Source organism: Galendromus occidentalis, unplaced genomic scaffold (assembly GCF_000255335.2).
Source record: "Galendromus occidentalis unplaced genomic scaffold, Mocc_1.1 scf7180000076381, whole genome shotgun sequence".
In the NCBI taxonomy this organism is placed as follows: Eukaryota; Metazoa; Arthropoda; class Arachnida; order Mesostigmata; family Phytoseiidae; genus Galendromus; species Galendromus occidentalis.
The window spans coordinates 1,098,302-1,167,217 of record NW_003804370.1 but is presented as its reverse complement, the minus strand read 5'-3'; the positions used below and the strand labels follow the sequence as shown (position 1 = coordinate 1,167,217).

Genomic DNA, 68,916 nt, shown 5'->3' with positions numbered 1-68,916 from the left:
TGTTGAGGTCGCCGTGTTACGAGGACGAGAATCAGTCATCTCTACGCTAGCGAGTCAACTCGCTACGTCACCTGCACGAGGTGGGGGCGCCCGTAAAATTAAGTGCGCTACGATGAGTCGCCAAATCCTCGATGAATCAATGTCTTCTACATCGCGGATTCGCCGTATATTTCTCACACATTCAACAATTCACACATCTCGCTGCGGAGTTGCAGCACGCCGAGAGTGAGAGATGGACTTCGCTAAAGAAACGACCGCCCAAGCTTCGAGCAGAGAAGCAGAATCAGGCTCTACACTGCCGGTGAGAATACACGTCGGCGGCCTCCGGAAGTCTTGCTCCAGTCAGGATTTTGGGGCCAAGAAAAGAAAGGTCTCAGACACTTTGGGGATAGAGCCGCTCAAGCGCCGATTATCTGAACCAAGTGAACCCAACAACCAGAAAAACCAAGGTTCGAGAGCGCAGCCAGATGGCCGTAGTACACAATAAGCTGTCGGGGGCGGACAACCCCGTGAGCTCAGTCAGTCTGCTAGCAAGCCTGGCCGAAACTCTATTCTGGATTCAGTCCGATTGTGTTGGCTCTCCCCGACTGGTTTCGAAATCAATTCCTGTCGTATACATATTTATGTATGTCAGAGCCCTTGTCTCAGTCGGTTCATACAGAAGGCAGGCTCTGGGGTGTTGGAAACTCGGATTTTCCGACTTTTTCGTTCGATTGAAAAGGGTAGAAATGAGAGAAATAGTCAAATAGAATTCGGTCAACTTTACCATGCAATCGCTTCTCGGTGTCCCAGTACTTCTGAAGCTCGGTGAAATATTTCTCCAAAATGAAGACTTTGGTCGCCATGGCTGTCACGGGCTTGGTATCCTTCGAACTATCGAATCATCCTGATCTAACTCATGGCGACGCCGGTGAGCTACCGGTCGGACGGTGCTGGGACGGAGTCCATGACGGAACCACAACAGCCACAGAACACAAGGAACGGTGAACGTCAGCTATTTCTTGTTTGAGCTGCGTTTTATGTGCTTCAACTCTCCGGCCAGGAAGCGAAACATTCATCGGGCGCCGCGTTTCACTTATTCGGAGAGCGATCCCACCTGGGACGGGAGACCCGTATTCGATCGGTGTGGCAAGCCTACGGTTCTTCCAGATTGCAGAAGATTCCGGGGAACCTTCGTATCTAGTCCACCGAGAGGTACTCCGGAGGTAAACCGTAGAGCGAACGCTATACCGGAAAACTCCAAGGCACGAATAGTCCTGCACCGTTCGAGGTTCTGGCTGTCAGATGACTGAACGTCAAGCTGCTTGGAACTTCGAGTCACTGAACTGCACACTTCGTAATTTCAACTAAACGATCGACGGACAAGCTCACGGAGATCCTTGACGTCGCGGCGAACCAAAACTGAGCAAAAGTTCTCTGAAATCACGTGAAACCGTGTTTTTCAGACGATTTCTTCGATAGAGACTCTTAATCGGCTGCTCGCCGGGAGCATTCGAAGCTGGCGATCCGAAGCAGCGCCGCGCGAGACGAGAGGTCCTCCGTTCGTTCCCTTGCCCTTCGCCAGGCAGTCGCGAGAAACCAGCCAGCGAACGAAAGAGCGAACCAGACAACCCGGCAGGCAGGCAAGCAAGCGACCGACCGACGGATGGACCAACCAAACAACCAACCGAGCAGCCGAACCAGAAGCCGGGCGGGCGGGCGAACAAGCGGCTGGCCGGTCGGTCGGCCGAAAATTCAGACGGCCAAGGAGCAATAGATGCCGACCCGGGTGCATCCATGACTCTTTTCTTTCTGTGCGTCGGTCTGTGCGCCGTTCGCCGTCGTCGTCTTCTCCTCCCAACCGCGCTCGGCGGCACCAGAATCGCCACCGAGCGGCTACGGCAGAAGCTGTATCGGCTCTTGTAGCAAAAACGAGCATAACGGCGCACGCTAACGGTGGATGATCGCCGGCGCCTTGGGGCTCGACGGCGCGGCACATACAGTAAACGAATTTCAGGCATGCCTTTTTCGCTTCTGCTGCGCACAAAATTCGCTGTCGTACCTGAGATCAAGAGCTTCGGAACCGGTTCGATTAAGCATTTACAGAATTCGTCGCTGTCCTGACAGGAATCCGCGATGAGAGTCACCATCGCTCTTAAATGAGCGGGTCCGTGTCCGATCTGTGTCACATGAAGGTCCAGATTCGGCCCAGTTCAGCGGAATTGAGTAATGAGCTCGTCTGCGGTGAACGCTCTGTCGTTCGGTAATTCGGTGGTGATGAAGTAACGTGAGGGAAAGATGGAAATCGTGGGGAGAGCTGCGCGCGAGCTAGTCTGAAAACTACCCAGGAGCAGCAGCTCTCAATAGGTAGTTGCAGCAGCCGATGAACCAGACGAAATGATACCTCCATCCAATTCATGCCGTCTTCGTTTTCAGTCACCGTATTTTTCCCTGAACGTTGTCGATGGAAACGTATCAGTCACCGGACCGATATCGTCAGAGTTACGCCTCCTCGTTCACTGAAGAGTTGCGGCGTTCTCCGATCGACTTACAACGCAATCACCTTTTCTATGAAAATCACGCAAGAGACGTCTCTATCACGAAGGTTCCGTTAATGTGCAATCAGAGATAATCGATTAGAGAAGTCAGGGCGAGGTTCTAATCACAGTCGCTTGGCTCAGAGATCCGTCGTCGGAATAGGCTATCCGGATTATCCTCAACGGATTCTTTGCAGAAACATTCCAGAATCCGCGAATCAGCACCTCGACCCAGCAATGATCCCCGAACGACTTTAACATCTATTTTTCAAAATCGTCTTACATCAGTGATCAGAGGTGAGAAGATCAGTTGAGGCCTCCGCCCACGAACCGAGAAGAGGCCTTTCGGTCGACGGTAAGGGCGAAGGTTCTGTACCATTTGTCGGTGAGGTTTGTTGCTTACCACACACCACAAGGACGCTCCTCTGAACTCATGACCAGGTGTGATTGCAGCAGATCGATCGCTTTTCTCGAGCAGATTCTGGTTGTTCGTTCCTCGAACTGTATCACCGCATGATCCAAAATGACGGAAGAGGTTGATGGTGCACACTGGCTGAATCCCCTCGGAGAACAGCTGATCAGTTCCGACGGGCTCCAGCACATTGCAAAAACTCTAATCGGGAACAAACCTTTGAAGTTCAGGAACTGCAAATTGCTGTAGATAGGATCGCCTATCTTCGTGTCGAAGTGCAACGCTAAGAGAATCATGTCCCTTCACACGCGATTTGAAAAATATCGTCCTCGAGCTCATGTCGGACTCTTCGACAGATCGAGAATCTTCCTCACTGAGCGAACGTGAGGGAGGAGGATGAGAGAAAGTTCGGATCGGGAATGCAGGTGTTCAGCAGGTGGGTTTGTGTTTGGTCTCACTGAACAACCTTCTGCGCGCGGCGGCGTGTGTATTCAGCGATCAATGTCCATTGAGGACAATGAAATGTTTGCTCGATGGCTTCACAGTGAGATCCCTGACGGAATTTTACGAGACCGTCGAGCCAAAAAGCCAGTCCCTCCTGCACCTCCGAGATTGAATGATTCTCGGTGCGAGAGCTCCGGAGTTCCAGTTCATCAGATCGGGAATTCTAGCGTAATTCTCATTATTGAACTTGTGTCCCGGAAGATCTCTGACGCATGGGCCATTCCGTACCATAGGAACCCAGCTCTGCGGAGCGGGTCGCGCCTTCTGGGTTATGTACGCAGAAAATTAACGATTAGTCTGACTTACCTGGTCGGTTCCTGCGCTTGCGTCCCGCGTAGGATCTCTCCGGCAAACCAGGCTTCGGACTCGGCGGTAGATGATCACATTGCGGTGGAGGAGCAATCGGTCTCCCGAAATGAGCCAAAGTTTTGATCTCAACTCCGTCCATGGAAGAGGCTAATTTTAGTGGGGAGAACTTCAAGCGACTCAGATCCACCGTCTGTGAAAAAGAGAGGATATATCATTCGTTCAAATCCTGAGCCGAATGGAATTCCTCGAAAAATATGTCGCTGCGAGCAGCGGATGGTGGAACTCCTTAAAGACTGCTCGTCGTTTTTAGCATTTAGTCGTCCGCGCCGTGTTAGCTGTCTCGCCTCTCCTCCGGTTCTTCTGGCGACAAAAAGCTACTCATCGCGAACGCTAATTTGCTCGTAGGACTCGGGCGTCCGAGTTTTTTTCTCCAAATTCAGCGCGTCCCAGTCAGTCGTCAACATGCTGTATCGCATAAAACACAAGCGAGCGAGCGGGATGGTATCTCAGGACTCATTTTCTCCAGCAGACAGGGCTCGCGGGGATTAGTGTGAGCTCTGTAGTCGAGACTGTTCACGAACAAGCTGAGCTTTGAATCCCTGCCGCTGGTGATGTGTCAAGGATTGAATGGGGACCCCGTCTTCGTACAATGCCGTCGATTATTTCCCGACTAGAAGTAATGGGGTTCTGTTCAGAGACCCATAGCAGCAGGTGGAATCTCCGAATTCGCAACCTTGAAGGGGTCTCGCCCTCGCCGTCGGGAGAGATTGCCGGCCCATCAGATAGCTCCGTCAAAGCCCGAAATTCCGTCCAATGTCGGTCAGAGTGGGAATTCATCAGTGCTTAAGCTCACCTTCGGTTTATCTTCATGCTTAGTGGTCAGTGTCACGACCGATTGGGTGTGTCGGAGTCGGGGAGGTTTCGCTGGAGGTCGGCTGGGTATTGGTTCTGGAAGGGGATACAAAATATTCGGTGAGACACATCGAAGCTTCAGTCACTGGCAGAAACGATTGAATCCTATGCGGAACACGAGTAAAGCAAGTTTGTTTAGCGAGATGACAGATGCCGGCGCCCACGGTTTCACGTCATGAGAAGCCTGCTCGTATTGGTTTACACCGGTAGCAGCGTCCTTAAACAGTCGATGATGGTTCATAAACCCACGCACGATCGTTGGATGTGGACGAATCACAAGTCCGAATCGGGAGGAAAACAGAACTACCGAACTCACTGATGTCGGAGCTCCCTGCAGCGAGCTCCTCAGGTGTCCACTCTGTGCGATGTTTCCGAAACACTGTACAGAAGCTGATGAGGACCGAAAACCGTTAGGTTTCCGATAGACGAGGACGGGCAACATTGCTCATTGGAGCGAGGAGCCTTGGCCGTTACGCGAACTTTCGAAGCTATAGAATTTCCTTGTTCGGCAACAAAGAGAGGATCCGTGCGGACACAAGAGCCAGTGGAGACAAGCCCCGAGGCCAGCCAACCGTCCACTGCTCGATTTTCGGCCGTCGTTGCTTCTCCGGTCGCCGGCTCAATATAAAACCAGATCCGGATTTGGACTGATTTTTAAGATAAATGAAAATCGGAGTGTCGACGGACAGAGTCGCGAGCAATCCGCCGGAAACGATGATGAGGCACAGCGGGGAAACGGCTACCACAGTACGCAACGGCTAATGAATTCCAACCCTCGACCAAGGAAACTTGAGCATATTCCTCCGTTTTGGGATTTCAATGACTGAAGGATCTCTCGGAAGTCATAAGGAATTCGAGATGCGAATTTTCAACAGGTGGGCGACTTCTCTAGGAGTGAGCATCACGCTATTCGGCCGGGGCAATTCTCCGCGATGAGATTTTCATATTTTCATAATTTCCGTATCATTCGAGAGCTTACCTATCAATCAAGAGCTCAGAGAGAGACGTGTTTCGCATGTTGGAACTCACGTTGAAGGGGCTCACTGTTGCTCTGTCCGCTCTCCGATTCTCGAACGGAGATTTATCCAGATCTAACCACTTAGCACCTCCGAATCACAACTCCCTCAGCTCGGCGATCCGTCCGTGCAGAACTTTCCGACATATGAAGGCAATCCTTCCCTTATCCCGGGCGACATTTCTTATCTTCTCGATCGCAGCGCCCGCTGTGACCATGACAGGAAATTCGCGCGGTACTTCGGGCTCCGAAGTCCAGCGACGCGTCGACAGGTGGAGCCACTGTTGCCAAGTCCGATTCCGTCTGAACCTTCAACAGTGTGTAGCTCTCTCTCTTCTTCCCTACTCGTGTCTATTCAGCTCGGAGAATGACAGATTCGATAGGCAACAGTTGCGGGAACGGTAAACAAAAGACGTGTACATTCTACGTTCACACGCAGGTGGCTTGTGAGCTGTTTCTTTTCAATTCTGTTTATATACTTCTTGAAGCGGAGTCTCACGCCATCGATCGAAAGCAATGAATTCAACTTTCGGAGGAGAAGCTCTTGTAGATCTCGACCAAGGCAGTTCCTACGTCCAGGTTACGGGCGGGTACTTCGAAGATTTCTGCGCGTTCGGATGGCCGTTTCAATCTTCGTGCGGAAGTTTCGGGCAGATCTTGTTCTCCGTCACCGCATCAAGATTCCTGAGCCTACTCGTTGCCAATCCTAATTCCTCGCATGTTCTTCCCCAGCTTCCTGACAACCATACGATGTTCACAATCACTCGGGAGGAATCACAGATTCATCGATCAGAAGAAGGGAAAATATCATACATATGTATATTCCCGACGAGGATTTTCGACATTGAACCGATTTTGGTGGCGAAATCCGTACAGAGGACTTGCTCGGCTTGGTCTGGGTCTGGATCCATTAGCATGTTTTTCAGCTAAAACGAATTGGAGACGACAGAAGACTCCGATCGGCTTTGTTCGCCGGGCCATTTGTTGCCTGGTGCCCTCTTGTGATCCCTTTTTGGCATCATGGCTGTAAGACCGACCGAACTCGCTCAGGGATGCAACACAAGAGACTCTCTTTTTCTCTTCGTTGCAAGAAGATTCACCCTTGTTCATTTTCTCATTTCTCGCTGAAGTCAAGAGCATTACCATCACGATTGACGAGACAGTCACGACGCCGACGTGTTCTCAGAAAGCTCCGGTGCCCGCTTGACTCCTCGGATGCATCACTTCGCTCATAGACCGCGATTGATTCCGAAGCGGGGCCGATACGAAGTAGTACACCCGATCTTCGAATAGCGCTAGCCTCATCGCGGAAGCTTCAATCCATTTGCGTTTCACGAAATCTCCGCCGGACTGAGATATGCTTCTTCGGAAGATTCACATCGGATATTCTCCGCTGTGGGATTCAGCTTTGTGTTTTTGTCGGAACTATTCGGTGACAAATGCTAATAATGATGGGTTGCGCACATTCACAAGTTCTTATGTGTCGACTCCAACCAAGGCTCCCAGTTCGTGCGCACGGCATTAGCCCGGAAGAGCCGGTGGTCGCAATCGGATTCAATCACGCGGAATGGCGGTCGAAGCGACATTAATCCCCAGATCAATAGCTAACGGCATAGCACTATAAATAAAAAAATTCGTTTTTTACCCACAGAGATAACCTCTGTCATCTGACGGTGACCGTTGGCATCGCCTCATCCCGTGGAACAAATCAAGCGAATTCAAATAATGTACTATGGCCCTAAGAGCTCCGCGGGAGTTCGCGATCCGAAGCTCGGAAACTCTTAGCTATTGAACAAAGTCTGAGAACTCATCCCAGGGGAGTATATTTATCAAAGAATTTAAGGCTCGGAGAACATTTCTCCCTTTTACCGACGGAGGACTCGACTTGAGGCGCTCGCTGACTCCCATTGTACCTGCCCGAGATTTTCCGCCACCCTTCACGCACGATGGAACCCCAGAATTCGATTGCGTATGGCGACTCGCGGGGTGTTCCCCGACTCGTTACCCAACTAGAGAACCTCAGCTTCTCACGGAGAGGAGCCCAAGTTTCTGACACAATGATGCCAGCGGAGCCCGCAGTCAGCTTCCGAAGCTTCCATCTTATTCAAGGATCAGGATCACGAAACTATCAAGTGTTCTCTATTCAGTACCCTTCCACTGCCCATGGACCCAGAAAACCTAGCATTTAAAATATCGTGATGTCACCCCACGAATGTATCAACCTAACGAGGTTGAGGACATTCTAGAGTGAAATGGTCGTAATGCCTCCGTGGTGGGAGAGCCGGCAGAGTCTCAGCAGCTGACTTCGTTCGCTTTGATTCATGTCGTGATTCGACCGTAAGAGTCGAGCCGTCAAAACAATCGAACATTAAGAGAATGTTCATTATAGCGACAGGGGCAATTATGATTCGGTACGAAATGGTCGAAATGGCTGCGTATGTTTTGTCGACAAGCCGACCAAGAGGCAGCAATATTATTAAACCGACAACTCCTTTCGAATTGAAATTCCCGAAGAGCTCCTGGCCTGAGCCAGAAATCGGCTTTTCTCGCTCACTCCTGATCACCGCCAAGCACTCTTAGACTTTTGGAATCCCGCCATTTGATCAGATATCCCGATCCTGATGGGATTGAGGAGTTCGCCTCCCACCGGAGACTTCCCCTATCAGGCATGGTCTGCGATTTCCTGCGGATCTGACGAGTAAGGCATTCGACTATGCGAAGATTTTCTATTCCTCAAATCGTGCGATGAGTGCCGAGCGGGCCAGCGATTTGTCGAGGGATAGCAGACGAGGTGTGGAACAAGCCTGACAGCACGAAACAAATTTTCTCGCAAGTCGACGGCTAGCAACAGCGCGAATTTTTCATCGAACCCCGAGCCCTCTGACCTTGTTGGTGGCCCACCCTTCAGACGGCAAACCCGTCCGTGGTAGAACGTGATGATATCTCTCCATTAGGACCAGCTAACGGCCTAAGCGTAAAACGTACACGTCCGAGCTGTCACGTTCGAAACCGATTCATTGAAACAAACACACCTCCCTGTGTACACGGCAAGCGAGAGTTGGGCGCCTGAGCTGAAGATTGACTTGGGATTTTCGGTCGTTCGGTATCCCTTTCCCCGTATCAGTTGTCATTAGTCGCTCCGGAAGCGTGCTGATTGCTGGCGATGGGCAATGATTGGGGGAATCAGGACTCGGTTGAGGCGTTCTCTTCGAATTTTGTTTGGGCTCTCTTTCGATGTAATCCACTTATGGACATATCGACTGTCTTAGATATTATTCGTTTAAGAAAATCATCTGGGCCAGCTCCGGATTTACGCACACACATATGTATCATGCGCCTGCCGCGACCGGCGGGCCTGTCACTACGTTCAGTGCGCCCTGAACCCTGCGGTGGCCATTCACCATGTTCGTACACGAGTTCATGTGAAGCCGCAGAGGAACACGATGACGGCGACGGATAAAGTACCTGATGCCTAGCTGACTGGTATTTCGCTTCTCGGCTCGATACTCGGCGGCTATAATTGCGCTGCCTGCTCCATTGAGATGCTTGAACGCTCGGATCGGACAAACGGCTAGACGAGCAAACGAACGGAGTCGATGCGAATGCTTGCCGGGCGCTCGGCTGGCTGGCGTGACCTCCGACCTCAGTGCGGTGGTTCTTCATAGCGGAGAGGATGATTTCTGGTCGTGACCCGGAGAAATTGCCTCAACAGGATGAGCAGCGCTCACTCACTCCGATGCCCCAGTGCATAGCTGGCACAATGAGGGAGGTTCCGCATCGAAGCATGTCCGTAGTAATCCTATATCGATTATTATGTTCGTTTTGACGTGGTCCAAAGCAGACTTGAACACGCGACGCGAAAACGTACGCTTTTTCGCGTACGTTGCGCGTCATTCGAGCGCGTCGGGTCGCTCGTTCGGCTGTGGAACCGTCTCGCGTGGTGTAGCGTCCATTCAGTGTAGCGGGAACGTCACCGAGGATTCACCTAGAGGAGTGAAGGATCCAGGGGATCGAAGGCGAGGCCCCTCGAAGAAATCGAGCTCCCTTCCCGAATAACGCTCGCCGAGCGTACAGATCTGATGCTTCTAATTTCTCCACTGCCGAAAAGGAGGACAGGATTCATATCTCGGAATTCTTTCGGAGTCATTCGAGGCGTTCCAACGAATGCTGATTCCCAAAAAACGCAGTCCCTCAGAAGCGCGGGGAGATTTGTAGTTACAAATCGCTGCAGTCCATTGGATTAGGTTGACGACGTGGGAAATTTCAACCAGAATCACAGCCAAGGCGGCAACTCGGAATTACATTCAATTTTTTTCGGTGAGACGTCGGTAGCTAGAATTACCCTCGTCGTGCTCATTCCCGTCGATGCATCCGCTCTGTGGTGTTCCACTTTCCCAAGACCATCTCGGTGATCACTCCACATTTCAGAGCAATTCCACAATGGAAGCAAATCGTTGTGTAAGTGCGAAAATCCCAGAAAGAACAATTTGGGTCCAATTCGAGGAATCGGTTGACTCGCTCGCAAATATCGCCTGGATATGCATATCTCGTGAAAATGCGGCTGCTGTTGCCTAAATTGGGCAGTGGACAGTGTTGCTCCGAGACGCCTCCATGAAGCTTTCAGGTTTTTTGCTTCTCCGGTTGCGTAGTACTGTCAGAACGCTGCTAGTATCGATCTTAGATGCTTTCGGCGTAGTGGGCGTCACATTAGATTTTCCCGTGGTCGAAGCAACTTGCGTCGAACAAGTCGTGAATCAGCATTCGTTTTCACGCGATAGCAAAGATTGGTAATACAAGAGCATACGTGAGAACATCGAAACGATACGGCTGATTATTTCTTTCAGCGATTAGCGTCGGGAACAAGTTTCCGAACGCCCACATCTCGCTTCTCCGTAAAGGAAGACTGAGGTCTCATGTTTTGACGCCTGTCGATATCTATAAGTCAAGTCCTTCGCCTCTCACGGAGCGGGTGTCCCCTGCGATCGCGACTCTCCGACGTTGCTGGGCTCTGGGGATTCCACCCTGATCTGATGCACGCTTCCGTGAATAGGTCGGTCTTTGAGGAAAAGCTGAATCAAAAGACTTACCCAAGTCGATTTCGGTCGCAGCTCGGGCAAGACGTCGGGGTTCGGGGTTGATGAGGGGTCCCCCGCCGCCACCGCAGAAGATGATTTGGTTGTTCTGGAGAATTTCTGCCCATTTGGAAACCGAACCGATAGAGCTCGGCGCACGAAGATCACTGGATGATTTACTGCTCTTCAGAACTTTTCCCACGGGGGCTTTCTTCTTCTTGCGCCCGGCGAATCCCGGTCCAAGAATGAATCCGAAGTTTTTCAGTTCGGTCTCTTCGCCGTCGCTGAGACAGTTGTGCCGGGGCGGACTACCGCTTTCTCTACCCGAGTCGGCGAAGTATTCCAAAGCGCATTTTTGCGCGTCCCGGCTCAAGACCAAGGCCGTCTCATTCAGGTTGTTGCTATTCTGAGCGCCTATGAACTTGTCCAAGACCACGTTTTTCTCTTTGGGGTCTCTGAGTTTATTGAGATTGTTGAAGTGACCTCCGGCGTCGAGCACCGATTGGACTTCGGATAAGCGAACGACTCGCTTCTTGTTCTTCTTCCGAAAAGCGGTCTGCTGAGTCTCGAAGTCGCTAGATGCGCGGAGCGATCGGTTCTTCTTCTTCGGCTGCAGAGGAACATCGGTCTTGTAACCGTCGGGAACATCGTCAACGTAAAGCTGATCCGGAAGGAGTCGGGTCATCCTGAAACCACATAGAACGATATGTCACTGAAACGTCCTAACGAAGCGACCGTCGTTCCGCCGTGTTTGCTTTTTCCCGATAAGACGGCGCGCTGTGCCGTTTCGATCCGTGCATCTATCTAGTTATCAACGATATTTTGTCGAACAAGTTTCAAAAAGAAAGCCGATCGCGACTTCCACTCGGATCGCTTGCCTTCTCTGAGCTCAATTAGCCGACGAACATGCTACGGATCAAAATACTGCCGGAGTTTGCTCAAGTCGGATCTCAGAAGATCGATGGAGTCGGAGTCGTAATCCGTTTGACAGATGTGTTTACAATTCGTCGGGTAGATAATCGAACCGCGACATTAATTGCTCCGAATCCGATCTATATACCGATGGCGTGCCGATTCACGCTCGCTCCAGATCCGACGCAATCGGAGTCAGCATTATTAAAACTCCGCTGCGATCCTGCGTGGGCTCGAGTCCTTCGGGACAAAGTATCAGCTCCTCTCGTCCGAAGAGCCGGAGCTCGGGGTAGAGCCCCGAAACCTTCTGGCGACTAGACACGACAGCTCGTTCGTTCGTTGAAGCGAGTCTTCTGAGTCAACAGAAGGAATATTCAATTCTGTAAATCAGTCAGGCGAACAACAAGTCAGAGTTCCCTCGCTGCTTATACCCATTACTCGTGAGCATTCCTTTCCAAAGTCACTCGAGCGCTTTTCCGCCGAATGCGGCGATCGCAAGTATGTAGTTCCTCTCGGCGCCGTCTGTCCGTTCGCAGTTCGTCACATTCTGGTCTTGTTGGCTTCTATCAAAACGCACGTCATCCCCCGCCACGAGACTTGGAGTAATCCACATCAGAAAAAAAGGAACCGTCTTTTTCGAGCCCGTTCGAGCTTGCCGAGCGTTCGCTGCGGCTCCTTGTTCTTGACTTGAGCATTTTGTCAAGCAAAGCCAATCTGGACGAGTGAACCATGAGCTCATCATCGATGCGCGACAACGTTCGCTACAACCAGACAGGTATCTGTCCGTCGAACAATTCGGCGAGTCAGTCACTCTCTTAGGCAGGTAGTCGGTGAGTCGAAACAGCGAGCAATGACACCGATGTTTCTTTTTCTTGTCTTTTCTGACAGCCGGGTGACAGTCGCGACGGACAAACATCGGATAAGACCACGGTTTGATATGTACACCGATTTCGGCCAGCGACATCGGGGGATTCCGACGTCGAGGGCTCGGATTCGCTGAAAGTCGACGCTGAAAAAAAAGGGAAAATGTCCCCAACATGGCAGCATAATCGTCATCAGCTGATGCCGGAGGAATTCTCATTCCACGAAGGACCCGATGATATACTTTCTCAGCGGCTGGCATTTCATCTAAATCTGCTACGTTCACTTCGCTCCACTCCCGCGGTAGTGCAGCCTTCAGCTAAGCGAGGTTTGTTCTAGGTTGCGTCGAGCAATGTTGTAAGAAGGGTGCGAATGAAAGTTACCACTTACAGTCGTCTGGAGCAATCAGGAATCCGCCTCATCAGAACTGACCCAATTACTTGGGTTCACGCGACAAGGAAGCCCAATACTGCACATCGAGGATCATCTTGGAGAAACTGGACGCATATATCGTATGTATGTATGTAGATAGATAGCGGATTCTCCCGGTGGAGTGCCCTGAACCCCCTATTCTGAGAGGTGACAGAGGTTCGAAACGAAAGAAGAAAAGGAAAGACCCCCCGAAGCGCCGCCAGAATTCGTAAATTCGTCAAAGATGAAGTCGGCGATTTTGAAGTCCCCTGTTGGGGCGCTATGAAGGCCATGACTTCAAACTGGGCCTTTCACAGAAGTCACTGGCAGGGTAGGCAAAGAACAGTCCTGTGCGGAAGGAGAGGAAATCGAGAATATCTCCGAGCTGACTGCGGAGGAGAAATTTGAATAATTCCGATTGTCACAATACGTCGCGTTCGCCAGACTGAAGGCAACAACGCAGGAGTCTAATTGCCGAGGGAAGTCATGCAAATTTCGACCGCTCTGAGCCCCGCTAGTCCGCGGCTCGGAAAATAAGAATACCCGTGAGGGCGAATTTTTTCACCCTTCGATTCTCCGGGAAATCGTCTTCCCGTTGGCTCGTAGAGCATGAGACTTCCGGCGCGGATACTGCCTTTCGTAGCATGTTCGAGGACGGGTTGGAAAACAGGTTCGGGACTCAAGAAATCGAAGAATCGCGGAGCTCTCCCAAAGTTTCGAGTCTGCAGAACGCTGCGCAGCATTGCGATCTTTTCGACGGAGGGACCGGTGATCATTCGAATGAAGAGCCAGTTGATGAAGACTCTTCCTCACTGTCCGCGAACGAGGCGCTCGGCTGTCGGCTCAATAGCGTTGTGGCGTCGATTCGGACCCGATACATGCATTAGATCGTGCCTCGCTCCTATGCGTTGAATCTCCAACCACACAAATGCACGGAGCATAGCTCAGGTTATCGAGACTGGGACGCGCGTGTTGGAATCGGAATCAAGAAGAAAAGCTTAGCTTCGCACTTTCGGACCACTTGTAGCGCGGATCAGCGCTTCTTCGCGCAGGATTGTTTACAGAACGTGATCATGGAGCCAAAGATGTCGGTTGCCGCAGCCACTTCCGACATCTGATTAATCTGGGGATCGATACACCATGGGGTGAAAACTCAGCGTTTGGCTCAGATACTGATTCTGAGCCGAGGAGATATCGGCTATATCGGGATTCCCACTGCCTCATTCGCCTTTCTTCGAATGGCCATTTATTGGAGTTCCTGAACGGAAACCTCGCATCTCCGACGTTCGAGCTTGGGGCTCCCCTCCGATAAACGGTCCTGAGCCGGAGTGCCGGAGAATTCCCTCAATGGGTGCTCCCGAGATTCTGCCATCGTCTTCCCACCTTTGAGAGGGTCAGGCTGGCCGACAGAGCCGTAGTTAGGTAGTGGGAGTCGGTTGCCCGGGATATCTATTCCGCCTCGTGCCCATGTGGAATGGCGAGGACGAGGTCCCCGAAACAAATACCGTCTGATGTCCTCTGATCTGATGTCGCCGTGCTCGTACTAAAGAGTCTTCGCTCCCGGCAGCTCGAATCGGGGCCACACGAAGTTGCGCAGACTGCATGTACCGCAAGACCAGGCTTTGCTCCTCCCGAGGCAGTGGGTCTAGTATGGGGGCTGGCCGATCCTCACATGAAGCGCGGGTCTCGAAGGTGAAACCTACAGGGCTCCATCCGCAACGATCCTCAACTCAGCTCGGAATAGGGTAATTCGGAGTTTGGGAGCCAGCTGCAGATTTCGAAAATCGGAGAATGCTCCGACGTGGTTGAGGTGAAGGACTGTTGCTTGAATCGGGGCGTCGTAGGCATCCTAATAAGGGAACGAATGTCGACAATCTCGATAGGATGACCGGGGGAATCTCGTGCACGCTGTGGTCAATGAGTATGCCCCGAAACGGAGCAAATCGGTGCAATTAAGTCAAGCCCTGGAATGGTTCGGAGAATTCCAGAGGAATGGAATCGCGAAGACGATGAAGCATCTAGGCTCTGGACTCCACCGGATTCGATTTTTCCTCGCTCGATTCTCCTCGATATATTCCCTTCTTGCTCCCATCGTAACAGTTCGGTCGAGGCGTGTGCTCCTTGTAAGCTGTCAAGAAGCAACCGACCATCCACGCCTTCAGTATCTAATCTTTTGTCATTCGCGGATTATAATTCATTGAATCGAAGCTGATAATTCAGCGACGGAAGACTCGAGGAAGACGAACACGGAAGATTAAAGTGTGTCACCTTGCCATTAGCTTTCCGTTATCGACCATATCGAGAGCCCTGCCCGATACCCGGATCGTTCCCTCCCTTGAACATTAGGATATCCATACGAGCGAGCTAGTTCGACTGATCAGGCGGGATCGGAAACTTTAGGGTCGAAGTGGAATTTTTCACCAGAAGTCCAGAAGCTCGCAGACATGTGAGCAAACATCGAACCAAGAACCCTCGATTCCAACCTTCTCTCAAACTTTTTCGACTTTACTGCCTCCATTCACTGGAAAGGCTCCCCTTGCGATCAGCGACACATTTTTATAGTTGTATCTACGCCGATGTACGACGAATTTCACGAGAATGGCAGAGTATGTCCGTGGAATAAGGCGGTGTGTCAGGTCATATCTGCAGTTCTTGGATTACTTAGAGACTTTGAGGGCTGAACGCGTGGACTAGATGTATAAAGGGTCATTTCATATCGTATCCCCGTATCCCCCCACTTGTCACTGTTCCATGTTCCGTCTGAGGCATCTGATCATCCAAAGTGATAGATCAGGGCAGAGCTCGTCGGTTGCTCCGACAAAAGTTTCATGATTGCGCGTTTCCAATGCACGATTTCGCCCACAAACCTTTTGTCAAATATCGGACCACGATCATTTTCTGAAAAACTTCATCCACATCGGTGGTAGAGATGTGCCATCACTACACAGTAATCCACTGGTACCGACGAAATTCCTCTCGGCTCGAAAATCACAAAACTCCTCCACAAGCAAAGCTTCGATGAAGTTCTTGGCCGTATAGCGCACCGCACGTGAGTGGAAAGAGAAAACAGTGGCAAGTGAAGCGATAGAAGAGAAAGAGACGACGTTGGGAACGTAGAGGAGGAACCTGACGCAGAGTCAATCTTCGAAGCGTACGCCAGACTTTTGGGCTGCGGGGGAGTATTCGTGAGGCTCTCTGCGCAACTTATTGAGCATGAGCAGATTAAATTATTCTCATTAAGTCCCTCGGATCGACGTACCCGCTGAGAGTCGGGTTTCCCAATCAACTGGCTCCCTGCAGGACCGGCTCCAAGTTCCGGAGAGATTGACGTGGATTTTTCGGGTCAAATGAACTGGACTGGCGTCGCGTCGAGCGAGAAAGCGGAGTGGAATTGAAGAAGTTCTGTCGAAAATTTTCCCAGGCTTGGAACTGTTGGGTGGACGCACATCCCTTTTCTCCACCACGATGCTGGAGAAAATGAGAAGCGGCACCAGCCGCATGAGTGACGCGAGGGCTCGAAGTGCTCCTGGAGAAATACCACACCACCGACGCACTGTGGGAACTTACCCACGGGACTTGACAATGATGGAAAGCCATTTGAAAGCAAACGACCGCTGGCCGATAGAGCGACCACATAATAAATAGCTCCGAAGAGTGTCGCTGGATCGCTCGGCGAGTGAATCAGAGCATAAGATGGATTAATCTCCACGAGCAATCTCGCCGCTCCAAACATGTCTATTAGGAGCCTTGGAGCAGGAGTAGCTGTACGGGCTCCTGAGCGTCTCTATCCCTCGTAGATTCCTAGGACCACATCTCCTCCGTCATGATCGTTCTCTCATTCAACTGTTTCAATTCCATACGGTCCCTCAATAATTCCGCTCTCTATCCACTCATTGCGGGGCGAAGAAAACTTCAAAGAGACCTTCAGCTGGGCCTCTGATGAGATCTGATTTTCATTCCATGTCCGCATACGGCCTGGGTCCATTGATCACCAGGCCGCCACGCAAGCAGAGACTCGCCCGGGTTCAATGTACAACTTCAGACTAGTTAACGGTACCGTCTCACAGGCCAGAATCGCAGGAGCCAGAATCGCAGGAGCCAGAAATGCAAAAGCCAGAATCGCAAAAGCCAGAATCGCAAAAGCCAGAATCGCAGAAGCCAGATTTCTCAGAAGCCAGAAACCTAGTTATCGGAAGTGAATCTACTCATCGGACCGCAAGAAGTCAGATACTCGATCTCAGGGATTTCTCCCTCGGAACTCAGAGGAGCAACGCTAAGAGGGCTTTTATCTATATGCTCCGACCGAACAGATCGGTCTGACATTCGAAGAGCATCCAAAGCTTCAGTGAAAGAAATGTTTGCGTGCACTCACTCATTCAGAGCACCGCAGTAGAGGAAACCAACGCATCCGCAGATGACGTTCACATGATTTCCACTGATGCGCGCGCGATTGAAGCGGGCATTTGTCATCCATTCCTCTCAGGGCAGACGGACGGCCGGAGTGAATCAAGATGACCATCGGGGGGGGATCGCCTCGAAACCGGTACTCAGTTTGTCGAGCTCGCTGGCGCGAGCGGAGTCCTTTGTCTTCCCGTCATTTTCTCAAGTTCGGGACAACTGACCTTGATTCCGAAACCGGCCCGCGACCCTCTCGACAGGAAACATGATTCTCAGCTTAATAGTTGCCTCTATATCAGCAGATGGAGCGAAACGGAATGACTGGCCTACTCTCTGGATTATCCTATGGACTCGAACTGCATCTCTCCGGGCCGCGAGGCCGTTCAGGACTTAATCGTTCTGCCAATCGACTCCAAAAATCTCCGCATGGATTCGCGTATAATGACAGGTCTAAGTGCAGTGAGACGTCGTTCAAAAGCTCGTCACTTCGAGGGGTTATCTCCCCGGTATCTGGCCGTTCCGCCCGGGCGGCCGAACCTTATCGAACCGAGCTCACTTCAGGTGGTCCGCGAAAGCATTTTCGACGCGCCTCTTCGAAATGTCGTAATTGTTCAGCGCTAGATTTATTTATTGTACCAACGCTCGATGGCCCAGGCAGTCAGAGTTCTGCCGTTCGGAAAAACATTCTGGATTGTGGGCAACAAAATTTGTTCCTGCCGAACATATAAGATATCTTCGGCACGCTTTCCTTCGGGAGGAGATCATCGGAAGCCAACCATTCGAATACTGGAGCCGTATCGCCAGGTTATCTCGCTGAAAAAGCAGACGAGATGGAATTACATTAATCTAATTTCAGAACACTTTTCGCTCATCGGGAAGGAATGAGGCGGATTAGTCAGACGCGGAGGGCGGCTCAGTTGAAGCAGGGATTTAACATGAGGTCGACCGCCTCCTACAAGTATGATGGCTCGGCATGTTAGAAGCTCATATGGAAGTACAGCCATCCAGTGATGATCTTTGGGAGGCAGGAAATCTAACTTAGCAAATCCACTTTTCCCCTAGCCGATTCCGCGCTCCGGGAGATCATTCGGAGGACGATGAGAGTTCCTTTGAAGCCACTGAATCCTATGAACTCGATCCATGAGTTGTTGTGGTCGGGCTTGAGGTCGCATTGTTTCGGAAGAGTGAAAGATGCGCCCGCCCAATCTAGAATCGCTCACCGACCACTTCTTCGGCTGTCTGGCCTGATGAGGGAAATTGATTTCGTCTTGAATATTCATGTCATTAGGAGAAGCACACTCGATCCGAGCCGAGGATCTGTGTGCAATCCGACAGAGAGTGGCTAGGCGCTCCTTCTTGATGATCACTAGCGGGGATATCGAAGAAAATCGAGGAGGAAAAACGACCTCTGAGTCCGATGCAATTCCCAAGTCCTTCTCCCACGTTACCCAAACCCCCCCCCCTCCCGCCCTGCGTGTGATAAGACGCCGCTGGCTGGTACTCGTGGATTATCGTCGAGACTCCACTTCTTCTCCGGTGGTCCTAGGGTGCGTTCGTAGCATAAAATGCGCCGCAGACCTTCAGCAAATGAGATAACAGAAATGTAATTGTCGCGACAACTCCAATGCATCCCACGGGAGGTGGATGCTCACCTGCGAGCTCACCGAAGGCAGGCCTTGTTTATCCGATTACGTGATGCGACGTCAAAATCGGTCAATGCAGATGCCGGGTATGTTGATATCTGAACTCCCAAGCATATCCGATGAGCGCCGTGTTTTGAGACTCCTCTCGCGGTGGCAGGTCGACAGAAATGTTCTACTGGAGAAAAGGCTTGAAACCATGAATTTTACCACAATATTTTGACATGAGCAATAATAATCGGCATCGTTGCTCCTCGGATGTTTTCAGACGGAGACCTGGGACTTTACTTTTTCGGACCATCCCTGAATTACAGGAAATCGAGATTTCCGGTCAGGAGTCGCTGAAGCCTCGTGAGTCATCGTCTATTTTGACCCGATGGAGCAGCGATGTTCTCTGCAGGAACCCACGGGATCGTACTCCCATCTAGGGAATCGGAGGAAGATCGGAGTATCCAAATCCAGTGATATTCTCTGGTCAAAATCTCCGGGACGCATATTGAAGCCAATCTCACGAACGATCCCCTGACGTATCCCAAGACTTTTCGATGCAGGCACTCTATAGTAGACGCATCCTCACTGATTCTGAGTGGTGAGAGCTTTCTGATGAGGGGGGAAAACAGATCTGCAAAGACATTTCAGGCCCGATCATCTCAGATGAGAATTTGAAGGGAGGAAGGGAAGCAGGTAAATTATCGTAATGATCGATTCCCAAGTCTTCCGAGATTTTCCATTTCGGGAAGGTACGGTTCCTTCCCGCTGGAGGATGAGCCGCCCAGTCTCAGTCATCTTCCCTACGGTGGCTCCGAATGTCATAAATACCTGGACATGTGCTCGCTGCACAGCGTTGTTTTTTTCACTTGTTGAGATCCTCTTGCGCATCCCGAAACTCCCAGATATCCGCCTTCTTATATCCCCTCACGGGGATCTTCGAAAAACGGACGTAAGTAGCATGCTGAGTAGGCTCAGAGGCAGACAGTCTATGAAATCATTTATGTATTCGATAGTATACATGTATGTATGGAGACGGACCGGGGCCTGGAAATCAGCCCATTGAATGCGGGAGGCCGTCATTGGATCCGCTATGGCCGGGTCACTCGAGATTGGAGATTGGAGGCTCGTCCGCGACCGAGCAGTCGGGCCTTTGTAACCGAGGCATCGTCCGAAAGTTATATCGAGCAGAAGTCATCGATTTCCCTCGGGGAATAAGGCAAAATACAGGCTCGCGCTCATGATACTCGACAACTTCGCATCCTAGCACAGATATCTTGATGGCAAGGTATGTAGGCAACAAAATCGTGGCTCGATTCGGTAGACCAGATACAGGAAAAAGAGGGTGCATGAGAAAAAAATACTCGTCTCCTGGCCAAACGATCCGCGAGAGTACTACAATTTTCCGTCTGCCGTAGTGGATCCATTTCTCATCGCTGAAGATAATTCGGTACGATCAAAAACTTCCTTTAGAACTCCCCAGCAAAATTAGAGCGATGCTTAATCGGTCCTTTTCTCCTTCCTAGTGGGGAACCCACCGTCCGAGCCTCGAGCCACGTTTCCCCATTTTCCAGAGGCGTTGCGATATCGTTTTCCGTGTTACTCCCATCCTTTTAGCGACTTCTCCTTGCGTTTCCTTCGTCTGACACAGTGTTCCTCAAGCTGGGTCGTGGGACAAACTTCCCCATAGAAGCCAATGGAAGGTGGGGCACGGTGGGCGCGAGTCAACCCTGAGGTGGGACCTGTCGGAAAATCCTTGAGAAACACTGGTCTAGCAAGTCTGGACGGTCTTTTTTGTCGCGGGTCAAGGCTCAAACTCTTCGACGGGTCTCCCCCGCGGTTCAAGGCTCATGTCGAAATTCCCCGATTTGAGCCTTGCGTACCACGCGTGACACCAAGCTTTGCTCAACATATAACCGCCATATGCCTCGATGAGGAACGAATCTACCTCACTTGCACTTTTTTTTTCGAATCAGGAGGAGGAGATCAGGAAGTTCCGTACGACACCCTCGTCGGGCACGAGTTTCGACATTTTCGGAGGAAACTCGGAAAGCCTTCTGCCCTTGGATCCGATTGCCCGGGACAGTTATGTGTAGCTATGAATTTAATGTTAATAATAATAATACAATGTCGCGGAATACCGAATCTCAAGGGAGTTAGCGCCCTCTCGCAGATCTTGTCGTTTCATCGGTATACCTCCCATAGATATTGATCTGGAAAATTATGTTCGCCCCCTGCGGTCATGCGCATGTCCTCCATCAGCTTCCCTTGCGCATCACCCTCTCCTCCCTGCAGCCCGAGCCGAGCTTCTCTTGACATAATCTGTCCTCTAACAAGAGACTCTTGGTGAGATTGTCGGAAATCATTTGAGTTGTCGGTTGCGTAATTAGAGCCTCTGCTCCCCTGTCTCGTGGTGTCTCCGAGAGATCAATGCCACCTTATAGTCGGGTCAACTCGTCAAGTTGGCGGCTCCGCGCTGCTGAACTGAGTTGACGCCTTCAATTCGGTCACGAATAAATTAATTTAAAAGCTGAAATCTGCTGGCCTGGCCTATGATTCATAACTTAGTAGGCCTACTGGATGAATCCGCTACTGTCCGTGGTCCTTAGCCAAGACCTCCCGACTGGAAGAGAGCATGGCCAAGGAACGCCTCGAATTTGGGCCGGCAGCGTGAAATGGGCGATCAAGCGAAATCGAGCTTTCCCAATCGATATCGGTAAATCCTTGGTGCCCAGATAGCTGAGAGGACCGCTGATATCATCTTCGCGCCTCTTCCTGATTGGTCCTCTAGTTTCAGCTTCCGCAAGAAAACGCAATTACGGTGATTGCGAATAATTTTATTCCTCACAATCTTACAGAGCACCTATGACAGTTGGAATAGCTCGGGAAAGAAGGAATGGAGGGCTTTGAAGCGGACACTAGGGAACTCATGGTGACGGTGAATGTTCATGCAACATTCAAACTCCCCGTTCGCTGTGAATGTGGAAATTGGGCTTCACGATTCACGACGCTAATGTTGACGATTGATATAGGGTACAAAAGGAGACTCTATCAGCTCCGTCTTCCGGTTTAGGAAGAGTTGAGCGGAAGCCGGGAAATATCGGGTCGGGAACCATCAGGAGGGAAGCTGTGCCTTCATCCAGTGAACTTGTCTCCGATTGAATCTGTACATACGCTCAGGGACGAGACGATTCCCAGAACCACGCCCCGAGCCGAGCTGAGCGCCTCGAACACAGGACCTCCACACAAAGGGCTATGAAACTTACAGAGCAGAGGACTACGCTTATTGTGACGGGGAGAGCGTGACCTGGAACGAAGATGGCCCGATGGCTCTCCTGCTCCGGTCGGAGATCTTCCTCAGTGAAACATCTCCAAAAAGAGATGCTTTTCGGATCAAAAACCTTGCAGACTCTCTCGTGGTACGAGGGCGACAGTTCGAGATCCAGCACTCGGTTTCGGAAGAACTCGAAAGCTCGACGCCTGCTCCGCCAACGCTCTTCAACATAAACACGCTTCAATAAGCCGTGAGCGAGAGCCAGATGTGCTAGGCGAAAACAACATGAATGCCCCGACAGTCGCCCTATTGGGAAAAGAGAGAGTCGATCCGGCGGGTTACGATCCGCTAGTCCGTGACTGACGGTCACCTCGAGCTCGTCGATGATCAAATAGATAAAAGTCTCTGGCCTAGCCTCCAATTTATACATCGGGAAATCCTTCAGCAAAGTTTCTTGCTGAGGACCGAATCCTTCAGTGCTCTTACACACGGCATATCCCCGGAGAATGATCGCAAGCTCGGCATAGAAGAAAAACTCTGGATCGTTTCCGATTACGTACCCGATCGTTTCGTCAGGGACCGAATCTAAGACTATCGGCGCACAGCCGCGAATGGATTTCAGGCGTTCATCCGGAAGCCGCTGCATGGCGGCTACGAAGTCTCCCTGGAAGCCACACCTGATTACCACTAAGAGGAGGATCCACGTTCCGACGATGAGCAAATACTGTTTCGGTTTAGCATGGAACTTGAATGGCATCGGGAGATAAATGTAGAGGAACAGACGGAAGAACGTCGCCACGAACGCTTCGTCTATGCAACGAAGGACCATGGTCGCTAGCAAAGAGACAGAGGCCAGAGAGAGCAGGATGTCTACTCGGAGGAGCGATCTGATCATCTGCGGAATCCTGCTCGCGCTCGGCACCCTGGCGACTGCGATTAGTGATTGGTGCGATGTGACTCGAGACATGTCCAGCACACTCGAGGACAAATCCGGGAACCAGTTCCTTAAACTGACAGTGACAGAGAGGTTCGACACATCAGTCGCCTCGCGAAGCTCGATAGAAAATCCCGGGACTCGAGTCCACCGTTTCCATCTCCGAAGCTCTATGCGATTAACTTCCAGATTCCGAACCGACCTCTGGCCAAACCTCATTTGACTCAGATCGAGGTCTTCTTCGTGGTCACCGATATACAATGAGAGAAAATTGCTGAACCACAGGTCTGTTGCGCCGTACCCTCTATAGACCGTTAGTTCTCTAGATCTGTTGTTCCAGAGGGCGTGTAGAACGGTGAAGTCGCGCGCGAGGCGATAGCGCTGCTCAGCCAAAAGAGATTCATCAGTGATTACCCACAGTAGAGCGGAACTCGGAGGTGGGAGTTGCAAATCAGTAGATAAAGTCGAGATCCGGAACATATGATGAGTCCAATGACTTGATTTGAACGAATGACAGTACAGAATCAAGTTGAAGCGATCATTTGCGATTTTTGTACGGAGTATCTTGACGTGGGCCAACATTTTATCAACGGACACTTCCATTGTCGGCTCCTGCGGGACTACCAGCTTCAGGTGCGAGGCCACGACCCGCTGCAAGAAGTTTGACTCCAGAGAGCAGTCGATGTTGATGAGCACTGGCGCAAGTGGATATTCGAAATATGAAAACATTTCTTGGATTTTCATCTGGAGGCTGGACTCGAATGCTCCGCCGTTAGTGGTGATTGGAGGCAGGATCAAGATGAAGACGATTTGCTTGAGCGATAGCATCACGTATCCAGCGGCACCGACAACGAGATTTGAAGCGGAAGAGCGCGCGATCGGAAGATTCCTTATCAGAGTCAGGAAATCGGGATCGTCTCGGTGCCTGCATGAGACATCACATGTTCCATGGAACAGCCGAACGGGGAGCTCCTTAGCGTGAACGATCGAGTCCGCCGAGATCTCCCCCAGAAGAGCCGGAGGCCGAAAAATTTTGCCCCGAAGTGCTTGCAACTCTTGTAGAGAGATCCGGCCATACCCTACGAGGATCACTCCACATCTTTCTGCTCCTCGGGACACTCGAGCCCTCATTGTTTATCATGGACGTGTTCCCGGCAGGGCGGGGACGTGGTCGATTCCGAGATGGCTGTCACTGTTCAGACGAGACTATTATTTCATTATCGTAAGCATGTCATCGTTTGAATGACTAGCATTGATATTGAATGGATTTCGCGCATCTTGTAGGCGACACAATGCTCTTTGTCTCACTGTGACATTACGATCCCGCAGCCTCCAGCCTAGAGGCTCCGTTCCTGGGCAAGATAATTCCTGAATACGCATAGGAATCTGATCTCGGAAACTCGAACGACTCCAATGCTGACGTTCGTGACGCATCAATGATCAGCATTGGAAATTGGGATCAAACGCTTTTCTGAAAATGGATCAATATCAGCATTGACAGGTGTTGATCGAATGGAGTCTCAAAACATTCCGGAAACTCTCCACGCTCTCCGAATTAGAGGGCCATTCTTCGCTCCAAGGTTCGGGACCCTGGAATTCAGATATACCGCGAGACGCTCTCACGTAGATTCCGAATCTACGTCGCGACAAAGAGTGGAGAGCGGAGGCCCAAATCATGAAGACTAAATTTCAGTCGAGAGCCAAGTATGAGCAATGCTTCATGATCGAGTTTTTGGGGGACGATCGATCTTGGAAGTCGCTGAGCTGGCCGACGATCCCCTCGCTACGCGTCACGATCGTCTTTTGTATCAGCCGATTCTGTAGATGAGTTTATCGATCAAATGCATTCTCCCGGCAAGAAGCCTGTGATATCAATGGGAAGCCACATGTGGAATGATTGAACTATTAGCTGAGCTTCTCTTCTCGTTCATTGTCAGATGGAGGTCATGCATCATCTAAGGTAAGGCGCGGTATGGCATGATTTCATAGCGAGATCGATATCTCACCTTCGTCGCCAGCTCTCGATCGATCGCGTACATCGAATTGTTGGTCCAGTTCGGAGGCATGCTGGAACTATTTTCAGCGCTGCCGTATCTCTCGTCGGGTACCCTCTGGAATGATTGAGCACCGGAATTCTCATAGTTCGGGCATTGAAGATGACATTTTATTGTTCGGTCGAGCTTTCCAGATGCGTGCACGTTTCAGTTCACACAGCACCCTGGCAAGAATCCTCCGAAATTGTAACACGAGGCTCAGGATCCTCTCTCGATTCCGGGAACAACGATTTCGAATGTGGAATCTCGACAGGGAGCTCGTGAAATCTCATGACGTTTTCAGGCTGCGGGATCGCATCAGAAGAGCATTCCTTGGGCCCCATTGCATGCAAAGCGGCATCGGGAGCGGAAGTTTCCCTCGTTAGGAGGTTTTGGAATGCACCAATCACCTTTTCGATACAGACAAAGCGGCGAGTAGCTTAGGCTCCGCGGAATGAAGAGGCGGGCTCATCAGGAATAGGATGGGGGAATAAATAGAGCGATGGGGTAAAGAAGAGGGTCATATGCCTTATATGTAGCTTATAACTCATAATTGTTTCGTATCATACATACATAGAAACATTTATACATAGAAACCTTGCATATGAAGATCACTAAACACTATAACCGCGACTGGAGCGGAGTCTCTTCCTCTATGGTCGTTGAAGTAAGAATATTGAAATCAGTACGGCATGGAGGAAAGCTTCCCGGAATGGCGCGTTTGGTTTAGAAGCCGGAGAACAAGTTAGTCCGAGTGTCGATTTTTCCTGTCTCCACCTAATTCATTGTACTTTTCTAGAGGGGACCTCGATAACTTCCGACCGTAGATTGGGAACCTAGAAAAAACCGCCTCCAAGTACAGAATCGAGTGGCCCAAAAGGCTGCGAACGCTCGCATGAAAAGGGGGACTGAGGGTATAGCGTTCGGAGACCATCCTGGTCCGGTCGGAGGTCATTTGGGTGAAGCACCTGAACAATTCGTGAGTCTTGGGATTCCATATATCGCAATTTCGATTCTCGTAAGACAAAGATAATCTCAGATTCAGAACCCTGTTAAGGTTGAGCTCGAACGCTCCTCGATCTGTGCTAAACCGACCAATCGTGTGCGCTCGTTCTAGCAGGTTATGACTCAGTGTCAGATGAGCGAGCCAAAAGCAGCACAATTCTCCGCTCAGATCTACTCTTCTCGATATGGGTGCCGCAATGGGTGCAATCTTATCGATGATCGAAAACAAGAGGAACTCCTGCCTCGCTTCCAGTTCGTACTTCGGCACATTCTTCAAGAGTGTTTCCTACACAGGACAGAATCCATCAGTGCTCCTACGAATTACCTTCCCGAGGAGTTTTGTGGCGAGCTCGGAGTAGAGGGGAGTTTCCGAGTCGTTGCCGAGAAAGTGATTGAACCACATATCGCGAGTGCCGTAGCCCGCGTAATTTGGATTCGCGGGTTCCGTGATCCCGAACAGAATGAATCAAAGTGAGGCCTCTAGCGATCATGAAGTTCCCAACATCCGTGACCGAGGGCTCCTCAATGACGCAGAGGAGTGCGAAGCTCTTGGCGGGAAATCTCACATTGACAAACAGTCCTTAGATCTGGTGTGGGTCCCTTGTCCACTTGTTGGGTGCCGGAAGCTGTCAGTGAAGTCCTAGATAGAAGCGATTATCCGCGTACCTCGACCGGAATATCTTGATGTAGCTCGCCATTACAGAGACCGACAGCCGTCTCGGTAGCGTCGAAATCTCCAATTCCATATGTGCTGCGAGAAGTTCTCTCAAGAAATTCGAGTCTAATTTACAGTTCAGATTGATAAGTACGGGCGCAAGCGGGAGGTCGATCGATGGAAATAATTCGTGAACCATCATCTCAAGGCCTCGCACATAGGCTTCGTTTCGAGAGCTGGCTCGATGCCGACCTAAGAGGAAGACACTCAAACGGAGCAATAGCATGATTCATTCTGCGATGACGGCGACGTCGGAGGACGATTGCCTCGACCACACGTGCCGGCTCTGATCTGATCGCTCTAGATCGCTCGACATTGTGAGCGGAGCGTTGTGGATATTCAATGGTTTTCGAGAGCTGTGTGTAATCTGGTATGATACCACCGAGCTCGTTGCGAAAGAAACGCACGATTCCTCTGTCAGTGACCGCGTCCATACCACCTTAGGTCGATGCTCTTATCGACCATATCTATCGCCCCGCGCAATCGAAGGACTCCGAAAGCTGCGCAATCGAAGGACTCCGAAAGCTGCGCAAATCGATTGAAGCATCCATACCTCCGATGTGCCTTTTCGATACAATCTCACTAGCGTCCTCGACCGCGCCCCGCAGTGGCTCTCTACGTATGTAGTTTTTAAGGATGCGGAGATATCGTGAGTTCGGCCATACAGAACTTTTATTCTTCTGAAAAGTTTTTATCTCGCAGCCGACAATTCCTCGTGCCCTGCCGAGAACTCGGACTTGAGGAAATTTCGCGAGTTTGGCTGGATCACCTCACAGTGACTGAGAAACGAAGAGCTCATGCCATGCTCTGATGAGAGGGGAATGATTACTAATGATTGTAATGATCATTAATGATCTGTGATTTTTCGGTCAATCATCGATTCCGGAGCTCGTGCATCATATACTCTGGTCCTCGTTTCCCCGTTCGGTGTTGAAATTAATGAATAAATCTGTTTTCCGGCTCGATAGCAAGCAATGTGAAGCTGTCAATGTGGAAAGCATGGAGTCGTACATAAGCCATAGACTCGGGATATTTGCCCTTGCGCCTCATCGATAGTCACCGCAAAAGCCAGCCGAAATCGTTTGAATTCAAATACTGTATTAAAGCAGATCATAACTACTCGCAGCAAGAGGAGATGATGAGGTTTGTATACGGCCTTCACAAACATTGCTCGCAAATGAGATCGCTCGTTGATTGAACAAAGCTTCGCCCATGAAATCTTATCTTCACACTCGGAAAGCTGGTTCGCAGAAAAAATATGCGAGATTGTGCTGTCCTGTCGACAACGATGTGTAAACCGTTGATCTGCACCGTCGGTGACGTCTCGCTCGCTCTCATGTTTCGAAAAGGTTGCGGTACACCGATCTGGCCTTACTTCCCTGTGCTGACATATTGGCCAATAATCAGGATAAGCTCCTTGATATGTCCGTAACCTTGCCTTTTACAAGAGAATGCTGTTTTTCAAATTTCATCTTACTCAGAGGAGAGATTCGTCAGATGAGCTATGAAACGATGAGTAGAGATAGACATATCGTATCTATTACAACCGCGATATCCGAATCTCGCGGTGACAAAACATACATACTTAAAACTTGACATATAGTGGGTCGCGGCTCGAGTCCATCTCCCGTCTTCGGAACTTCTGCGCAGAACTTTCTTGTAAGCTATCGGCGACAGGCACCATCCAGCGGAGGGGAACCCTAAACTTAACTCCCCCGACACCACGGACCACGAACATCCATTGTCCATCGCATTCGGGATGGTGCGCGCCCAATCGCAGAATCTTGCGAATGAAACCTCCACCCTTTCCGCTCGTTACATTCACAAGAAGCGGCGTTCATCTCAAACGGCATCGAGCCCCCCACCGCCCATCCGCCTCTTGTTCCTGATTCTCCTTAATCTCCGATCCCTCCGACTCGCAACTCCTGTCTCTCTCCGAACGCTCCTGATCTCCTATAGCTTTGGCTTTCGCTCCAGACCTACCCTTTCATTCGGACCATGGCGTCACCCACTTTTCTTTTCGTTCTTCCGCTCCTCGCGCCCTTTGCGTCATTGCATTCCTCTAGGAAAAACTTCGTTCTTATTAAATTGAAGGGGTTGTTCGAAGCGGTCCGACCAGTTCGTCCATCGACGGCGGCTGTAAGTGTGGGCCTACTCTCGGCAATGCATCAACATGGTTGGTCGCGTTGAGCTTATACCCCCTCCAATTCCACAGCAAGATCATCGTCATCATTGATAATAAGTTGATGACATGGGTCGCTCGAGAACCCGTTCGAGTTTATCGCACAGGTTCTCGAGGTTGCTTCTGCGCAGAGGAAGGCAGGATGAACTTTGATGAGCCAATTCCACGACCGAAATACCACCGGACGGTCATTTCCAGTAGAAGAATCAAGAAATTTACCAAAACGAATAGAGAGCCAAATCGCACAACATGAGTTAGAGGCGGTAGATCGCCGCCCACATGGCTACCGAATCTTGGCAGGAGGTCGTCAAGAGTGAAGAATCTCGAGTGAGATCTGTCACCAATCGCACTTGGCAAACTAAGTCTGACACGGTGAGACGCCGACAGCTTTGTCCTGACAGCTTCTTCGAACCGTCTGAAAAAATGGCGATTAGAGAAACTTTCTTCTACACTTGCCCGACTCAGAAGACCGTGGCTCAGAAGCAGGCGAGCGATCCGAAAGCAGCACAAGTCGACCCGCATCGAGACCACTGGCGAGGAGCGCTCACGAGATTTCGCGCCTGCGGGGCCGCTTCCGTTATCCAGTCTCACGCTAAAACTTTCGATGTGGAAGTCCTGGAAAATCTCCTGTCTTGCCCTCAATTTGTACATGGAGATATTCCGTAGGAGTTTTTCTCTCAAGTAGCCAAATCCTTCGACTCGTCTGCAAACCACATACCCTTCGAGGATCGCTGCGAGCTCTCTTCCGAAGAAGTCCCTCAAATCGACCCCCATCATATAACCCACGGTCTTGTCCATTGCCACCGTGGGGTTCAGGGCTTCGCATCTGGTGATCGACTTCACGCGCTCATCCGGCAGTCGATGCGTCGCAGCCACGAAGTCTCCCTGGAGACCGGTCTTGACGACTTGTAATAGCAAGATCCATGTCCCGACGATGAGTAGAATTTTTTTAGATCGTCCGCGAAATCTAATGCGCACCGGACAGATGACGCACAGCGATAGACGGAAGAACGTCGTTCCGAAATCTTCTCCCGAATGGCGCAAAACAATCGTTACTGATAGCGAAGCGAAAAACAGGAGGAGCAGGATTTCCCCTCGAAGGAGCGACTTGATCATCTGCGGGATTCGGCTTCTTGAGGGCACTCTGGCTACCGCAATCAGCGGATGGTAGGACGGAATCCGGGTGTGGTCCACGGCACTCCGAAATTTCATTTCGGGGAAAATTCTATGGGACACGATGAAGGAGAGGTTTGACTTCACCGATTCACGGAGCTCCACATGGAGATGTCTGAGGTAGCGGAAGCTTGAGCCGAAAACACGCAGAGAAGTCATGAAAAACCGTCGGACGAAGAGATTCCGCATTGATCTTCTGCCATACCTGGAATCGCTCAGATGGAGATTTCCATCGTGATCGGCGAAGTTCAGAGCCAGGAAATCATTGTACCATTTGTTAACCGCCCCATGCGTGCTATGGATTCTGAGTTCTCCAGTTTTATTGTTCCAGATGGCATTGATCCGGGTAGTGTCGGACACCATGAGATGCTCCTGACTCCCGATTTGTTCTCCATCGCGAAAAATCCACAGTATAGCGAAGCTGTGTTTGGGTACCCTGAGGTTTTTGAAAAGGTCCCTGACTCGCGCATCGTAGCCCTTTCCGAATGCATAAATTATCGGGAAACAGCTGAGGCCGAGGTGGAAGCGATCTTCTCCGTTTGTCGTCGCGAATATCCTCGCAGAACGAGCCATCGTATCAAATGAAATACTCTTCTGTCCTTTCTCCGGGACAAGAACTTTGAGGTGCGACGCGACTAGACGCTGCACGAAGCTCGAATCCAATTCGCAGTCGATGTTGATCAGTACAGGTGCGTTCGGGAATTTGTACAAAGAGAAAATCCGTTCTATTTCTGCTTGGACGCTGTCCCCGAGGGTCTTGACGTGGCTTGCAGCTCGCTCGGGGATCCATAAGATGATAAACACTCGCAGCAAAGGCTTCATCCTTCCGAGATCATCTGCGAGACTCGCTCTACCCGCATATCTTTGACAATTCACAGCTATGATAGGAGAGTCTCGATTCTTTCAGGGGCTCCCGAGTTTGTGGACGGCAGAATGTATGTTGACGTGCATTTCTTCCGTCATCACCAGCGATGCTGTGCAGAGCTCTCGAAGCACACGTGGTGGAACCTCGACGTGTTCTGAGGGCTCTGAGAAAGTGGTTGGATCGAGCCGCCTTAACAATAGATGCTCTCAATCAGATCGAAACATGCGCTCGCTTGTGTGTGAACTTCCTATTCATTGCGTTAGGAGAGCGATCTGAGCCCGACTTCCGCAGACTGCCCATGGAAAATCTCCCGTTGTAGACCTCTGCCGGACTCACTAAAACCAAACCCCATTCACGCCTCTAGATTTCGATATGTTCAGATGAATGATCAAAATTATCTGACCGAGACGTCTCCGCTTGCATCCTGAGAAAGAGTCACGCCGTGTGTGCGAGGACTCAGTCTTCGCTATTCGGGAGTCTCGGAAGCGTCTGAGACTCTCATCCTACGATCCAGGCTCCCCAGAAAGTCGCTCCGAACTCGCATTCACCTCGCACGGAGTTTTAATTGGAACGACAACTAAGCTCTTAATCGCGAGAAACGCTGATAAGAGTCTCGGAAAAGTCTTCGAATCGCAAGTTCGGTTCACCAGCGTCATTGGCACGCCCCGGAAATATCTCGCGCAGAGGCGCAGAGTCGACCAGATTCCCCTGATCCTACCAAACACCCAGGCGGAATTTCTCCTGCTCAAGACTCCGAGCAAGAAAACTAGAACTTTCACTGCAACGATGAGCTTGCATAATCGCGAAAATTGTAGAAACTTCCCCGAACCCGAAAATTCGATCAGCGCCGGGCCCAGCTTGAAGATTTCCAAGTGAAACACCTCTTTTCAATAAGGTCGGAGCATCCGACCTCATCCGATCTTCTCAAGTGATAAACCTCTTTTCAACAAGGTCGGATGCTCCGAGATCCTATGGTTCACGGAGTTCTTCTCCATAGGTCGGCGCTAATAGGTAGCTCAGGATTTCCTTGGAAAAAGAGTCGAACAAGCGTCGATCGACGGTCCAGGGCTCCTCAAGATAAGCCTGCTACAGATGGGCGATTCCGCAGCAGCCGCGCGCTGATTTGGAGCGATCGCCTGCCAATCGATGCAAAACGTACGCGAAATCGAATGAAGCCATCGGCCAGAACTCTCCTTTCCAGAAACGCAATACTGCTGCTGCTGATATACTGGCGGAAGAGGGAGGGAGGAGGATACCCCCTCTCAAGAGCGACTCGACCATCTGTGGAGTTTCCCTACCACGACGAAACTCTTGCCACCATCTTGAGTCGTCTTGACTGAATGATGAGAGGACACCCGGTACAGTCCCATGTCCAGGGGACGCCATTCCGGAACCTCGCTCAGAGCTCCGAGGAATTCGGAGAGGTTCGACCTAGACGGCTCACGGAGTTTAACACGGAAATCCCATGGCGTCGATTGGGGTCTTCCCTCTCTCCGTGACTTTCTTAGCTCGATCATCTCGACCTCGAGTCTGCGGAGTCCTTGGCGGCCGATGCTCATTTTGCTCAATTCGAATTCGGGGTCCCGCCCGCTGATGTACGGAGCTTGTTCCTTCCGTACAGCATGAAGTCGAGAAAATGCTGCGTTCATAGGATCCTCTTTCCATTGACAGGCTCCCTGCTGATCGAATATCCACAGCACAGCGAAGCTATGCACTGTAACCCTGAAATATTTGAACATATCTACGCTCCGTGAATTCTCCCCTCGATTACTACAGCGACAGCACAGTCCCAAATCGGAGCGGTCGGTCATTTTTCGGAGGTCAGGAAGACTCTGTCATGAGACCTCACTTCGTCAAATGTTAGTCGAGAGGGCGCAAGGGTGAGGTGTGACGCGATGAGTTCCTGCATGAACCTGGAGTAGAGCCATGATCCGATATCGATCAACCGGTCTGTGATTTCGATCCCCGGAAGCACTTTTTTGATTTTTATTCGGAGAGTCTCTCTGAATGCCTCCAAATCAGCCATGGGTGGAAGATCAGCGCATTCGACGCTTGCTTCTTGGGCAGCGCTGAGGCGGCGGAATCTTCCTCTGAGAGCTCGGCCGCTGGAATAGCGGCTCATTATTGGCCCGGAAATGTTGTCCTCGCTTTGAGACTATCGAGTGTTAACTCTTCCCTCCCTTCCCCCATGTTTCCCCAGAGTTTCTTCTTCCAGGACGGCTTGAAGCATAACGGAGGGTTTCATTGATCCCTCTTACCGGAACATCTGAAATCTCGTTTCTACGATCGAGCTAATACCAAACTCTCATACTTTGTAAGGTCTAGTTCTGTTCGGCGGGTGAGAAGCCCGCCATCGATTCGTGGCAAGAGAATCGACGAATCGAGCTTCGGGGAGCGGCGCTGAAGCTGTCGTGAAGGATGCGACCGGCTTCCGGTATGATTTTCTGCGGCTCCTGGGGCGCACGCTTAAGCTTCTCGACGAGTTGAAAATATGTACCGCACAACCCAGCCTTTATAGCGATATCTCGCGATGTCGACCGCCGGCTGCACAATTCCGGCTTGGACTTAGAGAATCTTCAATCGTCACTCAGGGAAGCCGGAGATCAGTGGACTTACTCTGTTCAATAACCTCGTGTGTCGAGTCGGTCTCTACGCTGTTCACCTCCCATTGAATCATGACTGGGTCGTCCGGCGTGAGTCTCCTTTTCATGGAATCGACCGCAGGTCTGCATGAAGCTCGCCTCCTGATCCTCGCTCCCGCCGTTGGGCGGGGAAGGGACTGTCACGAACGACAATAGGCTTGTGGTGATCCTCCACTCTAAGATGGAGAACACGTCTATTCGCATCGATAGCTGGTATCGAATTGAATTTATTCACATTGTCGTTTCTAAGCGTTCACTCGGCGCGGCGGCTGTCCCGTGCGGCGGCTGTCCCGTGCGGCTCACTACAGTCCTCCCCCTCAGTGTTGCCCTCAAATTGACCTGCGCTCAAATGTTTAGCCACCGTGTCTTTCAGAGCGTCTCGGCAAATCCTGCTGAAGTGGCATGGGATTCGGTTGAGAAACTGCGATTCCAAGCGATGTGTTTTGCTCGTCGTGCAAGTTGGCCCGCTTCAGACGGCTGTGGGGGGGGGGGGCACGAATCTTGTCGACCTTCTCAGGTAGCGGAGAAAGTTCTTCCCCGGGAACGCAATGGCCAAGGAACTCGATCGTTGACGCGCCGAACCGACACTTCTCTGCGTTAACTACTACACCGTTTTCCCGGAGCCGCTCGAGGAGCGCTCTCAGATGCTCTGGATGCTGCTTTTCTGATTTGGAGGCCACTAGAACATCGTCGAGGTAAACGAACGTGAAGGCGAGCCCGCTGAGAACAGAGTCTATGAATCGCTGGAATGTCTGCGCGCTGTTCCTCAGGCCAAAAGGCATCCGGGTATATTCCCATGGACCGGAGGGGGTTATGATCGCAGTTTTCGGGACGTCCTCCAGAGCCATGGGTATCTGGTGATACCCTCCCACCAAGTCAACGTCGAGAATACCGTGCACCCGTCATAGTTGATTTCGCTGTGATTTGCGGCAATCAATTGATGCTTACCGGGGGCACCATGTTCGTCCAGCGTCGGTGGAACGATGCTCACTTGCGCCCCCGTGTCAACGAGGTAACGACGGCCAGATAAGGCGCACTGCACGAAGAAGAGCTTGCCCTCCGGTTGGTCGCCGGCCGCCTGATTGATCACTGACGGCTGGCCCCTCCATTTCCCGGAGCCGAAAGGATCCTTCCGTCCCAGTAACAGGGCATCAGGCAGTTCCTGGTTTCGTCGCCGAACCTGTTAGCGTGGAATCTACACACCCGCTGGCTCTTCGAAGTTGGCACGTTGCCCTGGCCATTCCTGCTCAGAACCATCTGACGGACGGCGTCCACCTCGTCGTCATCTTGCACAGCGAGGATGGCGGCGTGGCGGCGTTGTACAGAAACCTTATCTGCGAGTTCAGCGACGTCTCTGAGTTCCAGGTGGTCACAGGTCACAAGAAATCACCAGATCGCGCACATAGGCGGGTAGATTCTGCAGACAGTGGAACCGGAATGAAGGGCCCTCCGCAGCCTTGGCTTCCGGGCGATACAGTCCTAGCATTCGATCCAGAAGTCTCCTTGGGGTATCATCGCCCATCGAAAGATTCACGATGGCCGCGAGGCGCTCGTGCTGGCTCACCTAGAAGGAGTCCGAGTGCCTCGCCTAGGATGCCACGTATCGGGTCCCTGCTCCTGGCTAGTTGGCTAGTCATCGAAAAAGTCCGCCACCCTCTATTGCGTATCGGAGTCGAGGGTCGAGAGCGGTGAGGGCGTACTCGAATTTCGTCTCTTCTTCGGCGACTTTCCGCAAGCTGAATTGCGCTTCCCCCGTCGTGAAGTATACCGTGGGTTGCTTCGGCCAAAAAGGAGGTAGCTTGAGGGAGACCGCGATGACTCGCGAAGCGGCACCACGCGGCTGCTGCTGCAGGTCTTCCAAGGTATCCTCGAAAGCGTCCTGCCTCATATTCTACGTCCGGGTCATCAATGTGGTGATTCAACACTCCAAGATTGAGAAAACGTCTGTTCGCCTTGATAGCTGGTATCGAATTGAACTCATTCACATCGTCGTTCTGAGCTTTCACTCGGCACGGCGGCTGTCCCGTGCGGCTCACTACAGGCTCAGATCTGAATATGTTTCTGCATCGTATCGTAGGTCGACAGAGTAGCGCTGATAGCTTCGCTCGAACCCCAGTCGTCTATCGTTGTGCGCTGCGAAGCCATAAATTCTGGAAGCTGAATGGCCGGTACCTTTCCCTCACCTTCACGGACTGCAGAGAGGAATCCGCCATAGATGGATCTGGCGCTCATCGACGAAGACGAAGGCTTATCAGTTCCGATGGCTTAGCTGGAGAGCAACATCAAGGATCGGCCACTGGCGTCGATTACCAATCTTTGTGATGGAGCGCTCTGACAATGGATCCCATGTAATTCCATCCGATTTCTACGGTCAGATCTTCCGCCTCATTGTCAGAAAATTTTAATTTTTCAATCACTTTTTCTAACACATGAGGGGGATCTTGGGATAAGAGGAGCTCGAGGGTAAGGGAGAGAATATTATGAGCAACCTGAGCCTCCTCGCAGTTTTTGTCCCCTTTCGGATCAGAAAGTGAAGATATAAAGAGTTCAGGCAAGTAGCCAAGATCACGTCGCGAGATCAGACCCAGGCAAGATTTTGAAGACAAACTTTATTTCTCCTTCCATCGCTCTTAAATATGTATAACGATTAATTACACTTGACGGTGAAAATATATTATTAAATATTCAAATATATACATCAACTCGCAGACAGCTTCACAAGATGAGACTCTCTTTCTTCTAATACCAACTAGAGGATGGGTAGCTTCTCTCGCAGGTCGAACGACTACGTTGAATGCGCGAGAAGCTCATAGAGATGACAATGCAGTCTGACTCAGGGGGCAAGCTTTGGTAGGGGGCTTGTATACAACAAGTAATACGGCGTCTTACGGTCTGAGAGAGATCTTGTGTGAGGATCTTCCCCTTCGATGCATTGAACAAAGAACGCTTTCTGCGATCGGAGTCTCTCCGAACAATGCGAATTCCATTTCTACCTAATTCACCCTCACCATGATGGAGTCCATAAGGAAAGTCGCAATCGATCTAGACTCCAACGGAATTAGACTGAGGGTATTGTCGGCGATATGTACAGAGGGGAGGGGGTGAATGATCGTCGCAAGGATTTTCTACTCTGATGCTCCTATCCCAGGCAGGACCCCGTTTTCATAGATTCGTTTTACGAGCACAGGCGTGCCAGAATTGATTCGGTAGAAATCATCCATCCTCTGTCCGGAAATTCATGCCGATGAGTCGTGTCCCTTTCCTCTCGGATCCGGGTGCTTTTCGAACGGTGGACCACGACGCATGGCGGTTGACGTCCGGCAACGGTGGCTCGCGAATGACTAACATGACTGACTTCCTTTTGATTGTTCCTCATTGTTTACATTGAGAATATGCGCCCCCAGCGCTCGAGTTTTTGGCGAGAGATCCCAACATCGGGTGCGGCGTATCCGCTCTCTTCTCAGCATTCTCACCCGCTAACACCACGACGCAGTGGGAATGTAGACATTTGGATGAGCGTAATGCGGCGGCGGGCGGAATTTCTGATATGTGTGGTTGTGGACAGAGTTCGGTGTCTGGTATTGGGCGATGGGGTGGTAATTCTTCGTCGAGAGAACGTCCAATGAAGGAACAGACTTCGGACGCTGAAGATTCCTCGCCACAACCATGCGAGTTTCAGGTGGACCACAGGACAGCGGGACCTGAAATCCGAATCATGGGATGTCCTCAAGTGATGTCCGCGGTCTTGATGCGGGGCTTCTAGTATATCCGATAGCATCTTTCGAAAGTATGTGAGTATGAGTAAGTCATCCTCCGCTCACCTGGTATCCGTTGATATCCGTGGGATTTTGCTCCGACGGCAGAAGAGTCAAGTATCGCTTATTGGGCTCATCGTCGACGGCCGTGGCCAAGGAGGCCCGTTGAACAGTAATATCCTTGGAGTCGTCTGAGGAGGCACCGAGAAACTCGAGGGATGCTGGCCTTTTCGTTCTCCTCAGCGTTGAAAGCTCTGCGATGAAATTTACCATTAGACCCAGATATCTAAAATAGGCGGGAGAGAGCAGTAGGGGGTGCGGAAACTTGCGAGCGAACAGCTTCCAGTTGAAGCAGCAGGTGTCGAATTTCGAGTTACGTTGCGGGAAATTCGGCTCCGATCGGATAGCTGAGCTGTGCGTCTTGGAAGAGTGCTTTCGAAATATTGTGATCGAACGAGTGCATAGAGTGCGGCGGAGCCCTTTTGCCTCACAATCGATCGATTTTCACAGCCCTCGAGTAGAGCCAACGACTTTCCCCATCACTGGAATATCGGTCATCATACACATATCTTTCGATGAGCCATCTCCTCCAACGGAATGCAGAGCTCGATGGGTCCTGTATTCGACGTGCGCCCTCAACCACTGTTTTTTTCCGTTCTCACGAGCTTAATAGCCGCTCGGACTCACAGTTTGGAAATTATTGGGGAAAAGACCGACTCGATCCGGTGATTCGAAAGATTGTGAGAAAAGTAATGCGTGCGCTGCTGGTGAGTCTTGTGCTCTCGGAGTGCGCCTCCGATCTCTAGTACCTTTCGATTCGTCCGAATTGATTGCACTCAAATCAGAACACGACGATGACTTGGATTCTTCCTCGAGAACCCGTTGAAGTTTTGCTGTCTTCTCCATCTCGTCGCTTTTGACTAAAGCGGACGTGACGACGTTGTGATCGAGCCATGCGTAACGCTGGCTATAAATCTTTCTCACGTCATCCACCTCCGTTATGGTATCCAGAGAGCGAGCTCGAGAGTAGCTCGACAATCCGGGCGGGAAAGATAGCACCGAGCTTGCGGACGACGTCACCGAAGACGGCTCGTACGCGAAGTTGTCGATTCCGATGCTCAATAGTGGAACCGAGGTGAGACGAGGAGACTCTGAGCGCACACATTAGAAATTCCCTTAATATCTATTCACGAAGCGAACCCTTCACTCCTCCCGGATCTATCCCGGAAAATATCTGCTCAGAGATCCCGTCGATGAGATTGAACGTTGAGGAATACAGCAAACTCCACGAGGTGGAGAGCTGGGAAACGTAGACTCACCGAGAGGCTTGTTTTGCTGTCCTGACGGTATAATGTAGTTCTGCTGCGTGGGAGGCATGTACACGGTCAACGAATTCGCCGCATTGACCAAGTTCTCCAGCGACGCAACGATATGATAGAACTTCGGTCGCTCCTCTGGGTTGTATCTCCAGCAGCACAACATGAGCTCGTACATCTCAGCCGGACATCCGACAGTACACGCGAGCAAGCCGCCGCCGCGAACAAAGTTCAGGACGTCGTAATTGCTCATGGCTTGGTAGGGCTGATGACCGAGGGACATCACTTCCCACATTAGGACGCCGAAGGCCCATACGTCGGAGCAGTTGGTGAAGACACCGTCCACCAGGGCTTCGGGTGCCATCCATCTGGAAATGGAAGCGTTCTTTCCAGAGACAATCCTGGGGCGGAAGGTCTCCCGGAAGGGAAGGACCGAGTCGACGGGAATTCGGGTCTGGACCTAATCACGGGTGCCGGGAAGCAATCGATTCCGCGTCGAGCCCGCATGAAAGACCTACCTGACCGGCAGAAGACCTTCGCCTTCTTTTCTGTAGTAGTCGCTCTTGTAAACATCTCTCGCCAAGCCGAAGTCGCCTATCTTCACGACTCGCCTGTCTCCGTCGGTGGAAACCAAACAGTTGCGAGCAGCCAAATCGCGATGCACGAATCTCATTTCTTCCAGGTACTTGCAGCCTTTCGCTATATCGACGCAGATGCCGATGAGGTCTTCCAGCGACAGGCTCGGTTCACCCTGTGACGGAAAGCAGGCTTGATCAACTCGGCACCACAAGTGCGTTCTATTTATCAGTAGGGAATATAAAACTGCAAAAAAAGCAGATGAGGGCCCTCACCTTGTTGCGACAATTCCTGAGAACGGAGAGTAGGTCGCCGCCGTCCATAAGCTCCATCACTATGAAGCTCATATCGTCATCGAACGAGATGCCCAGGAGTTGGAGAATGTGCGGGTGCCGGAAATTGCTCATGAGTTTGGCCTCTTTGAGGAACTCGTGCTTCTCCATTTCTCCGGCGCCTTTCCTCAGAGTTTTTACTGCGATTTTCTGCGCAGTATCTCCGTATAGCACTCCTTCAAATACTTCGCCGAACGCTCCCGATCCGAGAAATTTCGTCAAGCGGATCTGATCTCGCTGGATCATGGGTAACGACGAGAGCTCGGGGTCCGAGAGTGTGACTCCGCTGCGGGGTGGGATGAAATGCTCTTCATTTGTACTCAGACCGTAATTCGCTTTCGGAGCGATGGATCGATCTTGTTACTGTGGAAAACTCCGAAATGAAGCCGGTGAGCTCACCAGAAGTATAGCTCGTTGTGTTGATGAACGAAGTTCTGGCAAACCGGGAAGCGGTCTATCCTGACTAGGCCGATATCTGGATTCGTCGTTTTCGTCTTTGGTTGCAGCAGCTTATGAATTACAATTGCTCCCGAAACTATCAGCAGGAGAACGCAGACGAAGACGACCGTCACAATCGATTCGAAGCTTGGCTGATCCTTCGAGTAAGCGACCGGTACGTCGGGAATACGCAGCGAATCGCTCTGAGACCAAGCTGAGTGACCGGCAGAGTTGGAGGCCCTCACGCGGAATTCGTAGAGTTTCTCCAGAGATAACCCACTGCCCTGGAAATGATTGTTCGGCCCCCTGTAGAGCTCAGCCCACGCTGAGGTCGTATGATTGTCGACAGTCCTGCGGAGGAAAAGTTCAGGACCGGCTCAGAATCGACGCTCAGAAAGTCTGAAGTATGCACACGATCTTCCATCTGTTCCCATCACGCGCGCTATCAGACGCAGCTCACCTATACTGGAGTTCATAGTGCAGCGGGCCGTTCCCGTTCGGCTGTTCAGGGCTTTCCCACGACAAATTGGAGTTCACTTGGAAAGTTGGCGATCCGGGAGGACTCGGGGCTTCTTCCAAGGTGTGGAAAACGAAAGATTTCCCACTGTCCACAGGAGGCCACACGAAGTGATTCATTACCGCGCCTTCTGAGCTGAGATACGATATGTGGAGTCGGAACCTGCGGGAACGAAAATTTGGTTCAAGCTCAGTCCGGGCATCGTCGAAGACCTGAAATTTTTAACACTCGTTGTGGGGGAGTCAATACGCACCAATACTTCTGATTGGGCTGGAGATCACTGATCCTGAAAATGTGCTCGTGGTCCGGTCTGGTGTCTTGGGATGATCGGTTGTCTCTGACGTGGTCCCATTTCACCCCATCGAGAGAATACTCCAAACTGTGCCGAGATTGACCTTGTTTTCCGGATTTCCACTTCAGCTCCATCTGGCGAGATGAGACATTCACCGCCCTGAGGTCCGAGGGCGATTCGAAGGTTCTCCCCAGAACTGTACTCGGCCCGCTTCGCATTCCCGGTTTGTCGGAGTTGATCGCGATGACCTTCGAGGCAAGGATGTAGGCGTTGTCAAGGGTATTCGCATCGCTGAGCTTATGGACAGAATCGCTGATGATAGCATTCGGCGGACTCCTTCTGGAGCTTCACTTCTGCTCACCTCGAATCTGTAGGTGGTGTTCCATTTGAGGTCTTCGATTGTCCTGCTGAAGTCGGTGCCGAATCTCTTATTCGGAATCACGGTCACGTTATGGGGATGAGTAGAATTCACCTCGCTATAGCGGAGCTCGAACTGAGGGGGTCGTTTCGTGCGACTCGACTCGGTCGCCCAACGGATCCCGATGGAAGACGGAGTCAGAGGGACCGCCTTCAGATTCTTGACAGGTTCCGGCGCTGCGGATGGAAAACATTTTCGCTTGCGTTCTCGAGTTCCGTCGAACGTGCGCGAGAATCGAGCATGCAATTTCATAATTTACCCACCTCCGTCATCTGTCGAGAAAATCGATGGCGAAGACGGTCCGTGAAGGGCCTGGGTGTAGGGATCAATGTACGAGTAGGTGACGGTATAATTGGTGTTCGGTGTCAACCCCTCGATGACCGGAGTGGCAGAGTCGGTGGTGAACTGTTAGGGAATTCGAGATCATTGCGATATTGTCGATTTGGACCAAATTAATCCGAGGATATTGAGGCAGAGAGAAATTGGAATTCGATCGTGTCCGAGGAACATTGATGCCTGTCCGTAGCAATTTAATGTTTTCTCAGTGTTGAACGTGAGAAGGGTAGCTCATTGGCTATGATTCAATCGAGGAAAATCGCCAGGACTGATCTCGCAGGGCACCGCCGACGGAGTCTTCGGCAAACTTCGCGGGAGCATTTTGAATACGGTGATAGGGAGAGTCTCTCGCGGAGAGAATTCCGATGGACGGGTGGTCATGATTCATGATGGAGAGGGAGCCGGTGGGAAGGGCATCGTCGGTGGCCGTATAGCGAATAGCGAACTCGCGGAGCGTCTGCTAGCTCTGCGCTTGTCACACCCGCCGAAGCTTGTTGTCGTTGTTGGCGTCGCCAGTGTTGTTGTGCATCCGTCGAATCCTTCTCCGCAACCTAGAATTCCTCTCTACGACAACGACAGAGGCAAGCGGGCCGTCACAAAGCCGGAGTGGTCACTGTTCCGTGCCAACTCCGGGATAGGGATCGTTAGCAGCGTTCCGGGGCTATCGTGTCGCTGGTCCGGTGGAGCGCGGTGAAAATCTGTGCGCAGTTGTTACTTCTCAATCATGGCGTCGGAAAACATTTTCCTGTTCATCCCGAACATGATCGGCTACGGGAGGATAATTTTGGCGTTGCTGTCGTTCTACTTCATGCCGTTCGACTACTCAAGAGCCTTCTGGTGTTATATGCTCTCGGCATTCCTCGATGCCTGGGACGGTCATGCCGCGCGGTACTTCAATCAGAGCACCAAGTTTGGCGCTTTGCTCGATCAACTGACAGACCGCTGTGGAACGATGTGCCTCCTCGTTACCTTGAGCCACTTCTATCCCAAGTACATGTTTTGGTTCCAGCTGAGCATGGCCATCGACATCGCGTCCCATTGGCTGCACACACAGGTGGGTTGGCTCGCCGAAATTGCCGAGTCCGCGCAATGGTTTCCGTCCGCCGACTCCCACATGAATTCCATGCCTTCAGCATCAAACAAAATCTCTCGAGCCCCTCGGAAATCCACCGAAAGAAGCTGTGCTGACTCTCCTCCGATTTTTCGCAGGTATCTTTGATGAAGGGAAAGACTTCCCATAAGGATGTACAAGGCAACTGGCTGCTCCATATTTACTACACTTCAAAACCGGTTCTTTTCACGATGTGCGTAGCCAACGAGGTTTTCTACATGTCTCTCTACATGCTGCATTTTATCGAGGGAGTGAGCATCGGTCCGGTGGGATTTTGGAGGTTGTGCGTATACATCACATTCCCACTCGGTGTGTTCAAGAGTGTCTTGGCTCTCCTCCAAATGGTTGAAGCAGCGAAGGATTGCGGTAGGCTCGACGAGGAGGAGAGGGCGAAGGCTCAGCGAGCGGACTAAGTTTAGCCTCTGAGAATGGGGAGTTCGGAAGTTGCTGTGATGAACACCGCAATCAGGTCTCGTCCAGCCAGGATTACTCTAGTCATCGTTGGACCAAGGAACAGCATACGTCCCTCCGGATCCGACTGATCAAATATTTCTTCGAATCACGAGTTCCTCAACGACCTACAACTGTCTGTCTCGTCTCAGGAAAATTCATAGTCCCTTGCGAGACCCATGGGCACGGCAATATCCTTCAGTATAGAAGGAACATGGAGCTCTTACATAGCTGAGGAGAATCTTCCAAGAGGGAGTGGAATATCGCCTATCGTATTCTCCTTGTACCCTTAGCATTCCTCGGTTCTCACTATGAATGAATCTTCTAGCATGAATCTTTTAACATTCCACGCTATCTGTATATCTGCTGGGAGCGGTCGATGCATAGCTAAGGTCAAACCTGCCAAATTTTGGCATCAATCCATGGAGCTTTCTATAGATTATACAAAAACGGATTGACATCATTGATTTACTGAGGCATCGAGAGAATGATGTATGTGATAAATAAAACGAAACCCATCGTCGGCCGAAGACGAGCTCTATAATCCCAAGAAGTGAATATCTTCAAGAAATATCTCACCTTCTTTTGTTGGCAGATTTCAGCAGAAGACAAACAGCCTGTTCTTTTGTACACCAGTACGTAACGGATCGTCGGTCTCGAAATATTCGAGCAATGCTCCGCAATGTCTGGAGGGAACACCTCGACTTGTAGTGAAGCGGACTTGTCGATCACCAACGCAGGGGCTGTCGTTGGAGCTCCGATCTCCATGCATGACGAATCTGAAGAGCGCCAACACGTTCAGCTGCGTGGCAGCAGAATTAAAGCACGATGGGCTCTTCATTGGCTCATTTCGTTCGGACTCACCCGGGTATCTCTGTTGATTGAGCGCTCGTATGTTACGAACCCCGTGAGCGATTTTCGCACTCCCGATCTCGGAACTCTCCTTGAGCAGACTGAACACCTCCTCGCGGCCTTGTTGACTCCAGTAGACTCGCTGCTTGTCCACAGTTATGTAGTCTGGAGGGAGACCTTCGACGAGGCTCGCATTCGCCACGAGGGTGCATGCACAGCCGTGAAGATCGGCGCTCCAAATATTTCCTGCGGGAAGCTCTCCAGCATGAGTTTTTTATCACGTCGCAGTCAGCACTGGGATCGATATCATACGATACTCACCGGTCTCAGCGTCCGCGAAGTAAACGTAGCCCGGAGCTTTCTTCGACTTGGGGTCCAGCGCCACAACCGAAGCTTTCAGAGCCCTGGCTGAGCATTGGCAATTCGAAGCGCGACGACGCCTCGGTGGAAACAGGGGTCTCTGATTGGAGCCGTCGATCGAGGCGAGCATGATTGCAGCAGCTTCCCTCGGAGTTCTCGAAATCGTGTAGATTAATGTGCTGAAAATCGTCACTATTCTTAGTGGCTCTCCCGAATCATCCCCCACGCGAATCCCCGGATTCCATCTGTATTCCCGTTTGCCTTAAAAATTTGATCCCATTCATGACATTCCGGATGCCTCACCTGGTGAAAGGATCTGCTTCCAGCGAGTTCACGTGCTGTTTCGGCAGCTCGAGGATAGTTGTGACGCTTTTCCCGTTCCCCAGATCGAGCGCGGAAATTTTCGAGACCGATGCGTCAACGTCGTATTCCGCCCAATACAGCTTACGAGCGACCCAGTCGATTGTTAGGCATGTTCCAGTTTTCTTAGGGCTGTGGATCTGAGATTGAGGGATTTCGGAAGTCATCGATTATAATTGATTCTATTCTATATTTAATAGATTCTACTCTGGACGCGGATTCCGAACTTCTCGGGACCGATTCGACTGACACACTCGAAAGTATCTTCGTCACTATTCCAACTTACCACCGTAATATTGCTTCCATCCATGTCCGAAGCCATAATTGGGCCATTCTGTTCCAGCCAGAAAACTGTTTTATCCAAGTAGGCGATGCCGACCGGATTCTTAACCTTGTTGGAGACTAGAGTGACATTTCCATTATCCACATCGCTCACTTGTACGGAGTGACGATCTACGACGATCAGTCGCGGAACAGGCTGCTCTTCATCGCTGTTGATCGATAAAGGGGGCGACGCAGGCCCTTCTCCCGCCGAAGTGAAAGCGCTCACCTGAAATTTTTCCACCGAACATTATCCAGCATATCCCCGAGTACATGCACGAGGACGAGTACATTGCTTCATCAACCGTGTTCCCCCTCCTTCTCCGATGTCTACTCACTTTGAAGAAGTATGTGCTATTTGGAACCAAGCTCGTGATGCTGAATGATTGTCCGACCACTCTGCGATCCTTCCACACGCTGATCTCGCCCGTTCCATTATTCTGGTACCAGCAGTTCAGAACGTATCCCAGAATCTTTCCATTGGGATGCTCGGGCTCAGACCAGCGGAACTCAGCCTCGGGACTCGAGTCATTCGAGGGAGGGAAAGTGGTTCTGTGCGCAATGAAGACTTTGGGATTCTGAGGAGCTGTCGGGATGCTTTCGGGCGAGCGCACTTCTCGGCAGACGCTCTCGGTACTAGCCCAATGGGTGTAGGCTTGCAGCGAGATCGCAAGTTTTGTGTAGGGTCGCAGACTACCAGTGAAGAGGAACCGCTCATTGGTCAATATGTGTACGGGCTTGGCCAATTGCATCGAGCAACACTGAGACTGGTTCTCCTCGCAAGCACTGATTCGCAACTTGTAGAAGACGTCCACTTGCGTGGACTGTTCTTTCGGCCAGTAAATTGTGAAGTTTTGCCAAGAGCCTCGAACCTGACAGAGAAACATACCCAGTATCAGCAACAGATCACCTCGACTAGGTCGGAACCAGTGGAAGCAAGGGTAGCCAACGTCACTTACTTTGATTTCGTTCACATCGATGTTTCTCGGAATCACCATCATTTTATTATTCTGGCGGATCTGCTGAGCTACAGCCAAAGTCTCTGTGAAGTCCTCGTGCTGTCGAGTGTTTCTTCTGCTGGAGCTCTGGAAATCAAAATGAGCTGGATAGCTCCCGTTCGGCAGCGTGACCACCGGTTGCAAGCGTCCGTCGAACCAGAGGAGACGACCATCCAGATACATCGCAGGGCCTTTCCTGTGGGTGACGTGAATCCGTGAGCGTGGGCGACGATTTTCTCACATCCACCTAATCACTCTGAGATTCTATCCCGAGGAAATCACTCACAGTGAGCTGTCCAGGAGCGGGACAGCCGGTGGCAGAGGATATTTCTCTTCCATCAATCGGTCAGATCTCACATGAACGCCTTCGATGCTTCTGCTAGTCCAGTAGGCTACTCCCAGCTTCGAATCATAAGCAACCCCTTGCACTAAAAGAATTTCGAACCTCACAACCAGGTCGAGCGGGGAATGGATCGTCGCCTGAGCCAATTGAAGTAGGACATAAACTACATAGAATACTAGTCATCATCGTTTTTTCCCCGCTCACCGAGTCGACCGCTGTTTACGTGATTCTGATAGATGACCCTCAGCGACTCGCCGCTGAGTTTCGAGGTGTAAACGCCGTACTGATCGGCCCAGACCAAAAATCCGCGGGCGCTATCCACCGCAATGGAATGTGGTACGAAGTTTTGCACGACCCTCTCGATATGAGAACCGTCGAAATTGCATCTGAAGATCTGAGGGCGGAAGACGAGTCGTCTTGAGACAGAATGCCGAGTCGAGCCTCGAATCTCCAGATTCGTTTGATCGAGGAACTCACCGCTCTCTTATCGAGTGATCCCCAATAGATTTTCTGCGCGTAGCGTTCGATGGCCATGCAAGTGACGCCCGTCACGCTGGGAATTTCAGAGCTCGATCCCTGGTTGAAGTCCACACGGATCAAACTGGACCGGTTGCGTCCCAGGAATAGAGTGTTCTCGTACCACGCGATCGCTGTCGTTGTGGTTTTTCTAGAGGTTAGCCAGCTTTCAGCGAGAAGTCTACGTGATATCTCTGATTCCTCGTCATCTTACCGTTCACATCGCTATCCTGGACGAGTCGCGGACTGACCAACTGTGAGACATGGTCTCCCATGACGTCAGATGCGACAACAGTGCGTTCGCTCCCCGTAAGACTCCAAGCAAGTTGAAGAGGACTCTCTGAGAAAGTCCTTCCGACGAAAGGGGCGGATTCGGGACCGGGAGCGCCCAGATGATTGTACGCTCGGACCTTGATGCTGTACAGAGTATTGCTTTTGAGGGCTTTGATTGTCGCTTGCCGGTTCTTGAAGTTTCCCTCGGGTTCGAACTGTTTACCCGAGAGTAGCTCGGTTACGTCCACGGCGTAGAGGAATTTCTGGAAAACACCTCGACCTTGCCATTTGAACGGATGTGGAGCATCCCAAAGTACTCTGACAGAGTCCACAGAAAATAGAGCTCGGACGTTCTCCACCGGTGTCGCCTGTCAAAGGTTGAAATCATTTAATTCGGGATCGAGTTCAACGATGCTCCGGGTCATACTATAAATTTACGCTCTATGATCCCGAGGGGGTAGAATTTGGAGACGATCGATTGGAAGATTAGAGTCTCGGTAAACATGCGTGTCTCGTCCTCAGTTTGTTCTGGGATCGGGAATAGGGAAAGCTATTGTATCATGTGGAGGGTTAGTTTTGATTGACTCACCGGTGAGGGGACAGGCTGGGCGCTTCTGTGGTCGACGACAGCGAGCCGGAAAACGGTATGATTATTGCAACGGCTGTAAGTAGCATATGTTCTGTCGTTGGCAGCTCTCGTCTCCTCGTAGAAGCCATCGGACGTTGCTAGGTGGAAATGATCGTTGGCATAAACCATATCCGAGGCATTGCCGTAGAAACTCCATTGATTGCGCACGTTTTCAATGTTCTTTCCGGCTGTAATTTGGATACGCCTCAGTTTCAGGGTACCGGGACGAGTGCGAGCGACAGTCAGAATCCTGTGCGGACTAAACCAATACTCACAGTCAATGTCCATCGAATAGATACTTTCGGTGCCGATGTCGAGAGCGTATAGGCGGAACCGCACGAAGTCGATTTCAAACGAACGAATATTTTTCGCGCGGTGAACCTCCTCAGCTTTCCGCCAGTGGAGTGCATTATCTTCTTCGGCGAGTATGAGATCCGCCCTGTACACCACGTTCTCTGCCGTTACGGGATCGTCATTCATCCAGAACAGAAAGCCGTTGTAAGGATCGACGATCACTTTCGTCGGGGACGACATTTTGTCGAAACCATGAACCACAGAAGTGCATCGGAAGTCCCTTTCGATGTTACACGACCTGATCTGCCAGGACATCTCTTCGAACAGGAACAAACGTTTATTCAGCCAGTCGTACGAAAGCAGCGAGGGCCTGCCGGCGTCGATCGGGAGAACTTTCGGGATCAGGCTCAAATCCGTCCTATCCATGTCGACGACGTAGACTCGCTTGCCATCCGAGATGTAGAGTATCCTCGACTGGAGATTGCTGGCGATTCCGGTGATGACTGAATCGTCATCGGGGAGGGTGAAGACCACATCACCCCAACCCGAGGCTTTCCCGAGCACGAACTTGTATAAATGTCTCCCGCTAGCGGCGAAGGCTTGACCCTCGTCTACGTTCAACTCGGGCTCGGCTGTCTTGACCTCGCAGAACGCCATTTCACTTTTGCCATGCCTGTTCGAGGCTTGCACTTGCACGCGGTATTTCCTGCTCGGTTCGAGAGCTCGGAACACATATCCTACGATTTGATCGTCTGAAGAATTTGTCGTCAATTCCTGGAGGAACAAAACACGCTGAATCCACCTGAGGCGATCCGAAATCGGACCCGCGTGCTTATCAGAGACAATGTCGAACTTACATGAACTAGAGGTGGATTTCCTTGGTCGTCTCGAGTTTCGAGCAAATAAGAAATCTGTGCGCTGGCAGGATATGCGGGGGGTCTCCAGGAAACTGCCACTTGATTGTGCGTGGTGAGAGCGCACGTAACTTTTTGAGGTGCGCCCTGCGGCGGTCCAAACTCCGAAGTTTTCACCGTCGATGCGACAGTGAATAACGACTCGAACTGGGTGGATACGGTCCACGCAAGTCGAAACTGCGATTTGTTCAGCAATTGTGAGCGAAATCATCCCGAGTGGATTCACCGAAATCTCCAGTCTCCCGGGTGAATCAAATGAAACTGCGGACGCCTCTAGTCGAATGAGGATTTTCGGATCACCCACCTGATATTCTGAGTAAGGCTTGAAGCCAGACAGCTCAAACGATTCGCTTCTCGATGTCAAGTTGAACTCTTGACCAGCGTTGTAGTATTCCCAGTCTTTTGTGGACACCTTGTACTGTACTCGGAACATCACTGTCGGTAGATCCCTCACATCCACACGGAAAACGACGTTGCCCGGTTTGCGCGCCCGCCGCCATTCCACTCGAGGGTGTTTTGAAGGGTCGCCGGCAAGATTGCGCAAATAAGAGTCCAGACCTTTCTGGCAGCCTTGGACACACTGAGGTACGCCCGTTGGACTCGACGATTCCTGCAAGTGCAGCCAACAGAAAATCAATGCCGTGAGCAGCATGGATGTATAAACGCGAGGTCAGAGCGTGCCGTTCGCTTCATTTAGAAAGAATTTCAACGGCGGCGATGATACTCTAACGTCGTCGAGCGTTGACCGGTCACTGCAAGTTGGCTAGATTTCGTTTCTTCGATCGGTTTACGAGAAGCCCGATAAAAAAACGACTAGACTGCAAGCAAGCTGCTGACTCAGGACGCGCCACAGAAGCCTTTTGACGCTCTCGTGATCTTCTGCAGCCGTGGAGCACGTAAGGCTGTTCTCCGCTTGTGAGCGATAGATTCTCGGTTGATTCCTCTTTCTCAAAAAAAATATTTTGGAAAAAGTCATATCGAGCCGATCACCGTTGCCTGGCTCATTTCTCTATCGCTTGCGAACCAGCCGCTTCGAACAAGGTCCATGGCGCTATGCTGAATTACGGAGCTCGGGAGATCCATTCGGGAGATATGAACTTCTCGAATGAGACTGTTTGTCCCCCTCGAAGCAGACGGGAATATTCAGGGAACCCGGAAATTATTCCCCTGAGCGAGCGCGACTTATAAGTGAGCCGCGACACAGACGGAACAGCGTGTTAGCGGAGCGCTACCGAAACCAGACGCTAGAAAAAGGTCAACCTCGTCCGGGGAGCATCGAAGACGGGGAAGACGGGATATGAGAAAAGCCGTCTCATTCCCACGACGACCATTCATTTCGATGGAATTCACTCCCATCGGTCAACTCACCGCGCAGACTGCTGCGCAGTCGCTGCCCAGAGCTTTCCGCCAAGATTGGCATCCTTCTGTGCACTGAAAGCAGAGTAATATTCGTGAGATGAAATTTCGTGGAAAGAAGCGGAATCACAACTATCCGACGAGCCCTCGATCTAGCGCTCAGACCAAGATACGGGAATGCTGCCACTGCATCATCATTCAACATTGGAGTCACCCCGAGGATCTCGATTCAGAGATGGAGCCTTGTGGGCGCCCTTATGAGCGGGGAAACAAAACGCCCGCTATCTAAATTGCTATCATTAGAATTAAATGGGTGAGACAGCTCGAAATAAATTGAGAGGGCGTCAATTTGTGATCGCGGCGTTCCCGTCAAACGGCTCTGGTCAGAAACAAGAGTTTGCTGCTCTTCTCGGACGTTCCGCGAGTGACGGTACTTAAGGAGAAGCCACAGATCTCTAAACGGACAAAGCGCCACGGTCACGGTGGTGACAAAGTATTCGTGTAAACACCGAGACCGCGGGCGCTGATGAAGGGAACGCACAAGTAATCGTCGGGAGCGGTGCCGTGTTTGGATTTTAGCTAGAAAAATTGGGGGTCTAGATCTCGTTTACGCGAGAGGAATCGTGGCGAAAGAAAAAACTACTCACACTGCTTTGACATTCCTTGTCGCAGACTTCGTTGAGCTCCTCGTTGTTGGCCTAGAATTGATCATTCATCATTAATTTCACGATTATCATTATTCTGACATGATGTTGGAAATCGTTCTCCCTAACCCACGAGTGTTATGACGAGGGAGGCTTGTAGACAAGCTCGGTGGAGCGGAGACATCTAGTTTGTAACGTTCGAGGAGGCGCCTCATGCTCATCGCGCTCTCTACGGAGTTGGCTATAATGAATCAACCGGATCTCCAGCCTTGTCGTTCTCTGATATCTATCCGCAAACTCCAACAATTTGGTGAACACAGCGTTAATGAGCCTAGGAAAGAGTCGACCGAGAATAATTATTTTCTTTCAGCCCCCTAATTTCGAGACGCGGGACTGCGCATCTATCCCAATTAATCAACCTTTGATTCGTGAGCGGCAAGAATCAATCAACCTGCGGCTCGGTCGATGATTTCATGGACAATGGGAATCAGGAAACGGAAGTTTCAATCCATCTTACTGAGTGTCATCGTCGAAACTCTGATCCAAATGATTCGAGCAGCTTGCTGTCTTCAAGCTGTTTATTCTCGGAACACTCATGGATTCTTATTCGCGCCAGTTTTTTCGCACATTAAGACTTCCGTTCAGGTCGCACCCTCTTCGCCATTCACCAAGCTCGGAGAGGATGCACAAAAAAGACTATCAGACACACAAGCTATCACGACTGACTGAGCCATTCGGAGGTCATGAACACGTCGATCGTATTCGGGGCGTCGAAAGCCTATTTTGGCTCTTTAAAGCCGGGAGAAGAAATACCCAATTCATGTGCTTCCCGTGGAATCTCTCGAGTGTTTCATGAGTATATCTTTTTATTTTTCCCAGAACACCAGCTCATGAAACCGCGGACCCGGTGGGGTTAACCTGAGCGCGACGTTCCAACGGAGCGCGATGGACAGAAGTCTTCCTATCGATTCTGTTGTTTCTCGCTCCATATCGCGAATCGTTTCCGTATAGTGAATGGAAGAAAGTGGACGAAAAATCAACTTGCGCATTGTGAAAAGCGATGGTTTTCGTGCGTAAAAATTAATCCTTCGCATCTAAGTTCTCGTTCCTGCAGCGGAGCATTGCGCTGACCTGTTTCTACTGTTCCGTCGGATATAATCGAAATTTGACGGATCTTTTTTCTCTTTGCTCAAGCTTATAACACCTTTCCGAGCCGCGTCGTAGAATTTTCCAGTTTTTGCGCGAACCGAGGAAAGGCGGCTCGACGAAGAACGGTGACTCTTATTCTCTGCTGAGTAGAAGGTACCCTCCAGTAGATCGCTGATCCTGCCTCAGGGAATCCAGGCGGTTCAATCATTCGGTCTCTCTGGAGCGCCAGGGATCCTCCATCTGGCTTCACATATGCTTTCGTTCTAGGCTTTCTTCTGGCTCGCCTGGCTATTCTCTGTGACTCCCCCACAGCTGGTCCTGTCTCTTGGACTGTCTTTCAGACATGGGCAGCAGATGAAGCAGACCGGAGTACTTATACCAGGAGTTTTTCTTCAGAGCGAGATCGCGCACCAATAAACACCCATTACCCAGGTTGCCAGCCGTGCTTTGGGTTCGCGTGGCTCCATGTGTGGTGCATGCACGTTTCCGAGGTCTTCACGAACGGCTCATTGATCTTAGAGGATCGCTCATCGAGCGCGACAACTTTTTCGGGACCACCCGTCGCCAAGACACCCACAACACGGGACATACTCGCGATTCGACATGAATGAGCTCGGTGCTCGGCTGGCGTCTCGATCACAGTGGTCTTGATTCTGGATCCGATCTTTTATGCACCCATTTGAAGAGGTTTTCCGGAGGATATCGGAGAAATCCCTCATCCCGAAAGGGGAAAACCCGGCGCCCCGCAAGATCGCTGCTCGGAATGCTCATCGCGGACTCGGTTGATTGTCCCACTTCATGAATGAACAAGGTGAGCGGGTGACGGAGCGAGCCAACGAGCAAGCATTAAGCCCAGACTGACAGCCCCACTTGTTGCTATGAGCGCCATCTGCTCGCACGAAAGCTGGATCTATGGTGCCGGCTTCAAGTCTACGGCCATGGAGCTTCATTGAGCTACAACGGCCCGGACGGACGATCGGTCGGTTGGATTGCCGGTCGCTTGGTCGGTCAGTCAGTCCCTCCATGCGCCGCAAAATTTACCGGATGCGAGAAGTCTAGGCTTCGGACCAGAAATCCAATTCACAATAGACACCCAAGCAGTGCCGTCGTTGACGAATTCATATTCAAGCGAACAGCGTCCGACGCCACTTCCAACTGGGGAATTTTTTGAATTAGAAATCGCACCGAGGAAGCGCCGAATGAACGTCAGCGATTCGCGGTGGATGGCTGGAACTATTATTGGAAAGAATACTGATCCGCCGGACGGCATATTCCGATTTCAAATTCCGCTCAACTCTCGCACGCTCCCTGGTCATCGATAGCAGCCGGGAATTCACGCTCCCAACCCGGCACGACGTAAGTTACACGAGTCGTATGCTTCGTTCATCCGTAGCTCGGGAAGAGCGAGCGAGAAGCTCAAGCTAAACCTACATACATCAGTCTGTTGAACGCTTGAGATCCTGACCTACCGGTAAACTTCAGGCCATCTGCGCCCCTTCCGGGCCGTTTCAGCTTCTCACCCACTCATATTTCTTCAGAGACGAAGCGACCAACCATCAACTACTTCTGCCGCTACTCACTCTCACCCCGGTCCGGTTGTAGCTACGAACGGGACTGTCTCCGATGGTATCTTCTTTTCTCTCAGTTTTCCTGTGTGTTTTCCTATGGGGCTCAACTTTTTCGTTTCCCCTCCCTCCCTCCCTCCCGGAATGGAGAATGGACGGCTACCTACGATCTCCGGAGCGAAATAAGGGAGAGACCCCTACGGACGCAGCTTAGGAAAACTAAGCATTAATCTCAGAACAACAGAATCGGTCGGTCATGCCATTATCGGTTGGGTCATGTAGCTGTGCACTCTATTAGTACTGTATCCCCCTCTAACCGACTGAGCTATAGGAAGGTAATTTTTTGCCGTACTCGAGCCGCCCTTCATCGAGGCCCGGCATCGGCTCTCAAGCGTCCGGACTTCGTGGAGACTGTAGGGAGTCTCGAGATTGCCTGAAGGGTTACAGTTGGCCGTGATGTCAGATTTCCGCGCGGCTCCACTCCAATAGAGGCTCCGAACATTGGGTCTCTGATTCACGGAAACCGCAGATCGGCAGAAAATGACAAAACATTGTCCAAAGCCAAAAAAAGTTCGACCGCCAGACCGCGATCTCACGGGAGATCTTCATCGAGCGTTCTGCGGTGGAGCTTCGAATTGCTGAGCTACGGCGTCATCCGATTCCAGTCCCAACGATTTTTTTCACGTGTCAACGAATCGTTCCGATCAACTTGCTACCTAATGGCATCGACTATTCCTTCAATTGACAAAACCTCCCAGCGACTACGTCCGCTCGATTTTGTCCTTAACTGCCGAATTGATTCTCCGTCGGAACCTCAGATCCGTTAGACCGACAGAGTGTTCGATGTGTTCGGTTCATTAGTTAGCGGAACGTCTGTCGACAACGGATCTCCGCGTATAAAGACTAACTGAGCGAGTGGGTTTTGCTTCCTAGCCGGCATACGCTCGAGCGTCGGTCGGTCCTTCTGCTGCTCATCCGCCGGCTCAGCGGCGAGAATCAGTCTCTATTAACAGTAATTAGAGCAACAGCCGCGATCGGCTCGCAGACAAGAGCGGCTGAAGCAGCGGAATGGCCGGATATTGTTTTCCGACAGAGCAGAGGAACGAATTGAGAGGGAGTGAGCCGAGGAAGAAGCAGAGCGAGAAATTCAATGGTCGGAGAGACTAAAAATGTGACGTCCTCCGCAAAAAAACTAACTCAGTTTCCGTCTTCCTCTCGCTCGACGCGGGAGGCCCACTTCGGGGAAGTGGCCAAAGTTAACATCCGAGAAAAAACTATCGAGGTCGGTGAGTTGGTCAGTAGTAGATCGCAAGTAGATTCGGATGAGTTCGACTCAGCTCAAGATCTCCTTTTCCCCGTCGTTTGATAGAAGCTTCTACCGTGCTCGTCATAACACCTTGGAGGGCTCGAGGAGGGATCCCATTCGGCCTCAAGCGATCGCCCTTGGAGAATGCAGGCATATTTTCCTCTGAGCGACGTCGGACCCAATCAGCTCGACGCAAAGACCCCCGCCGGAGTTCAGACTCTGATCGCATGACTTCCATTTCTACGTGGTTGGGGCTTGCGATGACAGAGCTTGCTTCAATCGGACAGGTGAGCAAGAGCGACGACGGTTTTCTGCTTAAGGGAGACGCTTCGGTAGATGACAATTCACGACTACGCGACGCATTCTACGGAAAGGCGTTCGTCTCCTAATCGAGCCACATGCTCTCGCATTCGGCTGCGCCGCGAGCCGGAGCCACGGCCGAGACCTCGCCTTCATCGTAATCTTAGTCCACCTTGGAGCGAAAATCCCGGTGAGCGGCTTCCAACGGAAGTCAACGGTCAGCAGCGCCAAGGACACATTGCGCTCCTGGAGAGTTTTCAGAAACAAAAAATCAGCCATCGGATGCCGGTGTTCGATCAGCATACGAAGATGACGCACGCATTCACGCTCAAGGGACAGTGAAGGAGGCTCAAGCGTGGTAGGTGGGCCTCGCAGCGCGAAGCGCCCGCGCAGCGCTATATCGACCAGGGTTTCCTCCGCGCCGTCGTTGATTGAGGCGGTTCGTTTTATGACATGTCAACGAACAAACGGATTCACGGAGAGTTGCTTTCGAATATTTCAGCCACCGGAAGATCACCGATCGCTTCGGCCGACGGCTTTTCGCCTCGTTCATGTGAGCAATAAAGATCCATTTCGTCGTTATGGAATGTCTTCGTTTTATCAATCGCATCTATCCGTAGCTGTCACTCGATGCGTCAATCGAATCGTCAGGTGCACGAAAGTAGACCTGGGTCCGGCGAGCACGAAGAACACTGGCCGAATATACCTCGGAGCGGGCTGAGGCAGGGCGCCTCCCGTGAGGAAAATAGTCGGTGCTTTTGATGAGCGCTGAAATATTTGTTTGACAAATTTCGAGCGGCGACACCTCCACCCCGAATATAAATAGTCGTCATGAAGACCTCACAGACAGATAGACCGAGGCTTCAAGCGCACTAGGATGGGCATTTTCAGTCCCCATGAGGACCGTCCTTAAATATCCCTCATTCACAATCACTTCTCATAAGTCCGTCATAGTATGAAAAACACTGCTCCGGGTTTTTCCTAATCGATTCTTTCTGCCAGATGAGTCTCAATCTTTCTGTCTGATGCGAGGTCTGAATCGGTCTGATTGACTGCCGTTTGTATCGACCCGAATGCGAAGGATCGGACTCAACGAGAAATCGAAACTAAAATCTATTCGAGGAGTCAAGAAACCTCATTACACCAAATATTCCACATCGCGGCCGCACGCTCGCGGTCTACTCAAAGGAGATTCAGAGGATACGTTTCGAAAGGCATTTTCCCATGGACATGTGAAAAACGTTGCGGTAAAAAACGTTTGCTCAGCACGTTTTTACTCTACAGCTGACTGGTGGTTGTTTGAGCCCGGCGTTAACCTGAAGTTCCGTCTCGCCGGGCTCAAGCGATAATTAGGACTTTTTACCCGCTTGATTCGTTCGCTTCCGTAAGGATCGCCTAATCCACGGGCAGTCCGTGGACAGCGAGCGTCACTTGGGAAAGTCACCCGGCGGAGAATAGTTTCCAACAGTTGACAGTTGCTTGGTGACTGTCATGCATCAGAACTGAGAAAATCAGAAGTCCCCGAGTACGGAATGTATTCGACGTTGTTCGACCAATCAGAAGCCTTATTCCGACTTTTGAGCCAACAGAATCGGAATGATTTCAACGACGTCGGTCGGATCAGAGTTTACCGTACAGAGCAGGATAGTCGTGGAGAGAAACGTCGCGACTCGCGACGCCCATCCAGACAATCTACGCTTCCACCGTGAGAGCGATAGCTTTCCGCAGATGATCAACCGCATGATCAGGTTTACAGAGCTCATTGCCGCTTCCGAGGAAGCTGTGTACGACGACGACGATCTCGAACTCTGAACCCAGAGCTGCCTGTCCATCCATCCGTCTGTAAGTCTGCCTGACTGCTTGTATTTTTCTCGGAGAGCTCGCTCGCTCTCGCTCAGCGGAAGCAGGTGCCAGAAGTCTACAAGAACCAGAGCCGGTCACAGAGCAGCGGAGAGCGGAAGACTATTCATTCCCATAGAAAACTCAATGCAAGAAGTTCAGAGTGTTGTCTGAGAATGGCATAAGGCGGACGGGATTCAAACTCGTCCTCCGGTCGGTCAGCCAGCCAGCTTGCCAGCCAGAAGGCCGAAGAGCAAATTAAGAGATCGTAGCGTGGAGTCGAAAAATACTTTCTTCGAGAAGAGACGAAATCGATGCGAGCATTCAACCTGTACTCGTCATCAACATGAACCGTTAGCGATGCAATGTGGAGTTGGTGCTGAGCTCCAACTCTCCTACACACACACACACCTAGTCAGTGCATCGGTGTTCCCACGGCTTTGCCCCCGTAGAACATCATTTCTGCGCAACGAAGCGTAGTCGGCCTAGTCGCTCGTAGCGCTGAGCGAGCCATGGGCCAGGACTACAAAGCCACCTGTGGGCGTTGTGGGAACACGGCCAGGTGGACCTCCAACGGAACTGTACGCTACGTTGAACGTCCGTACTGGATCGGAGCGGTGACGCACAGACTTCAAATCACGGGATGGGGTCCTGTTAACTTTGAATGAAAACGACAGCCAAAACGAACACGAAACAACTTTCACGTCGCTCGAAATTTTTCCGATCCTTCTGGAGATTTGGGACTTTCGCTGCCGAGAACCCTAGAGAACAGAAATTTCCTCCATCGATTCAACTTCGTTGGGTGACTCCGTTGAATTGGACTGCAGACGAGTATTTCCGCATCGATTTCGATTCAACGGAGCACCTCTCAGAAAGTGGCCAAACTTCAATAATTTCGGAGGAGACACCTCATGCTTGTCGCCGTGCCGTAAGGCAGCAGCCGACGGAAAAGCGTGGGCCGTGGATGTCATTTGATCCATCGGATATCCTCCGAATTACTCAGCACTTCCCGGCGTTCGCCGGCTCTCGCTCGATGCTGTGGGGGAGCTTCACCGGAACGTCGTTGACAAAAGACTCCTTCAAGCGAATCGCGGGGACGCCGAGTGAGCGAGCTAGTGAAGAGTCGTTACCACAATGCGATGTCGCTCGCCGTCGATTCGTTTAGCCGCCGAAATTCAGCCGGAAAAATCAACAAGGAAACTAACAATGGAAAATGCAGCATGACACCCTCTTGGCGACGATCGGATAGGTCAAACGCTCACCACAGGGCCCGACGAATCAAGGGGCGCCAGATGGGAACAGATCATCGCCGTGGATCGGAGAATCTCATTTCGGTATCGAAACAATAAATTTGTGAATGAGAGCGCTAAAATCAGCGCCCGACACCCTCCCAACGATACGTCGAGAGAGGAATGAATGCCGAGGAGCTTCAAACCTTCAGGCAGATCTATCGAGAGGAGCTGTCTCTCCGTTGTGTTATGCTAAAGGTAAACTCAATCCTTGACGTCATCCGCACTTTACGTCGTGCTCTCAAAAGTGCCCGCGGCTCCGAATCCCTCCAGAAGATGTATTGTATTGCACCACACGGAATTATGCCGGTGGAGACACAGAGCGACTGCATCGGCGCGTCGCACGCGGTAGTGAAGATTGACTCTCCATTCTCTAAAAGCTCTCCGATAAACATTGACTGTCGCCGATCCTGCCAATACCGATTCGGAATCCCGACGGTTCCTCGCTGGTCAATCACTTCAAAACAATGACGCTAACGACAGCAATAATTGGAATCTACGGATCGTTCGTGACTGTCACTGAATTCGAGCCAAGTCAGAATCCGTGTATCGCCCTCGACATTTTCATTTATGAAGCCTAAATAATTTGAGCAGCGAGCTTTATAAGAAAGAGAGGACGGTGTACCCAGGAAAATCACCGATATCGTATCACCAATCCTCCACAGGAAGGGTCATCACGCTCCCAGCGAAACACGACAAATGAGTCGCGATGACTAGGGACAAGGAATGCACAAGATCCGAAATCTCTTCAATCGAGGCAAAAGAGCGCAAAAAGGTGAGGAAGGCGGAAAAGAACAGCAGCCCGGAGCGATTCGGTTTCACCCGACGTTTTCGCCGGGCCGCTGTTTGCTTTATCAGGCAGGGGTCGTCTTCTTCTCGGGATCGACGATTCTTCCAGTTTAGTGGAAAATCGATTCGAGCATCACTTCACGAGACGTATACATGCCCATCGTTGCGTCAGCAATCATTGTCCTACAGTAACGTGAACCTTCATTCAGGCAGAAGGCCATACCCAGCTCCAACACCTCACTCGATCCGGTATGGAGCCCAAATCAGAACTCTTTGCTATGACTTTGAGATCGATACTTTGTCCAGTGGATTGGGAGGACACGACTTGCGCAATAAGGACCCTCCGAAATCGAAGTATGTCCGGAAGCACGGGCATCGAAGCGAATAATCACAGTGTCGCGAAGATCAGGGATTGAGGATTTCTCAGCCGTCATCGATCCGTCGACTGATAAGTAGATAGATGGGGAAATGGAGCCTCGATTTCGAAGCTCGAAGCATTTTCAACATGACCATTCGTTGAAGAAATAAATATGTCCCAATAACCACCATGTGACGATAGACGGTGATCGATGAATAATCATCCGATCTTCCCAGCTTCAACTTCCATACTTTTCCCCGGAAATCGAATGCTTCTCAAGGAAGTGTACCGATTCAATCGTCCAGAAAACTCGTTTCTCCGCAGCGGGCTGCGGTCTTGCGGTTTGTCTCGAAGCGATGACGTCGATGCACCGCTCTCTGTATTGGATCCGCAGTCTCCAGACAATCGAGTCCGTCCACCGAGCGTCGATGCTCGAGGAAGCAACACTCTAATCGAGGACATAATGTAATGGCAAATCCTCATTACCGGAAAGCCTCAAAAAAATTCACATCGCGGGATTAGAGACCGACCGGAACGGCATGGAATCGCGGCGGTGAAAGAGAAGAAACGGCAGGGAACCAAATCGAGGAAATAAGTCCTGAACCGTCATCTCTCCAGAATCCAGTGTGGGATTCTCCCAGGAATTCCATACTCGTCTGCCCATGCGTTCGGAAAGCCGAAGGGAGGCACACTTCGAGATTACTGCGAAAATCGAAGTGATGTCAAGTCTTTCCTGATGGTACTTCGACCGGTAACTGCGCCGGCCGTCCGGACTTTCCACCAGAGACAGGGTCTGGGACGTTCGAGAGACCATTCCGCGCAGGCATGAGCCGGATTTCGATTTACCCCCAGCCTTAGTCCGGGATTCTCTGGCTACACTCTTCGACGTCAAACCTAAGAAAACAACTCACCTGCTGGCAGCTCTGTACACATTTATTAAAATTCGCGCTATCCTGTCCGCGGGCCACTGCCACTGCCAGGACCACTAGGCACAGCGATTTTCCTCGCATTCTTCTCCTGGCTCCTGCCTGATTGAGCTTAAGGCTAGTTCACTAATCTCCGCATGATGGTTATTCCCGTACGCTGTAATTGTATCCGCTTGTCGAAGCAACCAACTGCTCGTCCGTCGTCTAGGCTGTCGTTCGATACGTTCACCGGTGGCTCGCTCGCTCGCACAAAGCACTAGAGAAGATAACCGCGGGCTCCTGTTCAGCGCTCGGGCTCAACTGGTCATGAGTACTCGCACCGAACTGCAAGTTCCCCAGGCTGCCGCTCGAAGGCGCCACTCGTCACCGCTCCAGTCAGTCTTTCACTGAGCCAGACGGCCAGTAGTCATTCAGTTAGGGACTTGGTCGGTGGATCCCTCCGCAGACGCTCAGACAGACACTTGTCGATGGAAAGCTCACACCCGATCGGGGCGGGGCTTCGCATGCGAGGGGTGACAACCGACATGTGCTGCTGCTACTACGCTAACCGCGGATTCATTCAGCCTTTCTTCATTCAAGTTCACGATCATAGCCACGGGTAGAACTGCACGGGGCACGTGCCGCCGGCGGTCACGGATCGATCATCGGAGCGTCGAGAATTATGGGAAAATTCGAAAGTATACCGGTTTGTGAAAAGTTCAAGTTCCCGCCGACGAATCCTTGCGAGTCTTCTCAGCCCTTCCCTCTATCCCGCCGAAGGCCTCGATCCGACCTGACGCTTCCGGACGTAGCACGGAGATCATATCAAATCAGGGCTGTCAACTCCTCAGGGCATCAGTCATTACTCATCACAATTATTTATTATTATTATTCATTATTTATCATAATTATTATTATTTTTTATTCCCTACGCTCGTCGACGCCATCCGAATCTTCTCCACCATCATGTGCGAGACATTCTCTTCCGTTTGTACATCAGTTCTGATTTCGAGTTGGGCACTTCCCCGTGAGTCGTCGTCGAATCTCGGGGAGCAGCAGCTTTGGCTTCTGTCTGCCTCGGTTCTGTTATGATCTGAATTTCTTCATCCTTCTCGCCGGATTGAATCAGGTTTGTCCTCGAGGCCGAATCTTTGCTGTCCTTCGCGAAGAGATAGGTTGCCACAGAGACCACAGCGATCGCAACCACGGTCCAAGCGTCGATCGGTGTCCCGAAACTCAACCAGCAAACGAAAGCCATGAGAGTCATCTCCATCGAGCCGGTGAAAACCCTGACAATGGAATCGAAGTGTTTCAGGAACAATGATACCATGATACCACTGACGGCACCATTCACTATTACCGCTAGAACTAGGGGTTGGGCGAAAATACTCGACAATTCACTAACATCTATGAGATCGTGCGTTCTGCCTCTGCACACAAGGACAAAAAAGTTACATAGGACAGAGTCTAGGTACATGAATAAATTATGAATCATGATATCCGAATCCCCGGCGTCTATGCCGTTGTGAGATCGGTGGGTGTCTGTCTTGATCAAAGACTCGTTGAACACCCCCGACAGCGCCGTGCAGCTGATTTGAAGGAAGAGGAGCGCTCCTTGGAGATTGACGATGTCGCAGGAGCCGAAGAAGCTTTTCTCGGATACTCCTAATTGCTTGATGACGCAGCCGACCGTCAGAAGTATGATCGCGAACCATTGCCTGAGCGAAAGCGTTTTCTTCAGAATCATTTGATACAGAATTCCTGTGAGAACAATTTTCAACTGTTGCAGAACATTGTAGGTTGTTGGTTCGAAGTACCGCAAGTTCACGAAAACCAAATTGTTGCTCATGCAGTAGAGCGCGGAAGGTATGAGGTACAATATGAGGAGTCTCCAGCGAGAGATTGCGACCTCGACCGGCCTACTGAGTGCATGATTCTCGACGATGAGCGCCGCCGCTGCGATCAGAAGTTTAAGCGCCTCCGTTATGAAGACGACCGATGTCGTATTATACGTGTAGTCGTCGGCGGTCTGCGATGCCTTCACGAGCACGTATTGAGTCGAGCACAGCAACACGTAAGATGTGAATACAAAAATAGACGTGCGCGTCGGGAAGAGTTCACAGCGGTACACTGTCGGAGTTTTCTTGACGTTTTCCGGACCCGGTGGCTCAACGACATTGGCGGAGTCACTCATTATTCGTTGCACAGGCGCATGAGACTCGGGTTCGAGCACGCGTGGGGTGTCGGGGAATGAGGTTCGAGAATCTGCAGCCTGGAAGTACTAAATAGCCGTCGGGAGAGAGAAAGCGTAAGTCTTTACCGCGCTGCTCGGTTCACGAAATATTCGGTCACGTGTTCGAGGATATCTTGTCCCCAGAAGATTGACGAACGGATCAGATGCTACGTCGCGCGTCATCTGATGGGATGGTGAAACACGATGTTGGGAGCCCGCTCTGGACGACTCAGGTGACAGACCAGAGCATGGGCAGCCTTCAATTAACAGACGAGCAGACCGCCTCAGTCAAGCGCGCCAGTGCTGATATCGCAGTCTTATCGGGTTTCAACATCTCCTATGTTTTCCATCATAGTTCGCTCAGTACACTAGAGTGACACACGAGCTCTCGATATCGAAGGATTCCTCGCTTCCGTCATGTGAACAAAGTGTGCGACCCGGATGATGGCATTGTCAGCGATTCGTCTCCTCGGATCTTGAACACGTAACGTTCACCCTGCTGAGCTCATTCTGAAATCCAGGATCTTCCAGGATCCAACGGTCAGCCGTTCGGCCCCTCACGCGTTCTAGAAGAGAAATCAGGGGCAACTCACTATTGAAAAATTTTTTCTCGGGAAAGTGACAAATGGATCTTCGCGGGGATTTTCGACTCGTGATGGAAATCGGCAGCGAAAGAATCTCATCTCCGAGGTCTCCAGCAACGATGCTTCCTCAGAAGCCAGAATCGACTGAGCCAAAAATAATAAGCCGTCGCGGTTTATCACGAGCACTTAGTTCATTTATTTGCTAGAATCGATCTTCTCAGCCACACGTAGTTTTGCGGAACGACTCCTGGGGTTTCTCTCGACTTCATCGGGCGATGGTGCGATGAACTTCGGTATGGGAATCCAGGTTTTGACGATTTCCGCCTCCGAGTGCCATGCTGTTGAGTTCTTGTACTTCTGAGAGATCGACTGGGATGCCGGCTCATCGAGATCAATCCCTGCAGAGAGAGAAGCTCTGTTTCTTTTCGCTATTACGTTTCGAACACTCTACGAATCGTTCGCTAACGGAGGGATAATCTGTACCTTGGAAATGCCGTTTCACAATCCTGTCTTCCAGCGAGTGGAACGAGATGACGGCAGCGCGACCATAAGGGACGAGCATCTGATGAGAGAGGTATAGGGCGCGATTCAATTCGTTCAACTCATCGTTCACGAAAATTCTCAGCGCCATGAAGATCTAGAAGAACAATTTGGAGGGAAAATTAGGCGAAGCGTTGAGCGGATTTCCGAGAATCAGGGTAGCTCTTTGCAACACTATGAATGACGATTCGTGACCAATGTCTCCTTGCTGAGGGACTCACTTTAGTTGCGAGACTAGTGAATCGGCCGAGAGAGTCCCGACGTTCGTGCCCTTCGGAGAAGGCGGCTTCAACAACTTCACTCAGCTCTCGTGTTGTCCTCATCCGCTTCATCTCATACCTTCAAAGTTCGGAAGATAAATCGTGCACCGAATTCGATGTCTCATGATAATATGCGAATCTCTCTATCCTATAATTACAATTAGTCAGATATAATTGGAGATTACATATCGCTCCCTCGTTGCTCACCTATAAGATACGATGGCTTCGGCGATCTTGCGAGCATTGCGCTCTCCGCCGTAGACTTTGAAAATCCTCGCGAGACTCTCGGCGTCAAGCACGTTTACCAATGCGGCCGCGGTTGGACAATCTGAGAAAGCGATGAAGAATATTTCAATATCGATTGGAGACACCAGGAAGGGTGTCAGTCGACCGCCCTGGAGTCCTTGAAGTCCCAAGCCTCAATTTCTCGGCGTCACCCACCTTTTTCAGCTGGGTTCATGCGCATGTCCAGCGGACCATCTTTCGAGATCGAGAATCCTCTTGGCTGATCCATCTGCATCGAGGAGAAGCCGCAGTCTATGAGGACTCCTGATACGGAGCCCATCTTCACGCAGTGACGCGACAACACGTCTCTGAAATTATAGATCGCGTCATCGATCATTCTTCCGGAGCGGCGCATATGAATTTTTCGGACAATGTCGCACCGTCCCGGCGACCACCAACCTCACATCGGTGAACTTTGAAACCCCGAAGTCGAATCTGTCTTTGTATTCCTCCTTGACTTCATCGGCGAGCTCGGACACTGAGGGGTCGCGATCTATGGCGACGACTCGCGCACCCTGCTCGAGCATGGCCCTTGTGTGACCGCCCGCCCCGAACGTCATGTCAACATATGTTTTATCTGAAGAGTAGATTTATGAGTATTCTTATTGGACTATAGCCGGAGGGCTCAAGCTCCGTCATATTCCTCCACGGCACAAGAATTGTCCGAACCTTCCTCGATGAGCAGCGCGTCGATGCTCTCCTTGAGGAGCACCGACGTGTGGAGTGGCTTCTCTGCTTTGACATTCTCCTGGAGCGTTGAATGCCCTCGCGTGAACCTGCTGACGGGAGTGGATAGAGCCAAACGCAAGTTTTTGAGCATTCCGAGCACGGAGATCTCACATTCGAAGCCACTCGGGATCCTGCTGAAACTCGGTGCACCGAATCAGCTGATACGTTCGAATTTCCGCGCCCTTCGGGGAACCTACCAATTAGATGGATCCGAAATTTTCGAGTATGCTAACGAGTCGACCGATCTCGGACGAAGAGGCTCCCCTCAACATATGATGATATAAGCTGGGATTAGTCCAGTTCCGCGGTCCGGACCCCTTTGGCTTTGAGAGAAAGCCTTGCGGTCTGTATTTTTCGAATCCACGCGCGTCCCCAACGGAATCGAATCGCCATCTTTGAAGAGCAGTTTAAATCGGTCTGAAAGCGGCAATAGCTAGCTGAGACGAAGTCACCACGTTGTTCGCGCCTCGACCATCGACAAGCAGTTTTTTCGTGTTAAACTCAATCACGTCCCTCCACCCGAGAATGGCTCCGAACGATAGACTCTCGCAATTCAAGAACCGCGGCAAAGATTTGGAGACGAACCGCAACCGCCGAAAGGACGACGTCATCGAGCTTCGTAAGGCTCGCAAAGATGAACAGCTCTCGAAAAGACGAAACGTCGCGATGGTGGAACCCACCAGCGACACTGACGAAACCGACCAGCTGGATCAGTCTTCTCCTCAGCCCGGTCAGAACGTCGCAGTGACCGACATCGAAAAACTCGTACAAGGTGAGCCGGACTGGCGCGCTCAGGGCGTTCGAGAAGTTTCCGCGTGAATTTCTCAATAAAATAATGCTCGAAGGGACCCCCAGGAGCCCCGAAGCAGCTATTCGGAAAAAATAGCCGCAACATCCGCGTCGTCGTGAGACGAGGCTAATGTTATCGAAGGAGAAATCCGACCCTTGTATTTTTCGCCTTGTCGCAAAACCACATCGAAAATTCCAGGAATGCACTCGAATGATCTCGATGAAGTGTACAGAAGCACGCATTTGGCTCGAAAAATCCTCTCTCGTGAAAGGAATCCGCCGATTGACAAGTTCATCGCCTTCAACGCTGTACCCAGGTGAGTTGTTATTGAAAAAATTAACGCGGCCGACGCGCCTCGCGCTGGTGCGCGAGATCATCCGTCACGTTCCACGGTTCACGTGCTGCTGCGGTAACCTCAGCGCGACTCCGGGAACCACAGCATCTCTCGGGCTCCGTTTTCCGGAGCTCAGCCTAATATTCACCAGATAATAATCTCCGAGAATCTATATGATCGCGATGGTCTGAACCCTCTGTTCTCATAGACTCGTGCAGCTCCTGGAGCGAGACGATCGTCCGGACCTTCAATTCGAAACCGCCTGGGCGCTGACCAATATCGCGTCCGGCAACTCCGAGCAAACCGAATGCGTCGTCAAGTCGGGATCCTGCGATCACTTCATCAGACTCCTCAGTTCCCCCGCCATCAACGTGGCCGAACAAGCTGTTTGGGCTCTTGCAAACATAGCAGGAGAGGGTCCGGCATATCGTGACATGATCATCGATCTCGGCGTCGTTCCTGCACTGACTCGTTTGGTCAAGCCGACGGCGGCGCCGTCGTTTTTGGCGAACGTGGCTTGGTGTCTCAGTAACCTCTGCCGAAACAAGAATCCCCCGCCTCCTCTCCATGCTATACAGGCGTGTTTGCCATCGGTGAAACAGCTCCTGATGCACGACAGCCCAAGCGTTGTGTCTGACGCGTGCTGGTCTCTATCGTACATTTCCGACGGTGACAACGATCGTATTCAAATGGTATGTGTTCTATCGAACAGGTTCTCGTTGAGATCTCTCTGTTTCCAACGACCCGGGCGCCCCCCTCCTGTGCATATATCGTGATTCTGGACTTCGCCGCTTTCAGGTTCTCAGTCTCGGTATCCTGGACCGAATCGTGGCACTTGCGCGCAACTCGAACGATCGGAACTTGGCGATCCCCGCTCTCCGCACCCTGGGCAACATTGTCACTGGGACTGACGACCAAACTCAAGTCGTCATAGACCACGGAGCTCTTCTAGCGTTCAAGTAATTGAGTTTGTATGGATTGAAATCCGAAATTTCATCGAAGATACAACTCTTACGGAACCGTATTCTGACCGTCGACTGAATCCGAATTTCTCTAGTCTCAATCGGAAGCATCCATATCAATTGCGATCTCTTCCAGACACTTGCTACTGCATCCCACTCTGAATCTCCGTAAGGAAGTTTCCTGGGCTTTGTCGAACATTACGGCCGGGCGCAAGGAGCAAGTCCAGGCCGTCATCGACAACGGTCTTCTCTCCCTTCTGATCGATCTTTTGAAGAACGGCGACTCTAGAACTCAAAAGGAGGCTTGTTGGGCCGTTTGCAACTTGACATGCTCGGGAACGGTCGAGCAGATCGCGTGTCTCTTCAAGGAAGGAGGAATGCAACCGCTCGTCGATATGCTCGGCCGGCAAGACACAAAAATCACTGGCGTGATTCTGGACTCTATCCAGAACATTTTGCGAGCAGCAGATTCCCTCAATCGGAAGGAAGCCCTCTGTGAAATACTCGAAGAATACGGCTTGGTCGATCATCTCGAACGACTCCAAATGCACAGCAACATAGAGGTATTATGCGGGTTCAGAACTTCACGAGATTACGGAAGATAGGCTTCCCGAAGCTGCTCAAAAGCTAATTATCTCAATCTTCTTTTAGATCTATGAAATGGCCGCGAAACTGATCGAAGAACACTGGGGTGGGGAGGAAGACGAGACAGCCGCTCCGGACAGCACCACAGCTGACGGTACCGAGTTCGACTTCAACCCGAATGGGTCAGACGGAGCAGGCAACCCCCCACCAATCTCATTTTAGACATCCTGGTCCTATTTGGAATTTCTCCACTCAAGCTTAGGAAAGTGCTAGAGACGAGCGGATCAAGGTGACGAATCATTCCGGTAGGTCGCTGGGTTTGCTAAGCTAAGTCCAAATAAATGTTCAAACTCATGTGCTTGGCCGCTCCGCCCCTGCAGAGTTTGCGGATGTTTTCCTTCAGCGATTTGATGGAATCTACCGAAGAGTCTCGGAAATTCCGGGCATATTGTACGAGGAGCTTATCGAATCGCCAATTTTATCGAGCTCTCGAGGGAATCCAGAGAATTCGATTCGACATCTCACAATAGCTGTGTTTATCTCGAAATACCAAGTTTTAGCCCTGATCGTGTTTCGCTGCGACATTCACCATGAACAAATATGTATGACATGGTCCCTCGATACTGAGATCGCTGATGCTCTATCGCCGTCTGAGTAGGGATTCCGAGAATTGAGAGCGTCGTTCCTAGCAAGATGAATAAAATTATTTGGAGAAACAGGAATCTTTTCATCGCACTGTCGCGTTCTACCCGGGGGGCCTTCCAAGTGTATTCCTTTGAAACCTCATCGAGAAAACCTTCTTCTCTTCCGAACTGGCTGGAGGAACAGAAACCTGAAGCTGTTCCGAATCGGTATCCCTCCATCTACCTGTACTTTGTGATATTTTCATAGTGAAAGAATTGGGACTCCTTTCGGAGCAACAGTATACATTATATTCATGG

At 51.2% G+C, this 68,916-nt stretch overlaps 8 protein-coding genes across 8 annotated transcripts in view; 2 read left to right on the top strand and 6 right to left on the bottom strand.

Moving 5' to 3' along the window:
* dachs (unconventional myosin-IXb-like dachs) overlaps positions 1-845 on the bottom strand; it is a 14,827-nt gene extending 13,982 nt beyond the window's left edge. Inside the window, exon 1 of the mRNA XM_003738973.2 lies at positions 767-845. Coding sequence (XP_003739021.1) covers positions 767-845 — 79 coding nt within the window. The remainder of the gene's footprint in view (positions 1-766) is intronic.
* Positions 846-35,142: 34,297 nt separating this feature from the next.
* Positions 35,143-35,661, bottom strand: LOC108865166 (uncharacterized). The gene is made up of 2 exons (XM_018641924.1): positions 35,437-35,661; positions 35,143-35,337 (listed from the first exon to the last, which is right to left on the bottom strand). The coding sequence occupies exons 1-2, from the start codon at positions 35,659-35,661 to the stop codon at positions 35,143-35,145; spliced, it is 420 nt and encodes a 139-aa protein (XP_018497440.1).
* A 1,356-nt stretch (positions 35,662-37,017) lies between these two features.
* Positions 37,018-37,900, bottom strand: LOC100898246 (uncharacterized). Its single transcript, XM_003738972.2, has 2 exons — positions 37,595-37,900; positions 37,018-37,474 (listed from the first exon to the last, which is right to left on the bottom strand). The coding sequence occupies exons 1-2, from the start codon at positions 37,799-37,801 to the stop codon at positions 37,250-37,252; spliced, it is 432 nt and encodes a 143-aa protein (XP_003739020.1). The 5' UTR covers positions 37,802-37,900; the 3' UTR covers positions 37,018-37,249.
* On the bottom strand, positions 37,801-60,778 carry sev (receptor protein-tyrosine kinase sevenless). The gene is made up of 27 exons (XM_029113182.1): positions 60,680-60,778; positions 51,177-51,227; positions 50,542-50,604; positions 49,117-49,350; positions 48,241-49,033; positions 47,927-48,153; positions 47,279-47,705; positions 47,026-47,198; positions 46,753-46,942; positions 46,492-46,633; positions 46,167-46,401; positions 45,546-46,079; positions 45,173-45,436; positions 44,830-45,026; positions 44,488-44,705; positions 44,179-44,412; positions 43,889-44,093; positions 41,681-41,814; positions 41,361-41,593; positions 40,961-41,247; positions 40,651-40,869; positions 40,152-40,541; positions 39,690-40,038; positions 39,363-39,595; positions 38,848-39,212; positions 38,338-38,679; positions 37,801-37,814 (listed from the first exon to the last, which is right to left on the bottom strand). Exons 1-27 carry the CDS (start codon positions 60,776-60,778, stop codon positions 37,801-37,803), a joined length of 6,852 nt encoding a protein of 2,283 aa, XP_028969015.1.
* On the top strand, positions 42,224-43,875 carry Pis (phosphatidylinositol synthase). The gene is made up of 2 exons (XM_003738971.2): positions 42,224-42,807; positions 42,963-43,875. The coding sequence occupies exons 1-2, from the start codon at positions 42,478-42,480 to the stop codon at positions 43,275-43,277; spliced, it is 645 nt and encodes a 214-aa protein (XP_003739019.1). The 5' UTR covers positions 42,224-42,477; the 3' UTR covers positions 43,278-43,875.
* An 859-nt stretch (positions 60,779-61,637) lies between the features above and the next one.
* Positions 61,638-62,867, bottom strand: LOC100907974 (UDP-galactose transporter senju-like). The gene has a single exon (XM_003739037.1). It carries the CDS (start codon positions 62,865-62,867, stop codon positions 61,638-61,640), a length of 1,230 nt encoding a protein of 409 aa, XP_003739085.1.
* Positions 62,868-63,668: 801 nt separating this feature from the next.
* On the bottom strand, positions 63,669-65,454 carry LOC100897959 (probable methyltransferase-like protein 15). Its single transcript, XM_003738970.2, has 7 exons — positions 65,245-65,454; positions 64,975-65,152; positions 64,732-64,883; positions 64,498-64,618; positions 64,252-64,369; positions 63,974-64,127; positions 63,669-63,888 (listed from the first exon to the last, which is right to left on the bottom strand). Exons 1-7 carry the CDS (start codon positions 65,393-65,395, stop codon positions 63,686-63,688), a joined length of 1,077 nt encoding a protein of 358 aa, XP_003739018.1. The 5' UTR covers positions 65,396-65,454; the 3' UTR covers positions 63,669-63,685.
* Positions 65,455-65,732: 278 nt separating this feature from the next.
* LOC100897814 (importin subunit alpha-5) lies at positions 65,733-68,705 on the top strand. The gene is made up of 6 exons (XM_003738969.2): positions 65,733-66,076; positions 66,293-66,410; positions 66,637-67,120; positions 67,227-67,387; positions 67,527-67,953; positions 68,042-68,705. Exons 1-6 carry the CDS (start codon positions 65,830-65,832, stop codon positions 68,195-68,197), a joined length of 1,593 nt encoding a protein of 530 aa, XP_003739017.1. The 5' UTR covers positions 65,733-65,829; the 3' UTR covers positions 68,198-68,705.
* Positions 68,706-68,916: the final 211 nt, after the last annotated feature.

Coding starts and splice junctions, on each gene's coding strand:
- LOC100897814 (XM_003738969.2), top strand. CDS start 65,830: ATGGCTCCGAACGATAGACTCTCGCAATTCAAGAACCGCGGCAAAGAT. Junction 66,411..66,636: donor GCCTTCAACGCTGTACCCAG/GTGAGTTGTTAT, acceptor CTGTTCTCATAG/ACTCGTGCAGCTCCTGGAGC. Junction 67,954..68,041: donor AAATGCACAGCAACATAGAG/GTATTATGCGGG, acceptor ATCTTCTTTTAG/ATCTATGAAATGGCCGCGAA.
- LOC100907974 (XM_003739037.1), bottom strand. CDS start 62,867: ATGAGTGACTCCGCCAATGTCGTTGAGCCACCGGGTCCGGAAAACGTC.
- LOC108865166 (XM_018641924.1), bottom strand. CDS start 35,661: ATGAGGCAGGACGCTTTCGAGGATACCTTGGAAGACCTGCAGCAGCAG. Junction 35,338..35,436: donor TCGACCCTCGACTCCGATAC/GCAATAGAGGGT, acceptor GACTCCTTCTAG/GTGAGCCAGCACGAGCGCCT.
- LOC100898246 (XM_003738972.2), bottom strand. CDS start 37,801: ATGGTAAATTTCATCGCAGAGCTTTCAACGCTGAGGAGAACGAAAAGG. Junction 37,475..37,594: donor CGGATATCAACGGATACCAG/GTGAGCGGAGGA, acceptor TTCGGATTTCAG/GTCCCGCTGTCCTGTGGTCC.
- LOC100897959 (XM_003738970.2), bottom strand. CDS start 65,395: ATGCTCAAAAACTTGCGTTTGGCTCTATCCACTCCCGTCAGCAGGTTC. Junction 64,619..64,731: donor CATGAACCCAGCTGAAAAAG/GTGGGTGACGCC, acceptor TCGCTTTCTCAG/ATTGTCCAACCGCGGCCGCA. Junction 63,889..63,973: donor TGTGAAACGGCATTTCCAAG/GTACAGATTATC, acceptor CTCTCTCTGCAG/GGATTGATCTCGATGAGCCG.
- Pis (XM_003738971.2), top strand. CDS start 42,478: ATGGCGTCGGAAAACATTTTCCTGTTCATCCCGAACATGATCGGCTAC. Junction 42,808..42,962: donor CCCATTGGCTGCACACACAG/GTGGGTTGGCTC, acceptor GATTTTTCGCAG/GTATCTTTGATGAAGGGAAA.
- sev (XM_029113182.1), bottom strand. CDS start 60,778: ATGCGAGGAAAATCGCTGTGCCTAGTGGTCCTGGCAGTGGCAGTGGCC. Junction 46,943..47,025: donor GATCACTCGATAAGAGAGCG/GTGAGTTCCTCG, acceptor TTCCGCCCTCAG/ATCTTCAGATGCAATTTCGA. Junction 40,039..40,151: donor CACAACGAGCTATACTTCTG/GTGAGCTCACCG, acceptor CCCACCCCGCAG/CGGAGTCACACTCTCGGACC.